The following is a 65,484-nucleotide window of genomic DNA, read 5'->3' as shown; positions in this document are numbered from 1 at the left end:
TTATTTTATTCATTTGAAAGGTGAGAATGGAGGTGGGGACAGACAGATCTCCCATTTTCTGGTTCATTCTCCAAAATGCCTGGAACAGCCAGGGTTGGGCCAGGCCAAAGAAGAAGGCTGGAACTCAGTCCAGCCCTCCCACATGAGTGCCAGGGACCCAACTACTTTTGAGCCATTACCAGAGTGCATATTAGCAGAAAGCTGGAATCAGGAGCAGAGCCAAGACTTGAACCCCAGCACTCTGATATGGAATGTGGGCATCCCAAGTGCGATTTTAGCCACGCACCAAATGCTCACCCCTTAATTTTGTTTTTTAATGATTAAAAATGAAAATCACTTGTACCTTCTGACTGTTCAAGAGTCCACATTTCACTCCCAGTGATTCCTTTCATTCCTAATTGCAAACTGGACAATTACTTTCTGAACTCATCTTTTCCTGTACTTCTTTATGTAATCAGTAGTCACCAACACAGCCCAGTAGCTTTCCATTTTCCACCAGAGCTACAGGTTCATAGAGGACATTACCTGCCTTCCATGCCTCACCATACTATCACAGAAGTTTCATTCTGATGTATGTGAGTCACCACCTCCCTTATGTTTTCTCCTATCACCTCCTTTGTTTGTGTTCAAAGTAGCCCCCAAAGCTAATATCTTCCGTATTTCAAATTTTTGCTCCAGTAACATCACCATTCTAGCAACAATTTCTGTATTAGTCAAGTGTGGTTCAGGATTGCACCAGGGATAAACACCAAAATCCCAGAGGCTTAAAACAATGAAAGTTTCATTCATATTCATACTGTGCACCTGTGATGGGATTGGGGACTGGGAGAGTGGAGGGCAGGAAGTGCCCTGCTCATTGTAGTCTATCAGGAGCCCAGACCGATTGTGTAATAGCTATCTTGAATGTTGCTGGTTGTAGCAGGACAGAAAAATTAACTCTGAAGGATCTTGAATTGGTGAGCGTGAGAATGATACACATTACTAAAGCTCATAACTAACAGGCCAGTATTAGTTATGTGGCATTACCCAACCACAAGGATACCAGGGAGAGAGATTGCCTCTTGTGTTCAGAATTGCAGACAAAAGGAAATACTTGTTGATCATCATGAATACCTTCCAAAATAGGTAAATTAAAAAATAATGAAAATATTTGTGATAATATTTGTTCTGTGAAAGGGGAAAAGAAACTTGTCGCTCCCCCTCTTCATGGAGGAACGACACTAAACCCTGCCTAGGCTTCATATCCGAGTCACGGCACCATTATGTCGCTCCCCCTCTTCGTGGAGGAGCGACACAGGACCCTGCGTTGTTCTTTTGTCTGCTCGGCCCTCCCCGGGTTTGCTGCTGGTTCTTCCCGGGTTGGCTACCGTCCCTTCCACCTCCGTGGAAGGGCGGTTCCCCCTGCCACTTTCCCCACTTCCGCGGGGGAGCGGCACACCGCCGGCCGGCTCTCTCGGGGGCTGCACAGGTGTTCCTTCAGATAGATGTTCCCGGTGCATGTTGTCTCTCTCCTCCTTTATAGTCCTCTTCCACCAATCCCAACTCTGCTACCCACACGCCAAGTATGCTGCTCTCCTCCAATCAGAAGCAGGTCCTGCTGTTTATTGGTTGAACTGGAGGCAGCTGTGTAGAAGCTGTTTCCTCCTCTCCCAGCGCCATATTGTGGGAGAGCAGATGCATAGAATAAGTCTTAATTCCAGTAACTTAGTCTAGTCCGAGTTGCTCCCAGTTGCTCCCCACAAAACTGTGTTATATGATGAAGTAATTAGGGGCCTTATTTGAAGTGGGGTGGGTGGCCTAGGAGGTAGATATAACATTTTCATCAAGACCCCAGACAGGAAACAATAAGCATAAAGGCCTTAAGTGGAATAAGCTTGTTTTTCCTTAAACAGAGATGAGATACATAGAAATCAAAGAAATAATGGAGTGGGTGGGAGAACCAAAAAGCAGGAGAGGCTTTCAAAGGTCAGATCACGGAGAGTCCAGCAGGCCAAAATAATTAGGATTGAAGCAGCTCAGAGATGATACAGCTTTTGGAATGGCACAGAAAGGGGGCAGTAGTGAAGATGGCAAAAAGAACAAATTTGAAATACTTTCAAAAGACTTGAGGATAAATTCAATTAGAAAGGAAACTTGGAGGGCTGGCACTGTAACACTGTGGGTTAAGCCAACACTTGCATCATGTATTGAAACAGCAGTTCATGTCTCACCTACTCCACTTCCAATCTCACTTCCTGCTAATGCACCTGGGAAGGCAGCAGAAAATGGCTGAAATGCTTGGACCCCTTCCACCACGTGGGAGACCAAGACAAAGTTACAGGGTCCTGGCTTCAGACTGGCTCAGACCTGGCTTCTGCAGCCACTTAAGGAGTGAATCAGGGGCCAGTACTCTGGCATAGAAGGTTAAGCCTCTGCCTGCAGTGCCAGCATTCCATATGAACACCAGCTGGGGACCCGGCTGCTCCACTTCTGATCCAGCTCCCTGCTAATGCACCTGAGAAAGCAGCAGAGGATGGCCCAGGTGCTTGGGACCCTGCATCCATGTGAGAGACTTGGAAGAAGCTCCTGACTCCTGGCTGCAGCCTGTCCTAGCCTGGGCCATGGCAGCTATTTGGGAAGTGAACCAGTGGATGGAAGGTCTCTCTCTCTCTCTCTGTATTTCTGCCTTTTGAGTAAATAAATAAATCTTTTAAAAAAAAGAAGAAAGAGTGAACCAGATGGAAGGTCTTTATCCCTCTTTTCTCTCTCTCACTCCCTCTCAAGTGAATACATAAAACTTTAAAAAAAAAACAAAAACAAAAAAAACACAAAGAAAATCTTGGATTGGGAAGCATTATTATGACTCCTTTGTTTATGTTTTTATTCACAGGGTGGTTGTTGGCAGCATCACTTACAGAGACAGAGAAACACAACAGACAACTAGGTTTAGAATCTACAGGAGACCCAGTACTACATGAGATGTGTTAAGTGTGAGACATTCAAATAGGTAAAACTAAATCTAATGTGGATTGCATATGAGAATTCTAAGAGATGTAAATCAAGAGCCATCAAAGTGTGATTCAGAAATCACATAGGTGGGTGTGAGAGTTAGAGAAGAGATGGAGACTCTGGGTTTCCTTAATATATTCCTCCTAAAGATTTGTTTCCAGAAATGTATCATCACTGGGGATGTGGATTCGTATTTTTAATTGTTAGGCAGCAAAATTAACAGTAAGAATCTAGCCAGCTGTTAAATATTTGGATGTTTTTATTTGAAACTTCTGTTATTTCTAAATAATAGTTCCCCCAACAAATTACCGTAGTTTACACATATCCGTATTTTACACACGTGGAACACGGAAGTAGAGGGGGATTAAGTAAACTTCTCCAGATAGCACAAAATTGGTGAGGGTGGGTCCTGTATTCATAAGCCGTCTGGCTCCACAGGCTGTGTTCTGAACGCCCACACTATGTGGCAACAGCAGTAGAGTAGCTTGGCATGTTTGTTTTGTGTGGTATAAATAATAGACTTGATTTTATATACAGGCATAATAGTCCCCATCAGAGTTCTGGTTGCATCTCTCAATGTTCACGTGTGCATGTCTGAGTCAGCCAGGGCTGCACCTTAAGGTAATCACATACAAACCCTAGGAAGAACAGGTTTCACTAGAACAGTCCTGAAGCTTCAAACCATTAGAAACAAACACAGAAGTTGTAAAACACAAATTGTACAAGACAGTTAAGTCTGCTACACTGGTGGCATCAACCTGAATACCTAGTCCCGGGCATCGTTTGCTGGTCAGGAAGGGGAGTTAACTATTTCCCCCTCCTCAGAAAATTATGCATATTAACATACTATATTCATGTTGTTTTCCTAAGTATTGAAGATTTCCTTAAGGCAGGAATTGATTTTCCACTGCTTTTTACTGTAGTCTCTGTGCATAGTGAATCTGACTGTAGTGGGAGCCCAAGCAAAGAAGGGCAGGAAGGAGGGACGGCAAAAGGAGGGAAGGAAGGAAGAGGAAAGAAAGGGGGGCAAAGAAGGAGGAAGATGGGAGGGAGGGATGAAGGGAGGGAGGAGGGAGAGGGAAGGGAGGAAGATGGGAGGGAGGAAGGGAGGCAGGAAGGACTGGAGGGAGAGAGGGAGAGAGGGCAGGAGGGAGGGAGGATGGGATGGAGGGAGGGATGAAGGGAGGGGGGAGGGAGAGGGAAGGGAGGAAGATGGGAGGGAGGAAGGGAGGCAGGAAGGACTGGAGGGAGAGAGGAAGAGAGGGCAGGAGGGAGGGAGGGAGGGATGAAGGGAGGGAGGAGGGAGAGGGAAGGGAGGAAGGGAGGCAGGAAGGACTGGAGGGAGAGAGGGCAGGAGGGAGGGAGGATGGGATGGAGGGAGGGATGAAGGGAGGGAGGAGGGAGAGGGAAAGGGAGGAAGGGGAGGAAGATGAGAGGGAGGGATGAAGGGAGGGAGGAGGGAGAGGGAAGGGAGGAAGGGGAGGAAGATGGGAGGGAGGAAGGCGTCAGGAAGGACTGGAGGGAGAGAGGAAGAGAGGGGAGGAGGGAGGGAGGACGGGATGGAGGGAGGGGAGAGAAGGGAGAAACCCAAATCAAAAATCGCCTGAACTTGACATCTTTAGAAGGTGAGCAAGAGGCCCTCCAAGATTTAAAAAAGTTCTTCCCGTTTACTGGGTGCAGAAATCTCCTATTCCAGTCTGACCTGCTCTGACTCTCCCCCACCGGCTCTTCTCCCCGCAGCTCCCCGGTACCCCTACACTCAGCTTCCCAAACCCGGGAACCCCTCCCCAGCCCCTCCCTCCCGGCCAGGCGAGGGCCACCTAGCCACTGCGCCTGCGCACTAGTGTGGCTCGCGCCGCCGGCGCAGGGGCGGGGTCCACAGAGGGCAGTTCCGGGGAGGGGAAGAGGAAGAGGAAGTTAGGGGCGGGTCCTAGCGGGGAGTGAACCGGAAGTGCTAGCGCTCCAGCTTCTCTCGGCCAGGCGGAACCTGCTCCGCTGGGCCTGGTGGCCGCAAAAGTTCATTCTCCCGCCCCAACGGTTGTCGCGGCCAACTGCCTCGCCCGTCTGGCAGCCTAAGCCGCCTTCTCGTCTCCTCTCCGGCTTCGTGCGGCCCCGTGTCCCTCCCGCCGGGCGGTATCCGCTGGCTGCTGCCGCCGCCGCCTCGTCTTCTGCCGGACCAAGCGGCCCGCCCCGCTGCAGCGATGTGCGACAAGGAGTTCATGTGGGCCCTGAAGAACGGAGACTTGGACGAGGTGAAGGACTACGTGGCCAAGGTGAGCGGGCGAGAGGACGGGGGTGGGGTGGAGATGAGGCAGAGCTGATGGAGCCGGGCTGGCGGGGGCGGGCGGGCGGGCGGGGAGACGGGCGGAGGTGGCTTGGAGGAGACGGGGAGTGCAGGTGGCCGGGTGGCGGGTGGCGTGCTGTGTCAGGTCCCTGCTGTGTGCTGTTGCCGGCCGGAGCCCTCGGGGCAGGGCCGGAGTGGTCCCGGGCTCCCGAGAGTCCGTCCTGAGCGCTGAGCGTCTGGGGCTGGCCCCTTAACTCTGGCTGTGAGTGGGGGTACGTCTCCGTCTCCGACTTGCCCGTCGCCGGGCGAAGTCGTCTGAGTAGCGTTTTCTCTAACTCTGGGCCTGGCGTGAATTTTAAAAAGTCACTGACCGTGAAAGAGGGTACCGAAAATAGCAGTAGTTAACATCCTGAAACTCGGTGTCACTTGGTTGTGGAGCCTTGACTCAGGGTGTGGCCTTTTCCTCTCCCCTCGCCACAACAAACGCATCTTTGCCTCAAGTGGTAGGGCTGTCAGTTGACATCTGGGGTGTTGGAGAAATAGGAGTGGTCGTCAGACAAGCAAGCGTGGTAAGTTCATCCTCTCGCCAGTTCGCTCACATGCGTGATGATGCGGTGCAGTGACAGTGTGCTTGAGGGTGAAATCATGATCGGGAGAGCCGACCTCAAAACCCAAGCGCAGACCGTAAAACCGCAGCCGTAATGAGACCCGTGACCTCACCTTCTGTAGGAGGGGACTTACAGGTGATTCTAGTATGGTGCTCACCCAACAAAAAGGCTTCCAGAATGGAAGTCTGGTTTTGTGACGCTGCGAAGGGCGTCTTGCGCACCTTCTGGAACGCGGGAGAGCCTATTGTAGATTTTCATTCTTCCAAGGTGTGACCAGCGGCGTGCCGCCTTGGAGATGTGTGGTAGGAAGCAGAAGCAGGAGTTTCTTAAAACTTGGAGGGTTGCGCAAGGCAGGCTGCTGACTGCTGTACTGTATTCTGTACCCTCACAATTTAGATCTTTCTGCTTGTTGCTTGCAGTGGCTTTTTAGGACAGGGTGCCTTCTGGTCACTGTCTTCTCCGCTAGTGGTTTCTCACTGAGATCTGAATTATTGGCTGTTTCAATGTAAGGTTGAAGGAAAGAAATTATGTGGAACTGCAGTCCGTGGTAGCCTGACCAGTGGTGGGACATTGTATTCTGGAAATGAGTAGGCTTTGGTTTTCTTGTCAAGGCGGAACCCAGGTTATTTGAAATTCAGAAAGTTGCTAAGTACTAACTGAACTTAAAGCTACAAAAGTAACACACTTCATATACAGTCTTCGTGATACATATGTTATCTTTGCAAATATTGCAAGGTAAGTCCTATCATTAGTCTCATACAGATACTGATTTTACAAAATGGTGAACCTAGAAGTGCTCACTTCAGAGCAGAGACATTTTAGTTACGCCATACAGTCTCTCTCACTCTAAAACATAGTTGTGAAAGCATAAAAAAACAAGATTTATGGTAGGACACCCCCAAGTTCCACATCCAGGCCAATAATTTGTGCCCAAGGAGTTCTCAATCACATGAAAACATTGTTGTAAGAATATATGCCAATAAGGATGGATTAATTTAATTTCCTTTCAGGTGGCTTTGAAATTAGGTTACTGTGTTAAGTTTGATTCTCCCCTAATTACTACCGTACCACCTACTGTCATTAACAACAACAACAAAAAAAAAATGTGTGTGATAGGGAGGATGTACAAAAGTAAAGGAAGTATTGAATACCAGGTTATCCAAAAGGGTTTGACTGTAATGTAATCCTACTTACAGACCATTGAACTTTTGCCTTTCTTAGTTTTCACTGAGTAACATGGTTCTCTTAAAATATCTTTTACTTTGTTAATGAGAACAATAACCAAAACACAAAACACCTGACCCTCCAGTTTTTATTGATGAACTCCTTTATTTTGCCTTTTTACACTCTCAAGTCCTAATTACAGCCTCTTCTGCTCAGCTGCCTCTTCTGTACTTGTTCATTATCTCATCTTTTTCATCCATCAATTTAGGAGCATTATTTGCTGAGTTTAGGTGCATTTATCTGAGTTGGTGTATACAGAGCACTAAAGAAACATTTGAACTTGTCTAGTTTTCATTCTTAGAAGCCTTTTTAAAATAATCTATTTAGTAACTTTATGCAAATCACTCATATTGTTAACATATAAGAATGTTCTTGTAGGAGAAGCATTTTAATGTTTTTCTTTAAAAAAATCGGTAATTGTATGTTTTTACTTGCTTCTGACTTCTCTACAGAAATTGAAGTATGGATAGCCATAAATTGTTGATGTTAAGTGAGTTTTTGAACTCTGAAGAGTCAGTTCAGAATTCCCAGACCACTGAAAATTGCATGTTTCTATAAGGAAAAAGCAACATACAGGAAAAAAGTTAGGTTACTCCATATTAAACATTAAAATGATGGTTGAGGCAATTTTAAAAAGTCTTTCACTAGTGCATTTTGGCTTCTTGACTGACTGTAAGCCACAGTTTATGAGTTCACCCACTTTTGTTGGTGGGGGGAGGGTGCCGTTTTGATCCCAAGCACTTGACCAGGCCTGGAATGATACCAGAGAAGCTGAATGCAGTGCTTAGGAAGCTGGAGCATCTGTACACGGACCTAAAGGAGAGCACTTTAAGACTTTGTGGTTGCCCCACCCCCGACCCCCTACTAGTCAGTTTACACAGCACCACTGCAGGGATCTCTCTAATGTGAATCTAAACATATTGGCTTTTTCAGCCAACCTCCTTTTTTGTGATTCGTCTGGACTTGGGAGAAAAGAGCCAACTCTTGGTCAGTTTGGTGTGCTGGGCCGTTATGATCTGGTCCATGCCGACACTCTCTAAACTTGCCTCTGCAAGCCTCCTGATCCTGCCATGTGCTCTTTCGTCCTTCTTGACCAAGTCCACCCATCTCAGTCCCCAGCCTCCAAGCTGGCAAACTCTTTAAATACCACCACTTTCAGAAAAATAAACCTCTGCTTTTTTTTTACTGTTTTGCTTATCAGATTGCTGTGGTTTTGTATCCATATCTGTCTTTCATTAGACTCTGAGCTTCTGCAGGGTAGATACTGTATTCTTTTTCCACATTGTATCTCCTGCATAATGTCAAGAAAATTTATTAAAATCATAAGTTCCTAGTAAGAAATTCTTATTCTGCATTTATTTAGTAAACTTCACTAGTTATAATAAATTACCACTGACTGGTTAATGTGTACACACAGATATATATTATACATGTGTGTATATAATATATATTTTGTACATATGTATATTATATAAGTATTTATACTTTTTTCCCCAGTATCCATGTGTATGAAATAGTTGTTTTATTTCTTAGCTTACAAAAGCTTAGAATTGACACATTAGGAAAATGAAAGAGGGACTTACAAGAGATAGGAACAACAAATTAGCTCAGACTATGAATGAAAATAAGAAAACAGCTATAATTTTAAAAAAAATTTAATGTAACAATTTGAAAATAATCAGCATAGAGACCAGAGTCTCTGTAAACTTAAATTCTTGCCAGAGGCTATCTTGGCTCAAAGTATGTATGTAGAGACTGTTTGATAGTTTGTGGAGACTTCTTTTTACTTATAATCAAATGTTAGAATTGATATGCATAATTGTGATCCTACACAGTCCAGAAAAATTTAAATTGTGTCTTAGTAATTAAATTTCTGAGATTTCTTTTCAGACAGTTTTTTAAAGATTTATTTATTAATTTTAAGTCAGAGTTATAGAGAGAGAGAAGAGAGGCAGAAAGAGATAGAGGTCTTCCATCCAACTGGGGTCACTCCCCAGTTGGCCACAACGGCCAGAGCTGTGCCGATCTGAAGCCAGAAGCCAGGAGCTTCTTCTGGTGCGGGAGTCCAAGGATTTGGGCCATCTTCTACTGCTTTCCCAGGCCATACCAGAGAGCTCTATTGGAAGTGGAGTAGCCGAGACTCGAACCAGTGCCCATATGGGATGCTGGCACTGCAGGCAACAGCTTTAGCCACTATGCCACAGCACCAGCCCCTTAAGACAGTTTTTAAACAACTTTTTAAAAAGTATGTACTTAAGCTTTTATATAATTGAGCTTTGTGATTGAGTACACAGGTATTTCATTTAATTATCACATCAGCTTGTGAGTATAATTTTTAGTATTGTTAACCTCATTTTCCAGCTTTTAGAAATGAATACAAAGATAAAGATTAAATAACTTGCTGAAGTTCATCCAGCTCTCGAGGGTGAACCCAGGCTTTGAACCCAGTTCCTTGGATTCTAATGGAGTTTGAAAGCTGCTCGCTGTCTACCACTTCTCATACTCTTGACCTCCAGTTCTCAGTAAGGCCAGGTAAACTGGAGTACCACGTTATTGAGTACCTACATCTTAAAAATTGTCGCATTAGGATGGTAGTTACCCATTGAGACCAGTAAGAAGAGAGCTTTGTGATTGATTTTGAGGATCCAGAGCTCTTTCAGTTGAATACTTGTGAGTTACATTGATAAATAGTCCCTTCTAATCTCCAGCAGGTCTCTCTTGTTTACGTGTACTTCTGTTTCACTTGCTGTGAAATACTATCATCAGGTCTCTAACTTCCCTTTCTCTGTGGTTTCCTTTCCCTCTCCAACCCATTCTAATTACATCTGCCTTTGACACGCTAATAGGTTTGAAAAGCAACAGTTGTGCACCTTGTTAGAGATAGGATCTGTTGAACTTGAAAAAGATATCAACTCTAATCTTATAGAAATTGCAAGGCTTATTGGGATCACTTTTTACTCTTCTAATAAAATAGCCAATTTAAACAGAGCCTGATTCAGTCTACCTTCTGTTTATTGATTTTAGGCAGCTTTTTCTATTTTTGTTATTATTTTCTTCTAGGTTTTTTTCTTATAAAAATTTATCACTTTGTTTTGCTTTTTTCCACGGCAGGGCAGGTAGCCCAGACAGAACAAGTATCAGCTTCTGTAAGATATAAGTGCCCTTAATAGATGTAGAAGGTTTAGTACAATGTAGACATCTTTCTTTCTACTAGGCTTTCAGCCTTTTTTCTTTAAATATAAAATATAGGAGGATCTGTTTGTGGGGCACAGGCATGTAGTCATATAGTATTTTTCTTATAGATCTTTAAACATTATCCATTAGTGCACATAATTAAAAAGTTTAATGAATTAGAACTGTTTTAAATTACAGAAGTAATATCTGCCTATTTTAAAAATAAGACTGTTGAACACAATGCAGTGAAACAGAGTATCCCATGCCTAGTCCCCCAACCAGATGGGTTTTCTTTAAAAGGGAAAAGTATAAAGAAGACAGAAAAGTACAAAGATGAAAAATAAACCTTAATTCTACTACATAGATAAAGCTCATTAACTTTAAAAAGTAAAATCAAAATAATTTAGGTACAAATTAGAAAATGCTAGGGACTGGCCTTGTGGTATAGCATCCCATGTGGGTGCCAGTATTATTCCTGGCTGATGGTCTGGGAAAGCAGCAGAGGATGGCACATGTGCTTGGGTCCCTGCTACCAATGTGGGTAACCTGGAAGAAGCTCCTGGCTTCCGACTAGCCCAGCCCTGGTCATTGCAGTCACTGGAGAGTGAACCAGCAAATGAAAGATCTCTCTCTCTCTGTCTCTCCCTCTCTCTGTAACTCTGAATTTCAAATAAATTTTTAAAAAATGCAACAATTAGGACCAAAAGATGAAGGTCTCCCTTCCCCAATCTCTGTGAACAATTAATTATTCTTCACAGGTTCACATAATTAATTTCAGAAAAATATTGGAAATTTACTTATTCATCTGTTTCCCCACTTTAAAAAAAATCTTTAAATACTTGTGTACTTTGCTTTTTAAAATTCCTTAATTTCTTAAACAATGTACATTGAAATTAATCCTCCTTTTAAGTGGTGCATGATATTCTACTTTATGAATATACTATACATTTTTAATCCTCTATGATAAATTTATTTTTGCAAATAAGCAGCATTTTAGTGATCACCTCTGTATATATGCCTTGACAGATTTTGAATCTGTCTGCATTACCCTCCTGATAAATTTCCAGACTTAGACACACATCAGTGGCAGCTGCATGTGAGACTGATGATCCCCTCACACCAGTGATGGTACTGGACATCAGCAGGCATTTGAAAAGTGATATTTGCATTTCTTTAAAGAGGAGATTGAATGAATATCTTAGCAGAACTTCATTAGCATTTGTAGTTTTTCCCTCAGATTTCTTCTCTATCATTAATTTTTTTGTTAAGTAGTTGATCTGTTTCTTACTAATTTGAGCTTTTTGTAAATTGAGTGTTTTTAATAATAGGTTTCATAAATATCATTCCCAGTTTATCTGTTGACATTATTTTGTCCTGCAATGGTTTTTATTTTTTGTGGTTAAACATATCACTTTTGCTTCCTTTGTATTGGGTATGTTGTCCTATATGCAGAGACCTCTTTGTTTTCCTCTATAAAATAATAAATGATCTTGGTTTTCTAGAGTTTTTTCCTCCCATTTATTGCATTTTAAGACATTTGACCTTTTGTCATTTATTTTGAAGTAAGACATGAGATAGGAATATAGTTTGTCTTTTTGGCAGTTCCTTTAACATTTATTATATTAATTCATCTTTACCCACCAATCTGGACTGCCATCATTATCATAAACAATTCTGTTCTGAACTATCTTTATCGTAAACAATTCCAATATGTGTTTGCATTTCTTTCTCTTTTTCTATCTATACTAAGCTAGTTTAATGATTTATAGCTTCATATGTTTTAGGATGGGAAAGAACTACTTTTCTTCTTAGATTCACTGCAGAATTTAGGGAACCTTTAAAGTCCTTTTTTTTTCCTGTCATCTCTGGGGAGAATGTGAAGCTGATTTGAACCTACCTCACACTTAGCCCCTATGTCTTAATAAACATTAAACATTGTTTTCTCTGAAATGTTGAGATTGTGTGAACTGAAGGACATTATGCCTTAGAAACTAATTCTTTTAATTAAATATTTTAGGATAGGAGGATATGATACAGTGTGGGAATGTTATGTATCAGAGTGCTTGAAACAGTAAAATTGTTTAATCAAATCAAATTACTTTGTGGTATTACATCAAAAACCACATTGTAATAAGCAATATGGCAGAAAGTAATCTTTTGCAACTATATCTTTACTGTATAAATATTCCGATAAGCTTGGAAACTTGCTTTGCTGTATGGGTGTTTTTTCAGTTGGCTGAAAATTGCCAGGGTGGGCAGGAGCTGTGATTACTGAAAACAGTGAAGAGAGCAAAATAGAAGAAGCTGACCCAAGAATATGAAGAGCAGAGAGTACCTAAAGTTTCAAAGACCTAAACAATAATTAATACATATAAGTGTAGTCTTCTTTTTTTTTTTTAAAGATTTATTTTATTTATTTGAAAGAGTTACAGAGAGAGGTAGAGACAGAGAGGTCTTCCATCCCCTGGTTCACTCCCCAGGTGGCCGCAACGGCTGGAGCTGCGCAGATCCGAAGCCAGGAGCCTCTTCCGGTCTCCCACGTGAGTGCAGGGGCCTAAGGACTTGGGCCATCTTCTACTGCTATCCCAGGCCACAGCAGAGAGCTGGATCGGAAGTGGAGCAGCCGGGACTAGAACTGGTGCCCATATGGGATGCCAGCGCTTCAGGCCAGGGTGTTAACCCGCTATGCCATAGTGCCAGCCCCTATAAGTGTAGTCTTGAACTTCAAGAAAAGTTTAAATTTTATTTGCTTTTCTCTTATTCAACAAGTCAGAAACATGTATATATTTTGGAAAGTTTTCAGTTTGGCATACATAAAATAATGAACATTTTCTTACTTAGGTCTGAACTCTGCCATATGAAAATTTTTGGTATCAGCAAACAAAGTTGTAATAAACACTATCCTTAGTAAATTGGAAGCTCATTATAGTGCTATCCAGTAGGAATGTGGAATTGCCCTAATGGCAAAACCATAGCGTTGGCTTTGGAATTAGACTTTCAGCTCTGGCCCTTTTGCTAACTGGATCACTTGGAGTGAGTTGGGTGAACCACACAGAACTTGAATTTCTTCAGTTGGTAAAAATCAGGATGCTAATAATGCCTACCTAATACATACAAACTATATATCATTGTGCTTATTGAGTGACAATAATGTTAGCTCCATTTACTAATACAAACTATAAGTTTCTTTAAAGGAAAACTACTTCTGCTAGTTCAGCTCTCTTATTCTGTAGATAAGGAAACATTAGATATTAAAGACCCTGATCAGGATCATACTGGTAATTAGGATTAGGGATTTAATTTACTTTTCTTGAACCTGAATAGATACTTTTGTCACCACTCCAGTTTGTCTCCTAATGAAGTACTTTGTATTAGCCATTACCTCTGTTGGAATATTCTTTTTCGTTCTACTCTGTCTGCTTGATTTTTCTCCTTATTTTTCAAGTTTTTCTTCATGTGTGTTTTGTTCTGCATTTCTGACTGCTTGTGCCTCATTTATGGCAATGTACCTTCTTGAAAACAGCTTTCTTACAGTGGTTATACTCCACTATAGAGTTTTTATTTTTATTTTTATTTATTTTTATTATTATTATTTATTTGAAAGTCAGTGTAACACAGAGAGAGAAGGAGAGGCAGAGAGAGAGAGAGGTCTTCCATCCGCTGGCTCACTCCCCAGATGGCAGCAACGGCTGGAGCTGCGCTGCTCCGAAGCCAGGAGCCAGGAGCTTCTTCCGGGTTGCCCACGTGGGTGCAGGGGCCCATAGCACCGGCCCTGCTGTAGAGTTTCTTAAACTTGAGAGCTTATGGGCTTCTGACTTAACTGAAAAGCAGTTGAACTTGAATTTGAAGAACTGACTTATGAAACTCAAATCTTTCTCTGTGGAAGATGTCTAAATTTTGAACATTCAAAGAGTTTCATATTCATGACTGCTTTAAAAAAAAAAGGTTTTTTGTAGGTATGGATCAGTGATTACCATTTAGGTATTTGAATATTACTTCTCAAATGTAAGGATTCGAAAACTCTCCCATAAAAAACATACTTCTGCAGATCTTAAGAAACAGTGGGGCATTGTCTTTAGGGGAGGTGGAGTGGCTTCCCAGCACATGAAGTCCTTCTTAGGCTTCAGGAGTTCCTTTCTATAAGGTATGAATCTTGATGAAAGGCAAGGCCTGGCTCCTACCACAACAAAAGCCAAGAAAGGCAAACAAAGTGCTTTCCTCTGCCCACACAGGAAATGGGCTCATAACCCAAATATGACCAGTTGGATGCTTCTGTCTGGAGGAGATAGGAAGACCCAGGCATAGTATAGGACAATAAAGAATGCTTTCAGAACCAGCAGAAGTGGTAGTGCGCTAGTTGTGGCATCTCTTCTGATGGGAGAATGAATATTCTATAAGATTTGTGGAATTAATAATCATGAGCTTCCAACAAAAAATTTTGTTAGTTTCTTACTGATTAAAAATATGTGTTAAGAGTTATATATTTGTGCTTAACAATTTTTCTAGTTCTTATTTTATTTCTTCAACTTAATTCCCCAGTATTCTGTGGAATACTGTTAAATTAATGAAAATGGTCCTACAATTTGACTACATATTTCTAGAACCTTGAATAGGGGTAGGCCAAGAATTCCAGAATTAAATGTACAACTATGTTACAGACACGGGACTTGGTTTTATTTTGTAAACCTGAAACAAGTCAGGTATGTTTTGTTTTTTTTAATTATGAACTTTTTTCTAGTATTCTCAGCTACCACCGTCAATGAAGTATGGTTTGCAGTAATTTGTCAGTGAAAATGCCCTCCAATTAGGAACATGGGTGGGTGATTGCTATGGTCAGGATCAGCCATTTGTGAATTTTAACTAATAAAAGGGAGCTATTCTTCAAAACATATTTAAAGTGTTTCATGAGAATGTATTATGTTATTATATGATAATTATGGAATTGTTACTGTTCATTACTTTGAATTGAACTCATTCTTATAACATTGAAAGTGTGATGCATTTGGTGTGATAGACCTGATAACTTTTTAGCAAATAGACAATAATAAGTGACTTCATACTTCTCAGGCCTTCATTTTTCTTTCGTGTCACCTGTTTTTCTGTGTCGTGAAGTTCTAGGTAAAGTATTAAGTATTGCTACTCATCTTTTTATTGCTTTGCCCTTCAGTGGTAGAATTTACATTTGAAATTTATTATATTTTAAATTATAATTCTGGTACAGTTTTACTCACTAAGACACAAGTGCAGTAATGTATGATTCTTTGCTAAGTTAAATTCTAAAGTAAGGACATCTCTGAAGGTTGGGGACCAGAGGACAGGGGGCAGACAGAGGTAGGAAGGAAGAAAACGTAACATTTATCTCAAAAAGATCCACCATTTAGAAAATTTTAAATGCTGCAGTCTGAAGGAATTCTGAATTCCAAGTAGAGACAGGAAATACTTTCACTGAATTACTGGGGACATTGTCTCAGTTGTATAAAATTTGGTAGATTTAGTAGGTTTACTGCTTTCTACCATCAGTCAGGTATCCAGTATTAATTCACATACTGTGCTACAAAATGGTCACACATATGCTAATTTAGCCTACTGTTTGTTAAGTAGCTTTCCTTTTGGGGACATTGGTCTCGTGACAGTACAGTATGTACTTTTGCCTTAGAACTCAATTGTATCAGTGAGGTCAATAGAAGAGAATTATTTGCTTCACCTCAAGTCCTCACAGAAAATTCCCTGAAGGAATCAGATAGCCTTTTCCTTTAGAAATAGTATAAAGAATGCTTTCCCACCTCAATGTTTATTATTCAAATAATCCTGATCCTGTGTAGACATCTGTAAAGAATACTGTATCTAATAATACCCACCCACCTCACTTCTGAGATGAATGCAGAAGAATCTACAGTTAAAGAGGAAGTCTGAAGCTATTAAAAATGTGCCATTTATTTGCATATTTATATTAAAACCAGTTCAGGGACTAGGGGAAGAGAAGATTGAAAATGCTGTAGCAAAAATCTGATGATGCAGAACTCTTGTTTAAAAAGCATATAAAAGCATTTAATTTTATATTAATTAACCAAAAAGCTTTTCAGTTTGGTTCTGTGCTTAAAGCAGTAGTACTTCAAAAAGTTCATGGGAAATTAAAATTTTTTAAAAGATTTATTTATTTATTTGAAAGGCAGTGTCACAGGGAGACAGAAGCAAAGAGAGAAAGGTCTTCCATCTGCTGGTTCACTCCAAGATGCCCACAGTGGCCAGAGCTGTGCAGATTCAAAGTCAGAAGCCAGGAGCTTCTTCCAGATCTGCCATGCGGGTGCAGGGGCAAAGGACTTGGGCCATCTTCCACTGTTTTCCCAGGCCATAGCAGAGAGCTGGATTGGAAGAGGAGCAGCCAGGACTCAAACCAGTGCCCATATGGGATGCTGGCACTGCAGGTGGCTCCTTTACCCACTATGCCACAGCACTGGCCCCAGGAAATTAAATTTTAAAAATAAGTTTATTTAGGTATAAAACATCTTTAAATCCATGCATAGTTTCTGAATTTATGCATTTGCTACAAACTTTTAAAACACTTCATATAATAATCTAATATTTTAACTTCTGTTTTCAAAGTAACCTATAATTCTACTATTATTTTTTTTTTTTTTAAGATTTATTTATTTGAAAGTCAGAGTTACACAGAGAGAGAAGGAAAGGCGGGGGCGGGGGGGGGGTCTTCCATCTGCTGGTTCAGTCCCCAGTTGGCCACAACAACTGGAGCTGTGCCGATCCGAAGCCAGGAGCCAGGAGCTTCTTCCGGGTCTCCCATGCAGGTGCAAGGGCCCAAGCGCTTGAGCTATCTTCTGCTGCTTTCCCAGGCCATAGCAGAGAGCTGGATTGGAAGTGGAGCAGCCGGGACTCGAACAGGCTCCCATATGGGATGCCAGCACTGCAGGCAGCGGCTTTACCTGCTATGCCACAGCGCCAGCCCCTCTACTGTTCTTCATCCCATCAATGGTGTAGGATAATTAAATAATGATTTTTATGTGTGAGTATTTCTGTTACTCATTTTTTTCCTTCCATCTTTCATGTGTACTAAAACTTTTGGTGTTAATTTTGTTATCTTAGGCCGGCACCACGGCTCACTAGGCTAATCCTCCACTTGCGGCGCTGGCACCCCGGGTTCTAGTCCCGGTCGGGGCGCCAGTTCTGTCCCGGTTGCTCCTCTTCTAGTCCAGCTCTCTGCTGTGGCCCGGGAAGGCAGTGGAGGATGGCCCAAGTGCTTGGGCCCTGCACCCGCACGGGAGACCAGGAGGAAACACCTGGCTCCTGGCTTCGGATCGGCACAGCGCGCCGGCCATAGCGGCCATTTGTGGGGTGAACCAACGGAAGGAAGACCTTTCTGTCTCTCTCTCACTAACTCTGCCTGTCAAAAAAAAAAAAAAAATTGTTACCTTACATTGGGATAGAGAATGGGTTCTATGATTTTAACTTTGAAATTAGATTTTCATTGTTATAATCAAGTTATAATCAAGTTTGCTTAGTATTTAGTAAAAGAAGTTGTAGTATCCATTGAGAACAAAGTTTGAAGTATATTACATTTCATTAATTATTAATCATGCCAGCTATAGCTTTATCTGCCGAAGACTGAGATGATGATAATCTGTCAGTACAGTGTTCTTTTTGTCTGTCTGCTTGGTTTTCTTCATATAGATTCATGACTAGCTCACCTATTTTTAAATTGTAAAATGAACATCTTTTTCCTGTCTACTTTCTTGTGCTTTCATTTCTACTCTACCATGTATGCAATTTACTCTTCTTAGTTTGCTACATGTATGTGCCTTATATATTTTGTTCATTTTATTTTTTTGTGTTTTCTTGTATAATTTTGTTTTTTAAGGTCTTAATAGCAGCTTTTAGTTGAATGTTTGTTTACTTTTCTTTTTAATGTTTACTTAAATTTGAGGTTAATTTTCATCTTTAAATTTGGCAAACCTGTTCACACTGACTGTAATAATCAGTAAATTTACATTTTTTTTTAAGATTTATCTTATTTATTTGAAAGACAGAGTTAGAGAGGTAGAGACAGAGAGAGGTCTTCCATCCACTGGTTCACTCCCCAGATGGCCACAATGGCCAGAGCTGCACCAATACATAGCTACGAACCAGGAGCTTCTTCTAGGTCACCCCCATGGCTGCAGGGGCCCAAGGACTTGGGCTGTCTTCTGCTTTCCCAGGCCATAGCAGAGAGCTGGATCGGAAGAGGAATGGCTGGGATTAGAACCAGCACCCATATGGAATGCTGCCACTTCAGGCCAGGGCTTTAACCCACTGCACTGCAGTGCCAGCCCAATTTTTGTTTTTTAGACTTTGTACTTTATTTAGACTTGCTTTCATTTTTCCCTTTATCTAGAAAGACTTGTTTTATTGGCTTCTTTTTCTCCATGTCTGGAAAGTTATATGTCACGTTTGGATCTACTAGAACTTAAATGTCATCAAAAATATGTTTGAATCTCAGTTTTGCTAAGTTAACAAATAACCAGCAGCATTTGGTTTGTTATAGATTTTTAAAATGAAATTATCTGTGCTGCTTTTATTTTTAAAATGTGTGTTCTATTTTTAAAATGTAGTTATTGAAATTGGGAAAATGAGATCTTCATAATCCATTTCTCCGAAGATGACTTAATAAATTTGTTGTGCATCAAAGTTTTGTATTTTGTATAAACATACTCTTGTAAGTTTTAAAGTGAAGGGGATAATACTGCTCATCATGGTTTATAACCTGCTTTGTTCACATAATAACATGGTCATTCAACATGTCAACAATACTGACTACAATATACCTCAGTTTCCTTGCATGGAAATAGCAGTCTGGCCTTATAAAGTTTTTGTGATAATTAAATGAATTACATAACGCCTATAAAATACTTAAAACAGTACCTGGACTTATAGTAAGTATTCAAGGAATATAAACTGTTTTCATTTTAAATAATTCTGTAAATACTTCGTGGAGAATAAGCCATCATTTATTTTACAAGGCTTTCATTTATAACACTTAGTTCTGAACCTCTTTTTTTTTTTTTTTTTTAAAGGATTTATTTATTTGAGAGGCAGAGGCAGAGAGAGAGGTCTTCCATCTGCTGGTTCACTCCCCAAATGGCTGCAACACCTGGAGCTAGGCCAATCTGAAGCCAAGAGCCAGGAGTTTCCTCCGTGTCTCCCACAAAGGGGAAGGGCCCCAGCACTTGGGCCGTCTTCCACTACTTTCCCAGGCCATAACAGAGAGCTGGATTGGAAGAGGTGCAGCCGGGACACAAACCAGCACCCATATGGGATGCTGGCACTGCAGGCCACAGCCCTGCCCCAGACCTGTTTCCTAATAAAACTGTCAGACAGGATCTAGGAAGTTTGTTTCCTCACCTTCGTTCTGTCTTGTTTTATATACATATATGATTGCAAATATTTTTAAAATTATACTTCTTTTTTTTTTTTCAAGGTTAGTTTTGACATCTGCATCTAGTTTTTATCATATTTACTTGAAAGGCTTAATTGACTATTTTTCAGCATTAATTCTTTTAGGCCAAAAACTCCACATTCTAGAGCCCTTATTTTGAATACTTTCTTTCATTAAATTAAGAATTCTCAGAGTACAATGGATCTCGGTAGGTCGTAAATGTCTTTTTAAGAGCTTTGTGAAGTTAAAGCTATTTTCATAGTAATATTAAGATGTTATGTAACATTTTGATTGTGACGACACTTTTACTGTTACTGACGGTGCATAAACAAAAGTAAAACTACTGGATGAATGAAGGCCTTGGCACCAAAACTGGCCTATTACTGCTAGATGTGAGCTCCACTCCCACACATGTACAGATGTAAAATATGCTAGTCTCACTTGAGAATGCCCTAATGAAGCAGTGAAAGTGCACTTTTATTAAATTTGATTCTGGAACACATTTTTTAATACTGTGTGTAAGGAAGTAGAAAGCACTCATAAAGCACTTCTGCAATTATTGCAGTTGTGGTCTGAACTGGCTGCTTTTCTTGTACATCATTATTTTTATTTGAAAAGGCAACTGGCAAATTATAGATTTTGTTATTCGTACTTGTATATTTGACAGTTTCTCAGAACCCTGTCATTTTAAGAAAAATAATAGTTTTTGTTACTGATGATACAGTTGGAGCTCTCAAGACAAAAGTTCAGTTTTGGAACATTTGTCTTTTTGAGCTTGATGGCTTCCCAGTACTTTAAAGCCTTTTCTGATGATATTGAAAGTTATATCAACGGGGACTGGTACTTTGGCATAGCTGGGAAAGCTGCTGCCTGCAGTGCCAGCATCCTGTATGGGTCCCAGTTCACGTCCCAGCTGCTCCACTTCGATCCAGCTCTCTGTTAATGGCCTTGGGAAAGTAGTAGAAGATGGCCCAAGTCCTTGGGTCCCTGCATGTGCGTGGGAGACCCAAAGGAAGCTGCTGGTTCCTGGCTTCGGATTGTTGCAGCTCCGGCCAGTACGGCCAGTTGGGGAGTGAACCAACAGATGGAAGACCTTTCTCTGCCTCTCCTTTTCTCTCTGTGTAACTCTGACTTTCAAATAAATAAGTAAATCTTTTTTTTTTTAAAGAAAGTTATATTAATGAATGATTTTTAGTATTATGTAAAGAAACTTGTAAACATTTGGAAGATAAGCATAATTCAGCAAAGCAGTATTTTTTTTATGACCAATGCATGATTTTACAAAATCAACAGAAATTGAGAAGATTTGCAAGACATTTAATACAGTGCCACCTTTCTGACTTCTTTTTGAAAAAATGTTTTAAAATTCTATTAAAATGTGGTTTTGTTATTTCTAAATAGATTAATTTGAAAAGGAAAAGTTTGGGGCCAGTGCTATGGCATAAGCAGGTAAAAGCCACCACCTGCAGCACTGGCATCCCATATGGGTTCAAGTTCCGGCTGCTCTACTTCCAATCTAGCTGCCTGGTAATGGGCCTGGGAAAGCAGTGGAAGATGGCCCAACTCCTTTGCCCTCTGCACTCACATGGGAGACCTGAAAGAAGCTCCTGGCTTCACACTGGCCCAGCTCCAGCTACTATGGCCATTTGGGAAGTGAACCAATACATGGAAAATATCTCTCTCAATCTTTCTCTCTCTGCTTCTGCCTTTCTTTAGAAAAAGAAAATGAAAAGTTTTCCCACTTTAATTGCTAACTTAATTGATAGAATATTATTGAAAAATTTTTAAGAAGGAAAGTGCCTATTGTGAAATAACTCAAAATTTGAAAATTTTCATATTTTTTTAAATTTTAATTTTTCAAATTTCAAATTTAATTCCATTTTTCTGTGAGCTTTGTGAAGTAGTGTCATCAATAGATATAACCCATATAAACAAAAGCTCTACAGAATCCTAAAACCAAAATTAGAGAGCTGCCACACCAAAAGTCTGAAGGTGCTCTTCCCAGCTCCCCCTAATGTCAAGGCAGCATGAGTGGTATGTTCTGATTGGCTGATTCTTGTGGTTACCTTTTCACATATTGACTTGCTTTTGGAACTGAATATGCTTGACTCATAATGTATTCTTTCCTAACTTTAGATCAGAGATTCCTAAACCTGCCTACCTGCAATGAGTTTAACAAATACCTTCCATACCTTTCATTTGTGTTAGTGTTAACTCACCTCAGCGGATTATATGTGATCTCTAGCCCATTTCCAGATAGCATAACTGTAGATAACTTGTCTCTACAGTCCTCTAGAATTCAGTGTTGTAGATAGTTTAAAAATATGAGAATAGTCTTGATAATTTGCTGTGATGCTAACGTGGTTTTGACTAGTTAGCTTTATCATTGTAAGACAAACTGAAAAACTAATAGTTGAGAAGGAGAGTTTCTGTTGAATTTTGTTTATAATGCAGAGAGCTTTTACTTCTGCATACTTGGGCCTTTTTAAATTATTTTCCCCAACGTTTATTTTCGTCTACCTGTGTGAGAGATCCAGATGGTGTTCCCAGCTCTTGGCTTCAGCCTGGCCCAGCCCTGGCTCTTACAGGCGTATGGGAATGAATCTCTCCTTCTCTCTGTCCTCTCCCCACACTCCATCCCCTGTCACACTGCCTTTCAAATAAAAATACATTTTATAATAAAATGGAAAATGTTCAAATGTAGAAAATAGAAATGTATTCTGTGGTATACTACACAGCAGTAAGGGAAAAAAATGAAATCCGGTCGTTTGCAACAAAATGGATGAATCTGGAAAACAGCATACTTAGTGAAATAAGCCAGTCCCAAAGGGACAAATCAGTGATAACAGACCACCTAAAAGGAAATAGGTAGAAGTGAAATTGACACTTTGAGAATCGATGACTTGAACAGCCCTTGTCTTGTTTTTTTCTCTTTATACTATTCGTTGTACTCTTTACTTAACACAGCTAATCCTATGTCTATAAAGTCAATTAAAGATAGATCTCAGTAAAAAGAGTGGGAATGAGAGAGAGAGGAGGAAGTTTGTAACTGTAAAGCTGTGTAGTTCTGCATACATTCCTACAGACTTAATTCTAAGAGTACAGTTTAAAAACTTGCCATGGGACCCCAAATCCCATTAAGGTGGGTGGAAAAAATGCCAAATTAAGTGGTAAGCATTGAAGTGTTAAAGTGGTCATATAGATAGGATTAAGTGTGAAAGGGATCATACAAATAAGATCAAGTTTCTGGTGAAAATAATAGAATTAAAAAGGAGGGAGTGTTCCAACATGGGAAGCAGTCCACACAGCTGACTCATAGAATGACAGTCGCTTTAGATAGCACTCTGACCTCAGAATCAGCCATTAAGGCATTCTGGTCTGGATGAAAAGGCCATGAGAGCATTTCAGGTGTAGAAAGCCAAGACACTGTGGGAAAAAATGTCATTCATGATGGAACTCTATGAGAGAGACCCCACTGGAAAGAACTGAACATCAGAGAAAGATGTACTTTTCTCTGAAGGGAGGAAAGAACTTCCACTTTGCTTATGGCCTTGTCTAAATACTGGTGGAGATTGTGGACTCAAAAGGCTTCCATAATCTTGGGTGCTCATGTCAAGAGCCTTGGGTGGTCACTGACATCATACGTAAGAGTGTTAATTGTTAAATTAACAACGGGAGTCACTGTGCACTTCTCATGCAAGACTTCTCAATGAGTTGTATTAGAATTAACTGTAAAACTTGTTCTCAGTTTGTGTGTGTGTGTGTGTGTGTGTGTGTGTGTGTGAAGTGAATTGAAATCTTAGTGTAGAGTTGGTCTTCTGTGTATAAATGAATCTCAATGCAGAATAGCACTGAGAATGGGAAAAGGGAGGAAGAAGAGGGGTGGGAGTTGGGGTATGGTAGAAAGAATCACTATACTCCTAAAGTTGTACTTAGGGAATTTGTACTCATTAAATAACAGGTTTCTTTGGGGTGGGGGGAATACAAAATGTTCATGTTCACTTGATCCCAAGCTTTATCTTCTTGGTAGCTTTACAAGACCCCTCCCAGGCTGAAATAGGTATCCTTTTCTTTGTTCCCAAATCAGACTTAGAACCTTTAAATCATATAACATTAAAAATAGTTTGCTTCTTGTCTTATCCTTTATGGCTACAAATTCCTTGTTGGAAGTGACTCCATTTTCATCACAATCTTTGATGCTTGTCACAATGCCTGAAATTTTATAAACTGTCAGCTAATGGTTTATAAAAGTGAATAGCCAATTTGATATTAGAATTAAATGTCTTAGAGTAAAATACTAATATAAAATGTGACATTTTAAATGCAAAATTATATGATTAGTTTAATTTCATTCTGTTGTGATGAGGCAAAAATAATGCAATAGAAGTAGGTGCTGTGTGTAGTAGGCTAATTAGCCTCTGCTACAGCACCAGCATCCCACACCAGCGCTGGTTCATGTCCTGTCTGCTCTTCTTCTGAGCCAGCTCTGCTATGGCATGGGAAAGCAGTGGAAGATGGCCCAAGTGCTTGGAAGACCCAGAGGAAGCTCCTGGCTTCCTACAGGCCTAGCTCCAGCCATTGTGGCCATTTGGGGAATAAACCAGTGGATGGAAGATCCTTCTCTGTCTCTCCCTCTCTCTGTAACTCTACCTCTCAAATAAATAAATCTTTAGAAAAGAAAATAGAATAGATTTAGTTTAGTTTGATTTTTTTAATCTTTTTTAAAAATTTATTAATTTATTTTGAAAGTTAAAAGATTTTATTTAATAATTAATGAATTTTTAAATTAAATTAATTGAATTTATTGAAAGATTTGTTAATCTTTTTTAAAAATATTTATTAATTTATTTTGAAAGATCCTCAGATCTTTCGCTCCCCAGATAGCCACAATGACTAGTGCTGGGCCCGGCCAAAGCTAGGAGCTTCTTCCAGGTGTGGGTGTAGGGCCCCAGATACTTGGGACAGCTTTTCCCAAGCCATTAGCAGGGAGCTGGATCAGAAGTATTGCAGCTGGGACACAAAGCAGTGCCCATATGAGATACTGGCATTATAGGCAGCAGTTTTACCCACTAAGTCAGAAGGCCAGCGCCTAGCTTGATCTTAAGAAAAGCAGATGTTCTCCTGAATAATGCTTACTGACAAAGTAGGGAAATCGTCCTTTGTTGTACAGCTGTTAAATAACTCACTTGATGATAGCCAGCTGGTATATATTGAACTCTAAGAAGTATGGCAGATAGTATCCTTCTTAGAAATTAGATCTGAGACACTCTATTTAGTATTTGATTTCTTTTACCTTCTGGATTAAAAATAATGGATGGCACATTCACCCAAATTTTCCTGAACATATTTTGGCAGGTCTTACTTTTGGTGAATTTCACCATTTTATATTTTCTAAATTGAGGATAATCTAATTCTATATTTAATATTCTATCATCTTGACCCTGATATATTTGTTTCTGAAGCAAAACCAGGCATAGGCAGTGATGGTTAGTGTTAATACAACGCATGCAGTCAACCCATGGGTACCTTCCCCAAGGCAAAATACTAAAATATTTTTCTATTTTTGGACCCATTTCAGACATGTTGAAATACAGAAAAATGTATATTTTAGAATTGATGAAATAGGATATTGTTATGCCCTATAAATAATAAGAACTTCAGTGTTACAGGGCATTTGGTATGAATTTACAGGTCTAAACTGAAGCTACGGTACAGTTACTTAATGAAAAACGATGCAGGTTTTTTTTGGTTATTTATTTATTTGAAAGAGTTACAGAGAGGTAGAGAGAGAGAGGTCTTATATCCACTGGTTCACTCCCCAGATGGCTGCAACGTCTGGAACTGAGCTGATCCGAAGCCAGGAACTTCTTCCAGGTCTCCCAGAGATTTGGACCATCCTCCACTGCTTTCCCAGGCGCATTGGCAGGGAGCTGGATCAGAAGTGGTGCAGCTAAGACTTGAACCAGTGCTCATATGGGATGCTGGCACTGCAGTTCAGAGTTTTAACCCGCTGTGCCACAGCATCGGCCCAGATGCAGTTTTTAAGAACAGTAAGATTATCTAATGTTAAAAAGTATATAGTTTGAGTACAGTCTTTTAAAGCAACTACTTTCATAGAAAAAATTAAACAGGTAGAGCAGAGTAGTAATAATGATTGCATTTTGGGTGGTGGGACTCAATAAAAGCAGCATCTCTTACTTTCCAAATTTTATTTAATGAACATGAGTGATTTTAAATATGGCCGTGGGGTGATTTGTAACACTTTTCAGTGGGTCGCTTTGAAATAAGTCACGCTGTGCTAATTTCCTTTTTATGCAGTTCCTGGGCCATTACAAAGGAATTCTCAGACACATTAAAATTTGTATATTTTAGTGATAAATTAGGAGAAAGGATGGTTGGATAAAAATGTTATGAATTAGGTCATTCTTTCTCTTTTTAGGCAGAGTTTGAGAGAGAGAGAGATATCTTCCATCCACTGATTCACTTTCCAAATGGCCACGATGGCTGTGACCAGGCCAGCCCAAAACTCCATCCAGCCTTTCATGTGGGTGGCAGGGGCCTACACACTTGGGCCGCCATCCAGTGCCTTCCCTACTGCATTACCAGGGAGCTAGGTTGAAAAAGGGATATGGGATGCTGGTGCTACAGGCAGTGGCTTAATTGGGGTACCACATTGGCCCCAGATGTTCTTCCTTTTAATAGGAAAGTTTGCCTAATTCCTGAACTACACTTGAGACTGTTAGAATGGTAATACCCAAGGATACTACCTGTCTCTATGCAGCAAACTGAAGGAAGTTTTTTGTACACTAGTAGGGCTCATTCCTAAGTCTTGTCTTATTTAATATTTTTATCAATGTTCTGGATGACCATAACTAAGTTAGGTATAATTGAAAGGGGATTATGAGTGCTTACTAAAATTCCTTTGAATCAGAATCTAGAAAGGACTTAATCATTATCTGGGAAAATGTGGTAACTAGTTTAAGTTAAAATTTAATAGTAATTAATATTAACAAACAAATGTATATAAAGAAAAATCAGTGACTAAAGTTCAGGATAGCCAACAACAAATCATGTAGAAAATATTTAGTTTTTTGTTACAGTGTGATGTGGCAGCTAAACACAATCTAATGGGACAGTAGAAACTTAGTTTCATGTGTCCAGCAAGGATAAAACCAAAGCCAGTAAACAGTGAATTTTCCACCAGGTTAGAACAGCAAGATCCTGAGTTGTCTTTCATTAGAGACATTGGGATATAGGTTGTGCATACACAAGCAGGAACTGAAACACACAATGGATGGTTGAATTGGATGGCATTCAGTCTTTTCCAACACTGAGATTATGTGACTTTCAGACACTGTAGTAATATTTTAAAAATAATTCTCTGTGAAATGGTAGTTGGTAAGTAACAGGTTCTTCAGTATGACAAAAATGGTATAAATGACTACAGTAGTTCATTAACATTGAATTTCTCTACACAGATCACCCATAAATGTTATAGGCCATATGTAAATAGGATTTTTCCTTTTTTAATTGAGTTTTATTGAAGTACATAAATAACAAAGACCTCCTTGAGCAAAGAAAAATCTAGTAAGAGTCATATAAATAAGGATTGGGAGTATTAAAAAGATGGAATTACACAGCAAGAGTATGGGGGGAACGAGTGTCTGATAAAAGCTTTATGCAAAAAATGAGGGTGCTTCAAAAACTTTTAGAAAAAATAGAATTAAAAATATGAGTATATTTTGTTGTTAAAATATTTTGGCATCCGTAAATAGATTTTTCACAATATACATTTTCTACATACTATGAAAACTTTTTTTTTTACACTGAAAGAAAATTTTGGCTCCAGAATACTTTTTACAGTATCCTCGTAGATCTCATCTACCCTCATAGATATTGTTTTGTTCTTAGTAGCTCAAGACATTAATGAAAGGGGGATAATGGTACCAAAGAAAGGCCACATGAAATTTCTCAGAAGTGAGAAAGCACTGGTGTGTGAGGCAGTGTGACTATGGGAGTAAAAGAGCCAGATGGAAATCGGTATTGAATTAAAGATACATTGTGTGTTACAATGAGGATCTTCTACTCAATGGAATGGAGCCATTTTTGAGTGAAGAATGGCATGACCATTCTTAGCTACTTATTTTATTAGATTTATTGACTTCTTGAATTGTTGAAGATGGAGAAATTGGGTAGAAAAAGCTATTTAAAGGATAACTTAATAAAAATAATAATCCTTGACATTTATTGAGTACTTACTACATGTTAGGGACTTTGCATTTGTTTCAGAGAAGAATGACATCAGCACTGTGTAGTTGGTACTCACAGATTAGCTCCTGCTGTATTTCCAGTTGGCCTGTGGAAATTCTGTACATCATAATAAGATTAATTCTTCATCCATGTCCTCTCAGACACACATGTGCATACATATCCACACTCCAAATCCATTGACACTGTATCGAGTAAGTACTATTTCTTAATTTAGCATTTTATATTTCACTTTCATAATCAGTCAGCAATCACAGCAAATTGTTACTGAGATTTAAAAGAACAATATGAGTCGTTGTTTAGAAATTAAAGAAGTATGTCTCACCCCTAAAGACATTTAAAATCCAGTAACATCAGATATGAATACATCTATGGGGCCAGTTGTTGTGGCACAGCAGGTTAGGCCACCTGCAGTGCCAGCAGCCCATATATGAGTTCCAGTTCCAGCTGCTCTGCTTCCGATCCAGCTCCCTGCTAATGAGCATGGGAAAGCAGCAGAAGATGGCCCTAGTATTTGGGCCCCTGCCACGTGGGTGTTCCAGGCTCCTTGCTTTGGCCTGGCAAAGCCCCAAACCATGGCAGCCATTCAGGAAGTGAAACAACAGATGCAAGATCTTTCTCTCTGTCACTCTGCCTTTCAAATAATTTTTTGTGACGGTTTATTTTATTTGAAAGGCAGAGGCAGGGAGAGGGAGAGAGCTTCCATCTGCTGGTTCATTCCCCAAATGGCCGGAGCTACGCCAATCCAACGCCAGGAGCTTCTTCTGGGTCTCCCAAGTGGGTGCGGGTGTCCAAGGACTTGAGCCGTCCTCTACTGCTTTTCCAGGCCACAGCAGAGAGCTGGATCGGAAGTGCAGCAGTTGGGTCTCGACTGGTGCCCATATGAGATACCGGCATTGCAGGTGGCGGCTTTATCCACTACACCACAGCACCAGCCCCTCAGTTTTTTAAAAAGATACAAATATATCAAAAGTTAAATCATGTGGTGGGCCTTTAGCCTAGTAATTAAGATACTGGTGAAGACACCCATGTCCTGCATCAGAGTTCCTGGGTTTGATACCTGGCCTCAACTCCTGACTCCAGCTTCATGATTGCAGACCCTGGGAGGCACTGGTGATGGCTCAAGTAAATGGATTCCCATGGGCATTTGGGAAGTAGAGGGAACAGAAGGAAGTGCACGCTATTCCTTTCTTTCTCTGCCTCTCAAATTTAAAAATAAAACAAAAACAGATAAAGCACAGTAAAAGATGGATTGTCGATGAGTTAAAGCTATAAAGCATCCCCTTCATTGTATTTTCTGTTTATTACACTATTCCTGTGACATCCAGCTAAATGGCATTCATGTATTTACACGTTTCCTTCTCCCGAAGACAGTAAATTGAGAATCAGGGTGAGACTTCCTTCCTATTTTAAATCCCACAAAAGTAACACAGTGCCCTACTTACAGTAAGCATAATAAATGTTGAATTAAATCTAATTGTAAATAGTATCTTTTTCCAGTACTGTGTTTCATCATCTTTTAAATTCCATGCCTACTCATTTTTTTTTAATGGTTATTTCTTTATGTGAAAGGGTTAGAGAGAGAGAGAGATCCTCCATCTGCTGGTTCACTTCCCAGATGACTGCAACAGCGAGGACTGGTTCAGGTTGAAAAGCCAGGAGCCAGGAGCTTTATCCAGGTCTCCCATATGAGTGGCATGGACCCAGACACTTGGACCATCTTCTGCTGCTTTCCCAGACCATTGGTGGGGAACCAGATTGCAAGTAGAACAACCAGGACTCTAACCTGCACCCAAATGGGATGTTGGCATTGAAGATGGCTTTACCTTCTCTGTCACAATGCCGCTGGCCCCCTATGCCTACTCTTGTTAGGAAAAAAAAAAAAAAAACTCAGAGCAATAATACATTTTTTTAAGATTTATTTTTATATTTGAAAGGTAGATTTTACTGAGAGATGGAAATAGAGAGTGCACGCTTCCAACCACTGGTTCACTCCCCAAATGGCCGCAATGTCCAGAGCCATGCCAGGCCAAAGCCAAGAGCTTCCTCTGGGTTTCCCACATGGGCACAGGAGCCCAAGGACTTGGGCCAACTTCCTTGGCTTTCCCAGGCCACCAGCAGAGAGCTGAATGGGATGAGGAGCAGCCAAGACTCAAACTGGTGCTGATATGGGATGCTGGCATTGTAGGTGACAACTTAACCCATTGTGCCACAATGCTATCTTCAATAATACATTTTAAAAAAAATTTTTTTAACTTTGAAATATTTGTATATAATTATAGTATATGTCTGACATTAGAAGTCAGTGAGACTGAAGTAGATTTTAGAGTATTCTGCTTTTTAAACTAGAATAGTCAACTGTCTTCGAGAGAGTTATTCTTTTTTTTTTTTTTTTTTTTTTTTGACAGGCAGAGTGGACAGAGAGAGACAGAGAGAAAGGTATTCCTTTTCTGTTGGTTCACCCCTCAATGGGTGCTGTGGCCAGTGCACTGCGGCCAGCGCACTGCACTGATCCGAAGCCAGGAGCCAGGTGCTTCTCCTGGTCTCCCATGGGGTGCAGGGCCCAAGGACTTGGGCCATCCTCCACTGCACTCCCTGGCCACAGCAGAGAGCTGGCCTGGAAGAGGGGCAACCGGGACAGAATCCGGCGCCCTGACCAGGACTAGAACCCTGTGTGCTGGCGCCGCAAGGCGGAGGATTAGCCTGGTAAGCCGCAGCGCCGGCTGAGAGAGTTATTCTAAGCCATAAATTAAATGTGGCCCAAATTCCTGAAGCATCCATTGTGAAGAAGGCTAGGAGAGCAATAGGTATGGATCTGGGTTATGACTTTTATGTTAATACAGACTTTACATTTACATATGCATATATGTGTTCATATTCATGCAGATATAGTTGTATACATTTGTAAAATAAAATACTGCTTTGAGAAAAAATTTTGTTTAGTTATTTAGTAAGGATTCTTTCTTCAAACTCAAGGAAATATGTATTATTTTTCTTTGTAATTTGGAGTACTTCAGTAAAAAAATTGAGAAGTGCTGGGTAAGTAGTAGATAAGGCATATTTTATATTTTTGTGAATGGGTGTTACATAGACACATGTAAATCATTTATGTGTATACATTTGTCAATCAGTGAAGAATAAAATTTGCATGGTCAAAGACCCACAATTCTACTTTAAAGTCCCAGAGTACCTAATAGTCTTTTCTTGCAACATCTTTGTCTAGTTTTAGAATCAAAGTAATGCTCACTTCAGAGTGAGCGGAAATGTCTTCCCATCTCTTTTCATTTTCTTTAAGACTATAGAAATATTATTATTTCTTCCTTAAATGCTTGGTAGAATTTACCAGTGGAAGGCCAGCACTGTGGCCTAGTTGGTTAAGCCTCCACCTGCAGCGCTGGCATCCCTTCAGGGCACTGATTGGAGACCCAGCTGCTCCACTTCCAATCCAGCTAATGTGCCTGGGAAAGCAGCAGAGGAGGGCTTAAGTATTTGGACCACTGCACCCACATGGGAAACCTGGAGGAGTCTCCTGGCTCCTGCCTGGCCCAAGCCTGGCCGTTGCGGCCATTTGGGGAGTGAAACAGCAGATGGAAGATTCTTATTTTTTCCTCTTTCCCTGCCCCTTGCCCTCTCTCTTTCTCTCTGACTTTTAAATAAATATTTTCTTAAAAAACTATTCTATGCCTGGGTATGATGTGGAGCATGACCCTAATCTTCCCAAATTTCAGTTTAAAAATATAATAATTTACCAGTGGAAATTTCTGGCACCTGGAGGTTTCCTTTGGGAAAGTCCTATGTAGAGTCTGATATTGGCACTTTGGTGCTTTCATTCTTGCCCTGATCGCTCTTGCCAGAGATTTATCCATTGTGTTGATCTTGAAGAATCAACTTTTGACTTCTCAGTGTTCTGTTTTCTATTTCTTTTGTTTCTATACTGATACTCAATCCTCCCTCCTGCTTACTTTGATTTAATTTGCTTTTTTTCCCCCAGTTTCTTTTTGATAAAAGTACAAAGATCATTGATTGGAAGCCTTTTTACTTTTTCAATACAAGTGGTTAATGCTGTAAATTTCTCTGCAAGTGCTGCTTTACTGAGGTCCTGCACACAAGGATCTTTTTTTTCCATCAGCCTTTGTAGTATTGTCATTTTTTGTCTGCTAAAATAAGAATTGTCATAGAAGTGAAGAGATAAAGGAAGCATGACAGGATGAAGGAAAAAGTTTAAACTTAGAACAGCTATTTCATATGCATTTTTCATTACTGAGCAGAATTGCATTTTAACTTTTTGTTCATTTCACTTTGAAGAAATGTAGTTGTTTCATGAAACTCGTGGCTTCAGGAAATGAAAAACAGGTGTCCCAAATGAGGGAAATCTTTTCTCCATCTTCCATCAATATAAATATTGATTTCATGTTGATTCTCTTATAAGGGAGAAGATGTCAACAGGACACTAGAAGGCGGAAGGAAGCCACTTCATTATGCAGCAGATTGTGGGCAACTTGAAATCCTGGAATTTCTGCTGCTGAAAGGAGCAGATATCAATGTATGTAGAAACATTGACATTCTAGAAAAAGTTCCTGTTACATGCCTTGAGTAACTGTTTTCTGGTTTTTGTAAAATGGTTATTTGTGGAAACCTCATTGTATCATTTAACATTTTACCGAATTTCCTGTAACTGAATACATACTTGGGTTTTTAAAAAGTAAAACAAACAGACTTTTCGAAGCTGATAAACTGAGGGTCTGTATATTTCCCCCTTGGATGTTGGCTTTTCAGGTTCTAAAGGTTTTGAGGAATTGGCAGTATCTGTGGGTTGCCAATACTTACCATGAAATGGAGAAAGGACTCTGCTGTCAGGATCACTCTAAACTGGAATGTTAGACAAAGGTCAGTGGGCAAGTGGTCAGACAGGAACAGTCATCTCCTGTCTCTAGCCTTTTGTAACTTCTGCATTTCAGAGTTTATGAAAAATATTTAAGTAACTATGATAGCAGTTGAGATGAACTTTTCACTTTTCAGGGGACAACATGTCACCTGGCCCAATTGTGGCAGTCTTGGTTTACCTCCTAACTATGCTCTGCTCCACTGCTCCCTTCCTGGACCGTACTGGCACGTTTACAGTAGTGGAAAACTGAGACTAAATAGTCACACAGTACATAAGTAGCAAAGCCATATCAGGGCCGGCGCTGCGGCTAACTAGACTAATCCTCCGCCTTGCAGCGCCGGCACACTGGGTTCTAGTCCTGGTCGGGGCACTGGATTCTGTCCCGGTTGCCCCTCTGTTGTTGTCCCTCACTGTCCACTCTGCCTGTCAAAAAAATAAAAAAGCCATATCGGAGCTGAGGTCAGAGCCTTGCCCCCTCTATTTTACTGCACTGCCTCCCAGGAGAGACATTCCTGTGGGCTTGGGCCTCTAGGTTGCTCTCTAGGAGACTAGAAACTTGTTTCTGGGATAATTGTAGAAAGGCAAGTAGGTAAATACTGTCGTTGGAGCATTCATAAAAATTCCCTAATTAGATAACAAAAGAAGGAAGGAATCAAAACTGAATAAAGTGATCTCTTTTATTATTTCATAGGCTCCAGATAAACATCACATTACCCCTCTTCTGTCTGCTGTCTATGAAGGTCATGTTTCCTGTGTGAAATTGCTTCTGTCAAAGGTGAGTTCAACTGCTAATTTTTACTGCTTTTCCTTTACTGTGTAACTATTTAAGGTAAGTATTTGTGAAGTTATTTAAATTCTGTGGTAGCAGAGATAGAAAAAGAAACAGTGTCCAAAATTGAGGTCTAAAACAGTGTTACTTAAAATTGGTGTTCCACAAATTATTACAAGTTTTTGATGAGAAAGTTGCTTGAGTTTCTCCTTTATCAGGAAAGCAGCAGAGGATACCTAAGTGCTTGGGCCTTTTCCACCCACATGGGAGACCTGGATTGAGTTCCAGACTCCTGGGCTTCAGCCTGGCCCAGTCCCAGCTGTTGTGTCCATTTAGGGAGTGAACCAACAGAGGAAATATTTCTGTCTCTCTCTGTCTCTCTTTTTCTGTAACTCTTTCAAATAAATAATAAATAAGTACTTACATAAAAATATATATGTATAAGAAAATCCAGCATTGTGGCACACCTGATTAAGCTGCCCCTTACGACACCAGCATCCTGTATCAGAGTGCTGTTCCACTGACTGTTCCACTTCCTATCCAGTTCCCTGCTAATGCCCCTGGGAAAGCAGGGGATAACTACCCAGTTGGGCCCCTGCCATCCACGTGGGAACCCCCAATGGAATTCCTGGCTCCTGGCTTTGGCCTGGCCCAGCCCTGACTATTGGGGTCTTTGAGGGAGTGAACCAGCAGGTGGAAGATACCTCTCTCTCCCCGTCTTCCCCCTAACCCACTGTTTCTCCCTGTGTCACTCTGCCTTCCAAATAAATAGATCTTTAAAAATATAAAGAGGAAAATCTTGTGAGAAACTACTAATGTACTTAGGGATGCAAAAAATGTCATGGACAAGTAAAAAGTTAGTGTGGCACCAGGTTCATAGACCGCACTTTGAATAGCACTGGTTTGAAATGTATACACTTCATTTTCTGTAGTACATACTGAGTAAGGCTATTAGAGATAGTTTGCTGTAAATGAGGACTCTCCAAGTACATCTAATTTCTTTTTTATTTTTAAAGCTTTTATTTAATGAATGCAGATTTCATAGGTACAACGTTAGGAATACAGTGGTTCTTCCCCCAGTACCCACCCTCCAACTTTCTACTCCCTCTTGCATCCCATTCTTCATTAAGATTCATTTTAATTAACTTTATATACAGAAGACCAACTCTATACTAAGTAAAGATTTTCAGCACTTTGTACCCGCACAGACATAAAACATATAAAGTACTGTTTGCGAACAAGTTTTGCAGTTATTTCTCATAGTACAGCTCAATAAAGACAGAGGTCCTACATGGAGAGTAAGTGCACAGTGACTTTCTGTTGTTAATTTAACACTTTATTTATGACTTCAGTGATCACCTGAGACTCTTACCATGCGCTGCCAAGGCAATGGAAGCCTTTTGTGACCACAGACTCCGTCAGTATTTAGACAAGGCTATAATTAAGTGGAAATTCTCTCCTCTCTTCAGAGGAAAGTACAACCTTCTTTGATGGCCCTTTCTTTCCACTGGGGTCTCACTCACAGAGGTTCTTCATGTAGGATATTTTTTTGTCATGGTGTCATGGTTTTCTATGCCTGAACTGCTCCCATAGGCTTTTCAGCCATATGCGAATGCCTTAAGGGCTGATTCTGAGGTCGAATCTTAAAATGCTTGTCATTCTATGAGTCTGCTGTGTGGACTGCTTCACATGTTGGACATTCTCTCCTTTTTAATTATTTCTAATTACCAGGCACTTGATGCTATTTATATGATCCCTTTAACACTTGTGTTCCATTTAACACTTAATATGATCACTGTAACAATTAAGATGGCATTTTTACCACCAATTTTAATGGGATTTGGAGTCCCATGACAAGCTTTTAAACTGTACCCTTAGATGTAAGTCTATAGGACTTTAATCAGAACTATACAGCTTCACAGTTACAAACTTCCTCCTCCCTCTCTTATTCCCCCCCTTATTTTTTTTTACTGAGATCTATTTTCAGTTGACTTTATATACATATGATTAACTCTATGTCAAGAGTTCAACATATAGTATGAAGAGAAAAAAATAAAAATATAAAAATTAAAAAAAAAAGACTATTCCTCAACAGTCAAGACTAGGGCTGTTCAAGTCATTGCTTCTCAAAGTGTAATTTCACTTCTGCAGCTTTTGTTTTAGGTGCATTGTTCTCACATATCAGGGAGAACAGTCTCTTAGGGACTGGCTTATTTCACTAAGTATGAAGCTTTCCAGATTGATTCATTTGGTTGCAAATGACCAGATTTCTTTTTTTTCTTTTTCTTTTTTTTTTTTTTTACTGATATGTAGTATTCCATAGTGTGCATATCCCATAATTTCTCTATGCAGTCTTCAGTTGACAGGCATTTAGGCTGATTCCATGTCTTAGCTATTGTGAATTGAGCTGCAATAAACATGGAGGTGCAGACAGCTCTTTGTTTACTGATTTCATTTCCCTTGGGTAGATTCTGAGGAGTGGGGTGGCTGGGTCATATGGTAGGTCTGTATTCAGATTTCTGAGGGATCTCCATAGTGTCTTTCCTAGTGGCTTTACCAGTTTACATTCCCACCAACAGTGGATTAGGGTACCTTTTTCCCCATATCCTTGCCAGCATTTGTTATTTGTTGATTTCTGTATGAAAGCCATTCTAACTGGGGTGAAGTGAAACATCATTGTAATTTCGATTTGCATTTCCCTGACAGCTAGTGATCCTGAACATTTTTTTCATGTGTCTATTGGCCTTTTGGATTTCCTCTTTTGAAAAATGTGTAAGTCCTTTGCCCATCTAACTGGGTTTGTTATTGTGGAGTTTCTTGATCTCTTTGTAGATTCTGGTTATTAATCCTTTATCAGTTGCATAGTTTGCAAATATTTTTTCCCATTCTTTCGGTTACCTCTTCACTTCTCTGTTTCTTTTGTAGTACAGAAACTTCTCTATTTGGTATAATCCCATTTGTTAATTTTGGCTTTGCCTGCCTGCTCCTCTGGGGTCATTTCCAAGAACTCTGCCTGTGCTCATGCCTTGCAGCATTTCCCCAATGTTCTCTAATAATTTGATGGTGTCGGGTCATAGATTTAGACCTTTAATCCATGTTGAGTGGATTTTTGTGTAATGTAGGGGTCTTGCTTCATACTTCTGCATGTGGAAATTTTGAAGAGACTGTCCTTGGTCCGGGGATTGGTTTTAGCTCCTTGGTAAAATACAAGTTGGTTGTAGATGTTTGAATTGATTTCTGGTGTTTCTATTTTGATCCATTTGTCTATCCATCAATTTTTGTACCAGTACCAGGCTGTCTTGATTATAACTGCCTTGTAGTTGTTGTTTTTGTTTGTTTAACATTTATTTATTTACCTGAAAGAGTTACACAGGGAGAAAAGGAGAGTCAGTGAGAAGGGAAGAGAGTTCTTCCATCCACTGGGTCACTCTCCAGTTGGCTGCAACAACCAGAGCTGTGCCGATCCAAAACCAGGAGCCAGGAGCCTCCTCTGGGTCTCGCATGTGGGTGCAGGGGCCCAAGGACCTAGGCCATCCTCCACTGCTTTCCCAGGCCATAGCAGAGAGCCGGACCTGCAACAGAGCAGCCAGGACTCGAACTGGAGCCCACATGGGACTCCGGCACTGCAGGCGGCGGCCCCTGCAGTATGTGTTGAAATCTGGTATTGTGATGATTCCGGCTTTGTTTTTGTTGTATAGCATTGCTTTAGCTATCCAAGGTCTCCTATATGGATTTCCACATAATTTTTTCTAGATCTGAGAAGAATGTCTTTGGTATTTTGATTGGTATCGCATTGAATCTGTAAATGATCTTTGGAAGAATGGACATTTTGATTATATTGAGTCTTCCAATCCATGAACATGGAAGAGTTTTCCATTTTTTGTGTCTTTTTATTTCTTTCTTTAATGTTTTGTAATTCTCATCGTAGAGATATTTGACATCCTTGGTTAAATTTATCCCAAGGGTTTTGATTTTTTTTTTTTTTTTTAGGTTCTTTCTCAGCCGTGGCATTATCTGTGTATACAAAGGGTGTAGATTTTTCTGTGTTTGACTTCATATCCTGATAATTTACCAAACTCTTCTATGAGTTCCAATAGTCTTAGTGGAATCTTTTGGATCGCCTACATATAGAATTATGTCATCTGCAAATAGGGATATTTTGACTTCCTTCTTCTCAATTTGTATCCCTTTGATTTCTTTTTCTTGCCTAATGGCTCTGGCTAAAACTTCCAGGATTGTATTGAATAGCAGTGGTGAGACTGAGCATCCGTGTCTGGTACCAGATCTCAGTGGGAATGCTTCCAGCTTTTCCCCATTCAGTAGGATGTTTGACGTGTGTTTGTCATAAATTGCCTTGATTGTGTTGAGGAATGTTCTTTCTAAACCTAGTTTGCTTAGAGTATTCATCATGAAAGGGTGTTGTGTTTTGTCCAGTGCTTTCTATGCATTTATTGAGATAATATGGTTTTTATTCTTCAATTTGTTAATGTGATGTATCACTTTGATTGATTTGCAAATGTTGAACTTTCCCTGCATACTGTGGATAAACCTTACTTGGAGCAGATGAATGATCTTTCTGATGTTGTTGGATTCAGTTGGCCAGAATTTTGTTGAGTATTTTTACGTCTATGTCCATCAGGGAAATTAGTCTGTAATTCTTTTTCTCTGTTGCATCTTTTCCGGGTTTAGGAATCAAGGTAATGCTGGCTTCATAGAAAGAATTTGGGAGTATTCCCTCCATTTCAATTGTTTTAAATAACTTTAGAAGAATTGGAGTTAGTTCTTTAAATGTCTGCTAGAATTCACCACTGAAGCCATCTGGTCCTGGGCTTTTTGTTGTTGTTGTTGAGAGGGTCTTTATTACTGATTCAATTTCCATCTTGGTTATGTGTCTGTTTAGGCTCCTATAACTTATAACACTATATAGTTGAGGTACAGTGTGACCCCAGGCTTAAGACAGAATCTGATTTATTTTTTTCTCTCAGCTGTTTTCCTTAGTATTCACTATGTTCCTATGGACTCAGCCTATCTGCTAGCCACGTATATATTAAAAGAAGTTTCTTTTTCTGACCTTTTTTTTATTTTTTTAGCTAAAGATTTTGTTCTCTGAAAATAAAAACCTCTGTGGGATCCCTTTTTGATTAGGGTTATTTATTAAACTGTCCCCAAGCATGCTGTTCTCTTTTAGCCATATCTCAAACTATTAATCAGAATTTTTCTGATACTTCTCTTTCCTCCTATGAAAAACCAAACATGGTTACTCTTATGCTATAGAGGACCAAAATCATTGTTCCTTTTTTTTTTTTTTTTTTTTTTGGACAGGCAGAGTTAGACAATGAGAGAGAAAGAGACAAAGAGAAAGGTCTTCATTTTCCATTGGTTCACCCCCCAAATGGCTGCTGCAGCCAGCATGCTGCCCCGATTCGAAGCCAGGAGCCAGGTGCTTCCTCCTGGTCTCCCTAGCGGGTGCATGGCCCAACCACTTGGGCCATCCTCCACTGCCTTCCTGGGCCACAGCAGAGAGCTGGCCTCGAAGAGGAGCAACCCGGACAGGACCGGCGCCCCGACTGGGACTAGAACCTGGGGTGCCGGCGCCACAGGCAGAGGATTAGCCAAGTGAGCCACGGTGCCGGCCATTCCATATTCTTTTTTTTGTTTTGTTTTGTTTTGATAGGCAGAGTAGACAGTGACAGAGAGAGACAGAGAGAAAGGTCTTCCTTTTCTGTTGGTTCACCCCTCAATGGCTGCCATACTGCGGCCAGTGAACCACGCTGATCTGAAGCCAGGAGCCAGGTGCTTCTCCTGGTCTCCCATGTGGGTGCAGGACCCAAGTACTTGGGCCATCCTCCACTGCACTCCCTGGCCACAGCAGAGAGCTGGCCTGGAAGAGGGGCAACCAGGACAGAATTCGGCACCCCGTCTGGGACTAGAACCCGGTGTACAGGAGCCACAAGCGGAGGATTAGCCTATTGAGCCGTGGCGCCGGTCTCCATATTCTTAATCTCAAAGCATTTTGTTCCAACTCTTTGAGACCTTGTGGTTTTAAGTTTCTATTGTGATAGAATCTATATCAAAGAGTTCCTGAAAAGCTGGCATGATTTGCAGACATGTTAGGCCCTAAGATTGTTATCCCAGAAATTCTCCTTAAATATGTTCCATGTTAATAAATTACTGATTATGAGTTGGCTTTTAACTGGTTTGTTTTTTCTTTCACCTGTGCCCTTCTCATTCTTGTTGTGTCTGAGTCTTAATTTTTGTAGCCAAATAAATGGCATTCAGAGAAGGTATATTGACGGCAGATCAATTAAAACCATGTAAAGCGATTATGTTTTACTTGAAAGAAATAGAACTTTTTAATCTTTTTAAGAAGCAGCATGGTAAATTTTAGCTCTGCTTTTTCAAAATTAATTATTTTGATTTTATTACTACATAAACTTCTTTAATGGATACGTTGTAGGGTTTTTAGCAATTGACCATGCTCTTTCAAAAATACCTAATTGCTTAAAAAAAAAAAAAAAAAAAAAGCTAATCCAGTGCATCTTATAAAAGTTTTAAAACCAGTGTTTATATTGTCTAGTTTGTTCTGCCTTTTCTCAAAAGGAGAATCCTATGGATTATTATCAATTCATTTTAAATGAGATATTCTAAGAACTTTTCCAGAACTGTTGACATTTCTAGTATATTATCCAGCAAAATAATATACAGGAATTCAAAAACTCACTTTGATCACAACTACAGGAACCGGAAATCACAAAACCAAAGAGATTGTTAGAATGTTTGAAACCAAACTTTGATATACTATATCACTTATAATTTATTATCAACCCAATACATAGATATTATCATCTCCATTTTTATTGATAAGTAACCCTTTGTCTCAAGGAAATCTGACTGCCTGAAGGTCAGATAAAATAATGGAATCAAGATAGGTTCTGAAATTATTACTCAGCAGTGTGTATTCTTTCTGTGACTTGAATTTGTCATCCATATTTATTGTCAAGACAGGTATAAGAAATGGATTGTGTACGTATTTTTGGGGAGAAAGACATGATCTGTTTAAATTGGCTTTCAATTAGTGAGCTGGTAAATGAAAAAAAAAATGTTGAGATCAACAGTTTATTCAACTGAAGTCAAAATGTTTAATATGTACAATTGCCATGGATTAAAAGAAATACTGAAAGTCAGCCTAAGAAAAAATAGAAAACCATCTTACCTGCTTACACTGATCATTTTAAGAAATTTATTTTCTGTGTGTTTTTTTAATTAAGCAGCCGTTTTTTGGGTTTTTTTAGATTTTATTTATTTGAGAAGTAGAGTTACAGACAGAGGGAGAGACAGAGAAAAGTCTTCCATCTGCTGGTTCACTCCCCAAATGGCTACAATAGCTGGAGCTAGGCCAATCCAAAGCCAGGAGCTTCTTCTGGGTCTCCCATGTGGGTGCCGGGGCCCAAGTGCTTGGGGCATCTTTGACTGCTTTCCCAGGCCATACCAGAGAGCTGGACTGAAGAGGAGCAACCAGGACTAGAACCAGCACCCATATGGAATGCCCGTTGCCACAGGTAGAGGATTAACCTGCGCCACAGTGCCAGCCCAATCAGCTGATAAATGATAAAACTTGAATCCTCTCCCAAGTACCAGCATACTTGAGCCCCCAAGGAGGTTTCTGAGGTACAAATTTTGCTGCTTATATTGAGAATCAAATACATAAGGGCTGGAAGTTAGTAGGTGTACTTGCAGATAGTGAGTAATTAAAGTAAAAAATGTTCTATCTAGAATAAAATCTGTGAAGTTATGTATTCAAGTACATATTTTATGACTGTTTGAATTCCAAAAATTATATTCCATAAATTGTGGAATGAGTACTTTTGGTTTCAAAGTTTTTTTAGGACTAGTGACCTTCAAAGAACTCAGTAAGACCAGCTTTATGATCTGGCAATTCTCATAGGTAAGAGTATGTTTCCTGCTGCTAGAACAGAATGCTGCAGACTAGGTAATTTATTCATATAATAAACAGAATTTATTTGGCACACGGGTCCGGAGATGGAAAGCTAAAGAGCATTGGTGCCTTTACCTAGAGTCATCTGAAGGCAGAAAGCAGAACAAGAGAATGCCAAACCCACTTGTGTAGCAAACCCACTTTCACAATAACTAACCCACTCTCATGATATACACATAAATCCATTCATGAGGACAGAGTCCTCCTGACTTAATCACCTCTTATCTCTAAATACTGTTGTATTGGGGGTTAAGTTTCCAAACACACACAGTAGACATTAAAGAATTCTCAGGATCACTAGCCATTAGGGCAATGCAAATTAAAACCACCATGAGCTATATCACCTTATTCCAGTTAAAATAACTAGATAAAGAAGATATTTTATACACACACCCACATACATACCCATGATGAAATATTACTCAGCCATTAAAAAGAGAATGAAATCCTGACAATTTGAACAAAATGGTGCAACTAGGCATCAGTATGCTGTTAAATAAGCCAGACCCAGGAAGATAAATATCACATTTTCTCTTATTTGTAGAAGCTAATATATAGAGTATAAAAATTGTGTGGATGTCATATCATTTGGTTTATATTTATAAATATTGCTTTGACAATATACCCTTCTTACCCATGTTTATGATCATTGTCATGGATCCCTGAATTTGTGATATTGAAATCTCTTTTCAAGAAAAAATGGTATATATGTGTATGTAAAAAAGGATATAGCTTCCAGTTTGCTGTATTTAAATACTTTATATTGAATTAAAATAACATCAATAAAAAATAAAGTACAACACATGAACTTTGGGGAACATATTTAAACCATAGAAGAGGGACTAATGTTGTGGCACAGCAGGTTGCTGCTGCTTAGAACACTGGCATTGCACATTAGAGTGCCTGTTCAAGTCCCAGCTACTCCATTTGCCATCCAGCTTCCTGCCAGTGCACCCTAGGAGTCTCAAGTGCTTGGGTCCCTGCCACCCTTGTGGGAGACCCAGATGGAGTTTCAAGTATAAACATGCTTTTTTTTATCTAAAACTTTTTTTACACCTTGTAATATACCATTGCAATATCTGAATATCCTTGAAGAGGAGTAAAGACTCATTTATACTCTACCCCATCCTCATATTTTCATGATGAATTTTCCCCCTGAAACCTTGAAAATATCTTTTTGTCCTTGCTAAAATGTGATTGTGGATGAGATGTTAAAATTGTATTTTTGTTAGTAATACAAGGACAAATCCAAGACCTGCAACTGAAAATGAACTATAGTTACTATGTCCAAAAAATAAAGAAAATGTCATGTGTCTTACTGCTGATATGTGTAGTGGATTTCCTTTGTATTTGTTATGTGAATAAGTTGGAGTGGCTACTTGGAAAACTTTTGACACACCTTGCTCCTTAAGAGATTGCTGAGGTTGTAATAATTGAATTTAAAAAGGGAAAGAGATTGACAACAGCAACAATATAGCCTACCAGGTAAATAAAAGTTCTCAGCCAGTGCGGTGGTTCATATATGTCATTCCCCATTGCATAGCAAGTACAGTGGTAGAAGGGCAGAGTGGTGCAGATGAAGGAGCTTGGCAATGAAGTTAGAAAACAGATTTAAGGCCTTGTTGTGTAATGTAATAGCCAATAAATCACAGACATCTGAACTCAGTGGATTAATAGTATTCATACCTCAGGATTATTCTGAGGATCAAGGAAGGTAATGGTCTGTCCCCTTATTTTTAGTACAGTACTTGCCACGCTGATGTATTTGTATGTGTGGTCCTTCCCTCAGTCCCCAGCTAGACTGTGAAAATATGAGAACCAGCCTGTCATTGTCCTTGATGCTCCGGCACAATGATCAGTATTTTCTGTGGAGGGCTAGATAGTAAATATTTTGGAGCTTATATGAGGGATGGTCTCTGTCACAGGTATCAGCACAGAAGCAGCCACATCTGGCACGTAATAGAAACTCAGTAAGTAGTTGTTGGATCAACCTGTGAATTAAGACTATGAAAATGTTCTCTAACTTCAAAGTGCTGAACACATTACATGTCGTATGTAGACCATCCACAAAGTCCTTCATTTCCTCAAAAGAGGCTCAAATAGGTTGCACATTTATGAAGGTAATAAGTTGCAAACACTGAGTCTTTTCCTAATAATATTTTGAGGGGAAAGGCTGTAGGTAATTTTCAACTAAAGATAGCATAGAACATAAGATTTGGATTTATGAAGGTCTAACTTCTGTAATTTACTGACTGAGCTTGGGCAAGTTTCTTAATCTCTCTGAAAACCTCTGTTTATAGAGTTCAAGAGACTTCTCTCAGAAAAAATTTATAAATTTTATATTGAAATAAAACTGCTTTGTAAACTAACAGTTGATCACTATTCATGTAATCAGCATCTTCACAAAAGCTTTTGTCAAGTTATGTCAGATTATCCGTGTAAGTTTGAGTTTCATTCCTGAAATGTTACTAGTCTTGTTTTCCTGGCCTATTCTTGTTAAAAACTGATGGTATAAAGAGGAATTAGGCTATTTGAGGTAAGAAGCAAATAATGTATCTTTACTTGCTCGTTACCTTTATTTTTGTTTCATGCCTATATGTGTTATCTTTCCAGCTAGGTTGTAAACTATGACTAGAGATAATATGACTTCAGTTATTTTTTTAACATTCCCTGTATTCTACATAGCAACTTTCCTCCTCTAGAAAACGTTTATCATCTGAATCATTCACTAAATATAGGCAGGTGAACTCAGTCCTGATTTTAATCAAGTGTCCAGCTGAAGGATCTTCAATGTTGAAACTAAGTTAATATTTTATATGGTGTGTTTATTGGCAACCTGTTCACAGTGCAGATGTTTTGTTGGTCAACTCAGTACTTTGTCTTCAGTGAGTAATACTATAATTGTTTCATTGAGTACCTTACTATGCATGCTTAGTTATCATTTAGTTTAATAAACATTTATTGATTGCATATTACAGCCCAGTATAAGGTGTTAGGATTGCAAAGACGTACAAACTTGATTCCTGTTGGCAACATATTTAAAGTTCCGAAGGGAGATGAATATGTAAAACAAGTATATCAAAGCAGTGTGATTGCTGTGATAGGAGTTATTTGTAATACACTGTGGACCTGAGAGAATTAGAGGTCAAGCATGGCCTCAGTAGTCAAGAAGATAGTGTGTTATAAAGTAAGGGTATCTTTACAACTGTAGGTTGTAAGAAGACATTTTAGCTGAACTGAAAAAACATGGCAGATGCCTAGGATTCTAATAATGAATTGAGGTAACATTTCAAGCAGAAGCATTAATAAGAGTCACAAGGGGGACATGAAAGAGATCACAATACAGTACAGTATGATCGGTTGTTCAGCCTAGGGGGATTCCAAGATGGCAGAATGGCAAAAGGACATACTGCCTTAGGCTAGGGGGAAATATCAGCAAAAAAAGTGGAGGAAGTGCATTTCCAGGGGAGAGCTGGAGAGCCATCTGCCGTGAAAACTCCACAGAAGGAAGAGGGAAGCTGTGGATCAGCGTGGAAGTCGCAGATGTGCAACAATGAGTGCAAACACAACATATGATCCCTGAAGCTAAGAGATGAAGGAAGCACCAGCTTTGGAGAGTGCGTTGAGACCAGACCAGCCTAATCCAGTGAAAGAAGGGAACATTTCTGTCTCCCCATTCCCTGCAACAGTACTTGACAACCAGCTGGGAGAGGGTGCCATTCACCATCAGTAGTATATGCATGGACTTGTGCTCATGTCCAGCAGCTGGCAGGGACAAGGTGCCATCTTGACAACAGTAGCAACTGTGTCAGCTCTGTGGGAAGACCCCACAACAGGCAGGGAAAAGGCATCATTCTGAAACCAATAATGGCTGTGGAGTCTCTTGCATACTCCTGGCAACCAGAGGGAAAAGCAGCCATTTTGAAACAAGTAGCAGCTGTGGCAGCTCTTGTGCATGCATGTGATTCAGGGATTTTACCAGAGGGGAAAATCTGCGTTCCCCACTGACTTTGATTCTGGCTGGGAGGAATGACAAGTGGCTAGGTGCCCACATACGACCGTGAGGTGCCTCCAACCTCTCAACATACCACAGACTCCAGGGCTCAAACTTCCAAGGCAGAGCACCCACAGTCAGCTGGCCCTGGGAATGTATCTGCCTCTCCATGGACAATAGGCTTGTAGGATGGAGTGGATCCTCTACACCCCATGACTGTGGGAGCCTTGTGTGCTGAAATGGTAGAAACACAGTGACTATACAACAGAGCACAGGTTATAGCTGGACCCCTGGGCAATCACTGTGTCTGATGCCAAAGGCTCAGAGCTCCCTGATTCCCTGGGGTGGGTCATTGTAGTGGGATCCTTGATCACAGAGAACTGCACAGATCCTTTGTGGCTCAAGTAGCAGCACGGGTGAGTGTTAAACCCACTGTGGGCTGTCCGAGGACACTGATCACCTTGGAATACAAGAGGTGAGGGTGTAGTTATGAGGGTGAAGTGATGATGCCCTCTTCCCTGCTGACAGTAGAGGAGCTATTTGCCCTACCCTGGAACACTGATCAAAGCTCCCTGGTCACACCCAGCACATGCCTCTGGGTATTCACTGAAAGAGCAGACACTCCACCAAGCATAGTTCACAGATAAAATCCATCAGAGAAGGAAACCAACAAATATTTCCACAAATGTCTGAAAATAAATGCAGAAGCACAAGAATAAGGAAGGTAACTCCCCAAAAGGAACACTACACTTCAAAATGGAATGTGAAGATGAAGAGAATGATATAATGCCTAAAAGTGAATTCAAAGGATTAATCAGAAGCAGTTAGAAGCAAAATTACAATTTAATAAAATCCATACATGACACGGAAGAAAAATTCTCCCATGAGGTTGAGATTTTGAGAAGAAATCAAACTGAAATATTAGAAATGAAGGATTCAATATCAAAAAATACAGTGGAAAACCTTAACAACAGACTTGGTGAGGCAGAAGAAAGAATACCCAAACTAGAAGACAAACCTTTGGAAATTTCTCAGACCAAAAAAAAAAAATTTTTTTTTTAATTAAAAACACTGTTGAAAATATAAGGGATACCATCAAAAGACCCAAGACCTAACATAGGAGCTCCTGAAGTTGTGTAAAGAAAATATATTGGAAGCCTTATTCAGTGAAATAATTACAGAAAACTTCCCCAATTTGGAGAAAGAAAGGCTCGTCCAGGTACTGTAAGCACATAGGACTCCTAATAGACATGACCAGAAAAGATCTTCACCATGACACATTGTAGTAAAACATAAAGCAAGGGTTCTAAAATGTGCTGAGAGAAATGCCAGATTACTTTCAAAGAATCCCCAATTAGACTCAAAACTGACTTCTCATCAGAAACCCTACAGGCTAGGAGACAATGCAGAGACATAGTCCAAGTCCTAAGAGAAAAATACTGTCAAACCAGACTAACTGTCGCCTGCAAAGCTCTCACTTTCACTTTCTTCCATAACAAAAAAATGAAAAAGTTTGTCACCACTCAGTCAGCCTTACAAAAGATGCATAAGGATATGATACATACAGAAACACAGAAGGATAGTCACCATTATGAAAAAAAATGTGAAGACAGAAAAAAGTAAAAGTACAAGGGAATCCAGAGCAAACAATAGGAATATTTACAGAAAGAAATGGCAAGGTCAAGTCATTACTTATCAATAGTCACCTTGAATGTAAATGGCCTCAACTCTCCAATTAAAAGATACAGACTGGCTGAATGGATTAAAAAACAAGACTCATCAGTTTGCTGCCCACAAGAAACACACCTCACCAAGAAAGATACATGCAGACTGAAAGTGAAAGGATAGAAAAAAATATTCCATGCTATTAGAAGGCAAAAATGAGCAGGTGTAGCCATCCTAATATCAGACAAAATAGACTTTAACACAAAAACTGTTAAAAGAGACAAAGAAGGGATCAATTCAACAGCAAGCTGTTAAACAAATATATATATGCACTCAATGCCAGGGAGCCTGGCTATTTAAAACAAATGTTAATGGATCTAAAGGGGACATAGACCCCAATACAATTGTAATGAACTAGACAAAAAAAACAACAAAGAAACAATAGAGCTAATCAACACTATGGACCAAATGGACCTAACAGATACCTACAGAACCTTTCATCCCACAATTGGAAAATACTCACTTTTTAACATCAGTGCATGGAACTTTCTCTAAAATAGACCATATGCTACCATAAAGCAAGTCTGAGCAGATTCAAAAAATTGAAATCATACCATGCATCTTTTCTGATCACAATGGAATGAAGCTAGAAATTAACAACAAGAATATAGACCATATGCAAACAGATGGAGACTGAACAACGTGCTCCTGAATGCACAGTGGGTCATAGAAGAAATCAAAAGGGAAATCAAAAAGTTTCTGGAAATGAATGAAGATAACAAGAAAATATCAAAACTTATGGGATAGAGCAAAAGCAGTGTTAAGAGGCAAGTTTATAAAGCCGGCGCCGTGGCTCACTAGGCTAATCCTCCGCCTAGCGGCGCCGGCACACCGGGTTCTAGTCCCGGTCGGGGCGCCGGATTCTGTCCCGGTTGCCCTTCTTCCAGGCCAGCTCTCTGCTGTGGCCAGGGAGTGCAGTGGAGGATGGCCCAGGTGCTTGGGCCCTGCACCCCATGGGAGACCAGGAAAAGCACCTGGCTCCTGGCTCCTGCCACCGGATCAGCGTGGTGCGCCGGCTGCAGCGCGCCTCCGCGGCGGCCATTGGAGGGTGAACCAACGGCAAAGGAAGACCTTTCTCTCTGTCTCTCTCTCTCTCACTGTCCACTCTGCCTGTCACAAAAAAAAAAAAAAAAAGAGGCAAGTTTATAGTAATTAGTTCCTATATCAAGAAATTTTGGAAAGGCATCAAATAAATGAGCTATCAGTGCATCTCAAGAACCTAGAAAAACAGCAACAAACCAAAGCCAAACTTAGTAGGAGGAAAGAAATAATTAAATTAAAGAAATAAAATCAAAAAAAGAATACAAAAGAGCTATGAAATGAAGAGCTTAAAAAAAAAAAGTACACCATTAGCCCACCTGAGTCATGAAGACATGGAAAACTAAACAGACCAATAACCAACACAGAGATTGAGTCAGTAATAAGACCTTCCCAACAAAATCCCAGGGCTGGACGGCTTCATTGCTGAATTTTACCAGACATTTAAAGAACTAACTACAGTTCTTCTCAAGCTATTCAAAATAATTGAAGGAAATCCTCCCAAACTCCTGTGAAGCCAGCAGAAAAAGAAAAAAAGATACAACAGAGAAAAAAACCTATAGACCAATATCCCTGAGATGTACAGATGCAAAAATCCTCCCAAAATAAATAAATAAATAAATTAGCTAATCTAATCCAACAACACATCAGAAAGATGGTTCACCCAGACCAAGTGGGATTTCTCTCTGGTGGTGCATGGATGGTTCAGCATTCACAAATCAATAAATGTATCACATTAACAAACCTAAGCATAAAAACCATATTATCTCAATAGATGCAGAGAAAGCATTTGATAAAATACAACATCCTTTCATGATGAAAACTTTAAGTTGGGTATAGGAGGAACATTCCCCAAACAAACAAGGCAATTTAAGACAAACCCTCAGGCAGCATTATATTGAATGAGGAAAGTTAGAAAGGTTTCCACTGAGATTGGGTGGATACCCACTTTTCACCATTGCTGCTCAATACAGTCCTGGAAGTTTTAGCCACAGCCACTAGGCAATAAAAAAGAAATCAAAGGGATTTTAAAAGGAGGAAGTCATTTGGCTTTATTTGCAGGTGACATGAGTCTGTATATAGAGGGAACAAAAGAGTCCACTAAGACCATTGGAACTCAAAAGAGTTTGGTAAAGTGGCAGAATATAAAATTAACACACAAAAGTCAATAGCTTTTGTAGTCATAGACAATGCCATGGCTGAGAAAGAACTTCTATGATGAATCTCATTCATAATAGCTACAGAAAAAATTAAATACCTTGGAATACTTATAACAAAGGCAATGAAAAGTCTCTGTGATGAAAATTACAAGACATCAAAGGCAGAAATAGAAGAAGACATACACACACACAAACTCTTCCATGTTCAATTTGAAGAACTAATATCATAAAAATGTCCGTAATACTAGAAGCAATCTACAGATTCAATGAAATCCCAAACAAAATACTATCAATATTCTCAGATTCTCAGATCAAGAGAAAATGATACTGAAATTCATATGGAAACATAAGAGACCCCACATAGCTAAAGCAATCCTAGACAAAACAAAGTGGGGGGCATCACAATACCAGATTTCAAGGCACACTACAGAGCAGTTAAAATGAAAACCGCCTGGTACTGGCACGAAAATAGAGAGGTAGACCAATGGAACAGAATGGAAACTCCAGAAATCAGTCCATTTATGTGCAACCAACTTATCTTTGACAGAGGAGCTAAAATCAATCCCTGGAGAAAGGACAGTCAACAAATGGTGCTGAGAAAATTAGATCTCCATGGATCAAGACCCCTACCTTACACCTAATACAAAAGTCAACTCAAAATGGATAAAGGATCTAAATCTCTGACCTGATACCATCAAATTACTAAAGAGAACATTGGAGAAACTGCAAGACATTGGCATAGGTATAGACTTGTTGGAAAAGACCCCAGAAGCACAGGCAATCAAAGCCAAAGTAGACAAACGGGATTACATCAAGCTGAAAAGTTTCTGCACTGCAAAAGGAACGCTTAGCAAAGTAAAAAGGCAACTGACAGAATGGGAGAAAAACTATTTGCAAATTATGCAACTGATAAAGAATTAATATCCACAGGACCAGTGCTGTGGTACAGCAGGTTAAAGCCCTAGCCTGCAGCACCAGCATCCCATCTGGGTATGTGCCGGTTCAAGTCCTGGCTGCTCCGTTTCTGTTCCAGCTCTTTGCAATGGCCTGGGAAAACAATGGAAGATGGCCCAAGTCCTTGGGCCCCTGCACCTGCATGAGAGACCTGGAAGAAGCTCCTGGCTCCTGATCAGCTCAGCTCTGGCCATTGCAGTCATGAGGGGAGTGAACAAACAAGTGGAAGACCTCTTTCTATAAAACTTTGAAAAAAAATAAAAAATAAATTTTAAAAATTAATATCCAGAATCTATAAAGAGCTCAAGAAATTTAACAAGAAAACAAATGATCTAGTTAAGAAATGGGCAAAGGACTTGAATGTGTGTTTTTCAAGAGAGGAAATTCAAATTGCCAACAGACACATGAAAAAATGCCCAGGATCACTAGCTGTCACGGAAATGCAAATCAAAACCACAATGAGGTTTCACCTCACCTCAGGTAGAATTTCTGTGATACAGAAGTTAACAATAAATGCTGGGGAGGATGTTGCAAAAAAAGATACCCTAATCCACTATAGGTGAGATTATATACTAGTGCAGCCAATTTGGAAGACAGTATGGAGACAGCTCAGAAAGCTGAAAATAAATATTATGACCCAGCAATCCCACTCTTGGGAATTTACCCAAGGAAAATGAAATCAACATATGAATGTTATCTATACCCCCACGTGTTTTGCAGCTCAGTTCACAATAGCGTAAGTTATGGAATCAACCCAGATGTCCATCAACTGATGACTTGATAAAGAAATTGTTATATAGTTACACTATGGAATACTACTCAGCTGTTAGAACAAAATCCTGTCTTTTGCAACAAAATGGACACAACTGGAAATCATTATATTTAATTAAATGAGCCATTCCCAAAAAGTCCAATACCCTGTGTTTTCTCTGATCTGTGGTAACAAAGTACCAAAAATGTAATGTATAGGAGTGAAAATGACATTTTGAACCTCAGTGATTTTTACAGCCCTGAACAGTATTTTTTCTTCTTCCTCCCTCCTTCCCCCCTTCTTCCTCTTCTCTTCCCCTTCTCCCCCTTCTCCCCCTCTTTCTTCTTTCTTCTATTTGTTGCATTCTTTACTTAATATAGGGTTAATCTTATGAGTATAAAGTAAACAAATTAGATTAATGTAAAAAAATCAAAAGAGGTTTAGAAGAGGAAAAGGGAGGAAGTGTTCTGGGAAGTTTCACTGTATTCCTAAATCTGTGTACATGAAATTTTTGTGCCTTAAATAAAATTTTAAAGTAAAAATTAAAAAAAATTGTTCAGCCTAGGTACACGTATAGGATAGAAAGGATTTTAGCAAGAAGGACACCTAGAGATGTAGGTAATGAGTGTCTTTCTCCCTCGTATTAATTCATCTACATTATCTTTTGTAAGGATATTATTGAAGGCTCGTAGTTAGTTGAGTAGTATAGTTAGACGTGCATTTTAGAAAGATGACTGAGACTGATTCATGAAGTCTAAATTGGATGGTAAAGGAAGTAAAAACAGAAAACTGCTGTATCACAATGTTTATATGAAGATCCTGAACTAAGAGTAATGGTAGCAATGGAGAAGCAAAGACAGATGGAAAATGTTCAGAATGGTGCGGTTTAAAAACCTAGTGACTGATTATGTGGGAAATTAACAAGAATTGCAAAGAATGTCCACATTTCCTATAAGGTATAGTGTTCTTCACATGATAAAGATATTGAAAAAAGAACAAATTTGTAGGAAAAGATTATGGGCTCATTTTAGGAAAGGTCAAACTTGAAATATTTGTGAAACTTACATCTAAATATCAAAACCTGTATACACACACACACACACACTAAATAAGAGATTTAATGTTCAGGATAGATGTTAAGGATAAGGAAAAAGACTAGACATGGCTGCAGTGATCAAGGGAAAGCACATTGAGCAAGGAAGAGTTCCCAAAACCAGAACCATAGAAAATACCAATATATTCGGGCCAGCCAGGGGAAGGAAGGTGGTTGAGGGAGTGAAGAGGGGGAGGGGAGCAAGAAGAAGGAAAGGCAGGCTAGATACGAGAATATGGTAGGTAGTGTTTTGAGAGGTAGGGCTCTAATAAGTTAGGAATAAGGCTGTCAGTCACTGTTAAGCTACCATAAATGCTGCCAGAACCTGACAATACTTATTCCCAACAATAGAGGTCAAGTTGTAAATTGTCTGGTGTGTCTGTTTTTCCTCATCATTTTAGAAAGCGATCCCTGGGTTTCAGTTCCACACGTGGCAGCCTACCTGAGATTTGTATCTCAGCTTCCCTTGTATTTGTATCCTCAGCTTCATCTCTTTGTTTATTTGAAAGGCAGAATAACAGAGAAAGGGAGGGCAGTCTTCCATTGATTGGTTCACTTCACAAATGCATTCAACAGTCAGGGCTGGGCCCTGCTGAAGCCAAGAACCCAGAACTCCACCTAGGACCCAAATACTTGGACCATTATCTGCTGCCTCCCAGACACATTAGGAGGCAGAGTAGCCAGGTCTTGTCCTAGCACTCCGGTATGTGATGGTTTCCCAAGAAGCAGTTTAACCATTACACCATAGCACTGTTCTTGTCTGTGTATCTTAAGTCTGGGCTAATATGATGTGCACAGATGATGTGTGCTACTTCTAGATCAGTATCTCAAATATAAAGCCACTTGCTGTCAACATCCCCACCCTCCTGTCCAGCAGGCTGGAAGCAGATGTGGAGGTTAGGATAGAGAGCGCATGGGAGAGCAACAGAACCACACTACCAACCTTAATATGGCTAGCACTGGACCGTCTGGAGAGCAAGAACTAACTTAGCTTAGTCCATTGTGCTTTGGGTTCTCTATTGTAATTTGGGAAGAGGAGGTAATTTATGAAACTGAAAAATATTTCATCAGCTCAGTATTTTCAGTTGCAAATAGCAGGAATAGAAAGGAGTTTTTGAAGAGGTTGTACTCTAGTCATAGATTGTACTCGTAGAATCACCAGGAAAGCTGGAAGACCAGGATGATAAGAACTCCAGGCTATGGTAACTCCAGGACTCTAGGTAGCACCAACTTCGCAGTTTATCTGGTTATGCCACAGATACAATTCAGCTCTAACTTACTCCCCTGCTTCTTTTGATCTCTCCAATCAAAATTCAGAGCCTAGGACAGAGCTCCTGCTTGACTTAAATAAATCTTTGTCACATGGCAAGAAAAGTACATGGTACTCTGATTTATAGTCCTAGGACTCATACAGCAGGGCTCAAATGACTCCCCAAAAAATGAAGTCATAAAAGAAGGAAAAAGCAACAGATTTCACCACAATATGTGACAGTGATTTACAATGCTAATCATAAGAGACAACAGTCACCCAAGTGAGTAAGAAACCATTTGTGGTAATCCCAATTATTGTCACTCAGCCCATGCTATAGGAATTGAAGTTTTCACTTCCTGATTTCCCTCCCACTTGAATATGAGTTCCATGTCTTCCATAAAGCAGAGAAATTAAATTAGAAAATGAGGAGTAGAGCCCTTTGGTGACCTTGAGGAGGACTTGGTGATCGTTGTACAATGCCTGGAATGCCCATTATCTCCTCCATAGTATACCCAACAGTGTATGTGTACTTCTCAGGACTCAACCAAGCATTACTTATGTAGGATGACTCTCACTTACACCTCTACCACATCCTGTTCTCGTCAGCAGGCCACTCATTCCTGGGCCTAGCACTGATAACTGGCCTCATCCCATTGGGTCGTATCCGTTTGACTGTCTCCCATACCAGCCTGACTTGTAGACCCTGTTTAGTTTTTCTTTGATTCTCTGGTCCTTTTAACAGGATCTGTACATTCTGTTAGTATTTGTGGAACAAATGAATGGATAGATTTGCCAAAGGAAAGGGGCAAGACGTTTCCTGTGGAGTCCCATGTGTATAAAGGCACCGCATATAGCACGTTAGGGAATTGGTGAGATATTCTGCAGGATGAGAGCATAGAAAGGTTAATGGGGAAAAGACTGGTAAATTTGACTAGAGTTAGTCTCTAAAGGACTATTTATTTCGAGTTAGACAAGTCTGTAGGCCTCAGGAACTTGACAGAATGAATGAGCAGAGCTGGATGTAACACTGAATCTGGAGCTGAAGCTGGCAAAGAGAACCCTCAGGTGATAGAATATTACTACCCTAGGAGTGAAAGGGTTCAGACCTGGTTGTGTACAAACTCACCTGCTATGAACTAGACACATTCCAAGTGCTAGGTGTCCGGAAGTGAATAATATAGACAAGATTTCCACTGTCATGGAGCTTTGATTCAAGAATGGAGGACAGATAAAACAGTACACAGACCCAAAGGTACACATACACATTTGCAAAACTAAAACATCACGTTGCAGATAACATGTTCCGGGACAGTACTCTCTAGGTTAAGCATTCAGAGCAATCTTGGATTTGCGGTAAAGATTTCCCTAGAACATAAAAGGGAACCTGCTTAGAGCCTATCTCCCAGTCACTTACTACTAAATTTTCATAAGAAAGATGACTAATGTCCTCTGTGTTTTTAATATGTCTAATAAATATGAACTCTGCAGTGAGTATTACAAAGAAGAAAAGTAATTTTGAAATAGGAGTGATTTCTCCCTTAAAGAGGCTTACTTGTTTCCTCTTTCATACTATACATGGGGATATTATTTTTTAGAACTTGATTTATTAGGTAAATATGATAGTACAAAAGACCCAGTCATTATCCATGTTAATGTCAAAGGGTATTTGTAGCTTAAAATTCTGAATGCCTTGAAAATAATATAATACAGCAGTTTTAAAATTTAATCCAAACCCCGCCAGCTTTTTTGTTTGCCTGTTTCAGAATGGACTCTGTTAGTAAGGAATTTTTAATTCTCAGTGTAAACACTAACCCTGCCACACAATCTATTGCAATGTTCTCTTTTCCCAGTTGTGGGTTCACTTAATGATGAAGGTCCTCCCCTCTCTTTTCCAGGGTGCTGATAAGACTGTGAAAGGTCCAGATGGACTGACCGCCCTTGAAGCCACTGACAACCAGGCAATCAAAGCTCTTCTCCAGTGACGGATAGATGGACTGATAACTCGGACGAATGACTCTCCTGTGGCCTCACACTGCTGCCTGTCTGTCTATCACTCTCTATCTGCCAGCTTCTTCAGCTAAATACTTTATGAGGGGTGAGGGGAGAGAGAAATGCATAACAAATCAGACTACCAGGAAAAAGTAAAAGGAAACAATGCTTTGGAGGAGAGGGAAGAAAGCATGATCAGGCTTTTCTAGGATTCCTGATCAAGTCAACCTCTTCCATTTCTAATGAACTACACAGTTTATAACCCCAGGGAGAGCAAAGACAAAATATACCAGGAACATGTGACCTTCTCAGCTCCCTAGCTAGTTTGTTAATTAGTTTGTGTTGGAAATCTAATTGTACAAAGGCCAACTCCACATATTTGGTAGCCCTCGCTGCAAGCAGTAGTGGCTGCTGCGATGTCAACTTAGGGTGCTGAGATAAGCAATTAGCTCTAGCCTTCTGCCTTAAGAATGCACTCTCCTGGGGACTCCCTGGCACCGTTAAGAGCGCTGCCTGTGGTTGGTGACCAAATCTTCCTCAGTGACCTCGAGCTTTATGTGAAAGCTCAGTTAAGGTGAGGAGGGGCACACTCCTAAATTGCTGGGTGACTGAACTTTGGATTTTCTCTCCCCTTTCACATGGGTTTCATGTCTCTTTAGATAAAACTGACTAGTTTTATTTATAAAATCCTAAATTTTAGAAGTCTAAAGGAGAAATCATTCCAGTATGCATATTTTTTCTCCTCTAGATTCAGACATTTATATAACATTGAAACACTTTCAAACTCCTGCTGGTAGTTAAAGGGGATTTAAAAATAGAATCATAGCCATATGTGTGTTAGTATCATATAAAGAAAGAACAGTTGTGTTAGTACCTTATGGATATTTTCTTTATTTCCTATTTGAATGGATTGACCTCAGTTACTTTGGAGAATCAAGAAACATTGTTCGGAATGCCTGTCTCAGACCTATCTTGGATGCTGATTATTTAGTGTACCAAAGCTATCACTGGGGTAAGATTTACTGTTTGGACAAATTTAACCCCATCCCTTCAAAAATGTGCTTGTTACCAGGTTCCCCTGAGTTGGTGATAGGTTTCTGCTGAACATATGCCAACCCACCTATATATATTTAATGGCTTTTTTATAAATCATACATTGCATAAAATATGACAACTTCAAAATATACTCATATTGTGTTCTTAGAATACAGTGCCCTAAAATGATGTTCTTATGACCTGCCTGGAGAAAATTTAGACATATCTCCAAATATTTATTTCAGAGGCAGTACAATTAATTAAAATATATACCTTTAAATTTGTTATCTTAAAATATTAAGATTCCTTTGTCGTGTAAGCTTACTGAAAATACTGGAGTTTTTCCTTAAGGCCAACTCATGCAATAATTGAATGTACCTCAAATTTTTAAATAAGTGGGGGAGGAGGGTACATTTAGGGACTTACATTCAGATTGTGGTTAATAAAGAATTAATGATTTTTAAGGCAGTGTAGCATTCATTCTACAGTAGGGTTAAACCATGATCAAAAAAGGTCAGTTTGGCTAATAACAAGTTTTACTGATCAGTTACTAATTGGTTGGCGTGTGTGGGTGTGTATGTGTGTGGGTGTGTGTGTGGGTGTGTGGATGTTGTGTGGGTGTGTGTGGGTTTTCTCCCATGAATCCTTTTTTTAATCCTGTGGCTTTTTCACTTACACCTAGCCTAACCCTGTAATTTTCTTACATCCAAGAATACAATCACAAGAGTGGTTTAAATACTTTGATATATTTGGCTAGTTCTGATAACTTAATGCAGCCTATTAGAGTTGGACATCCTCATTGAACCTGGAGGGCATTCTATCAGTCTACAACTATCAACATAGTGCACCAGGGTATCTTTGTTCCACCTCCTGGCATAATGCTATTCAAAAGGATTGAGTTTTACCCATTACTTTCCAAGTGCTTTCTTGTAGTTGGCTATTGTAGAGAGTGTGTTGTCCTATCATTCCTAAACTTGGTCTGCTTTCTATGTAATTACGGTAGAGAAATCATTGGGATTCTTTGTACAGTTTGTCCTGATCTGATGTTCCTTGTAATGCAGTAGAGGCTATCTCGCCTTCCTTCTTCTATCTCAGCCATTTTGTAAACCCCATAATTATGAAGCAATTGCCTGAGAAATTAACATATAAAGATAGAATAGTATAGACTGACCAAGGTGGTTTACAATTTTTTTAAGTAGGTTATTTATAATGTATTTCTAAACCACTTGGCAGAGAAATTTACAACACTTAATGTTCATATTTTGAGTAAAGGAAGCTAAAACTGTCTGCTTTTTGGTACTACATGCATTAGCAAATGGTTAAGTAAGTTTTGTTCTCCACTAAAATACTGTTTAACATCTCAGAAAAGATCTTGCATGTTCCGTAGTTTTGTATTAAATCAGTCATTTCATATGCACTATCTCAAGTAAAAACAGGTGGTTTACCTGTTGACTGTAGTGTACTAACAAGGTCCCTCTTGCAGTATAGTTCATAGACAACATCTGAGTATCCCAAGTAGTTGCTAACCTTTCTGAACCCATTTGGGCATGAAGGAGAAATAGTAGGTAGATGCAGTATGTGAAAGCTGCAAACAAGTAGGCCCTTTATTCATTGATTTTTTTTTTCCACAGATAATGGATTTTTAAATCTATGTGTTCCTATTTGATTTTTTTTTCCTAACACTTCAACTGAGCTACTGTTTTCTTCCATGCAATATCGTATACTCAATTGTGTATAGAAGAAGCTGGTAAGAGTGCCCTCCTACATAAATAAGCAATTGCAGTGTTTTGCATGCAAAATTTAAAAAATTTAAATTGTCCTGATTCTATTTTGTAAATGGAGAAACAATCATATCTTTCTAAGCAGTAATGGAGGAAGACTAGTGCTTTGTGCATTTTGATATATTTGAGTTCATTTTTTCATAATGTCATACTTTTGACACAATTGGGTCTCTCATGAGTATCCTAGTTCCTGTACATCCGAATGCTAAATAATACTGTGTTAAAGTTTTGTGTTGCAAGAACAAATGGAATAAACTTGAATTGTGCTACAGCCAATGTGTCAGCAGCATTTTCTCCCTCAGTTACAATCTCTTTCCTTTTCCAGTCTTCTCTATAACTATACTAGAATGTTGACTGACTCTGACTTTTAATTAAGTTATTCTACTACTTGAAAAAATTAAGTAAAAAGAAAAACATTATCAAAAATTTAGTTGAAATAAACCATATTAGTCATGAGAAGGCTTTTGCTTTTGTATTGGTATCCTGGTACAAACTGTTTTACTGAAATGTTCAGTAACATTCCTGGCTGAGTGGGGCAAGTTTAGCCTGACCCTCCCAGAGCATCTTTCTTGGTATTGAAGAAAACAATCAGTGTTGGAACCACTCATTGCTCATTTAAGTCACTGCACATTGCTTGAAGGTCTGCATTTCTCCAACTCAATCACAAGCACTTTCTGAGGGTCTACTTTTCAGGATATATGATCAAAACATTATATATGATATTAGTTGGATTCTGTTGTGTTCTTGTCAACACTAGTAATTCACCTCTGAGATGGTCCAGCAGTGATAGAAAAAAACACATGCCAATGCTAAGATACAGCAAAAGGTGTCCCTCAGAACTTTGCTGTTGTCAACTGAAGCCCCTCCCCTCCTCACCTCACGTCTGCCTTTCCAGCAACAACAACAAAAACACACTTGGGGTCTGTAAACATTTAGATCTGCTTAAATATATTTTAAATGATTCACTTTCATATAATGATTGAAGAGGAGACTGGTATATGTGGATGGAATTTACACATGGAGGAAAGAGCGAACTTGGATTCAGATTCACTTGTGGTTAAAGAAAGCTCTCACAGGACTTTGACACAGCATGGTATTCTCATCTGCCAGGAGATTTTTTCCTTTTTCTGTAAGATCAGTGCTTCTCAAGATGTGGTCGCTAGACCAGCAGCAGCAGCAAAAGCATAACCTAAAAACTTCCAGGCCCCAGCTGAGACTGAATCAAGCTGTGGAGCTGGACCTCATCATTCTATTAAAGCCTAAAGGCTGAGGACCATTGTACATGACTAAGGGGAGAAAGAAAGTCAAAAACCTATAAATAGGCTGTCATCAGGCATGACTTCCTAGAAAGACGGACTAGGAATCTATGCATGGTTTTTCACAATACTTTAGACATTTTTGAAGCTCTCTCATATTCATAGACCTCGAATTTTTTACAACAAAGTGAACATCTTTTCATTTTCCACAAACCTTGGTGTAGTAGTACCCTCATATTAATTTCTGTAGATAGAATTTCCATAGTCCACTACAGTCCAATTCCCATAGCTGAATTCTTGATTGAATGATTTGGGCAGTGCCTTACCCAAATTATTTCTTTGAATTAAAAAGGGAGGGAGGGGGACATTGGGAGTGCAGGAATACATAAGGAATTCTTGGGAACTGTGCCATAATCTAGTCGCTAAGTGCTTCTCATGTTGTAGTCGTGGGGTTGTAACAAGCACTGAGCTGTGTGCCCGTGAGCGCTGCCTGCTCCAGTTCTGTGGCAGGAGAGCCAAGCTGAGAGGCGCAACACTGCCCTGTGGAGTGCTGTGAGATGGATCAGATCCCCTGCCGGGGGTACCCCACAAGCCTGGGCCTGGGCCAGGTTCTCTGGAGTGGAGTGCTGCCCCATTTTCCTTCTCTTGGTGTCATCTTTACCCTGTCCTCCCAGACATGTTCTATTTCAGATCGAGTGTCTTCCCCAGGTACTAACTGGATCTTCACACATCACGCATGGAACATTTTTCTTTAAGGCTTTTTACTGTATGGAAATTTAGTTGCTGATTGAGAAGAGAAATTTTCAGCAGATTCAGTAGCATCTGAATGGACATTAACCATTTTTTCTGAATTATTCATGTCAAACCATTACATCGTAAGTTGTAAGAGCAGCTTTGGTTAAGCAATCCTACCCAAGAAAAGATGGGCTGTTAGAACCATGAGGCTAACCAAGTGTCACTCCCTAAATATTGGCCAGGTAGCCTCCTGGACTCTACTGGTATTGCCAGCTCAGGTCAGTGAAATGACAAATATCAAAGTCACAACGAGGCCGGCGCCGCAGCTCGCTAGGCTAATCCTCCGCCTTGCGGTGCTGGCACACCAGGTTCTAGTCCCGGTCGGGGCGCTGGATTCTGTCCCGGTTGCCCCTCTTCCAGTCCAGCTCTCTGCTGTGGCCAGGGAGTGCAGTGGAGGATGGCCCAAGTGTTTGGGCCCTACACCCCCATGGGAGACCAGGAGAAGCACCTGGCTCCTGCCATCGGATCAGCACGGTGCGCTGACCGCAGCGCGCCAGCCGCGGCAGCCATTGGAGGGTGAACCAATGGCAAAAGAAGACCTTTCTCTCTCTCTCTCTCACTGTCCACTCTGCCTGTCAGGAAAAAAAAAAAAAAGTCACAACGATTCATTGAGGAAACGCTGACTATGGCGGCAAACGCAGGTCACTGGGCCATTGTGGCACATACTGAGGCACAGCTGTAAATGGCATAGCAAAACAAAGGGCCAGCTGGCCACCCCAGCAGCTTCTGTGCATTGAGCTGCTGCAGCAGGACGGTGGGTCACATGGCTGGTGGCACTTAGCAACGGCATCTCATTCTCACAAAGGGAAATAATACATAGGCAACTCCTAGCTATCACCAGCTGTTCAGGGTACTTGCTGGGTAACTAACATTTTGTAAAGGATATGCCATTTCCCAAGGTTTTACCAGCAAACCTGAAAATACATGCTGTACCTGCATGTCCGCTTCCTGGCGTCTAAGAGGGTCCCATGTGTGTATGCCCATCCCCTGAGACTAGCTACAAAATCTAGCTACACTTCACCTTGCTTGTAATTTCCCAAATTGCCATCAGCTTGAAAGTACCAAACTCACTTGTTAGTTTCCCAATTAAAAGTCCATGAGATTATACCTCAACACTGTAGACCTAGATACTAGCATAATACCCATTTTTATCAAAAACTATTATTTAAGGGAATTAGAGTTTGTGACATGAAACTCGTTTCAGCTTTTTAACTGAGCTGTAATGCAGGCACCGTCCTGTTTTATGTGAACTGGCCCATTGTATCTTCACAGTAACCCTAGCAGATAGGACTGCCATCATTCCCATCCCCAGGTCCATGTTTGGGAAGTTAGTCAACTTGCTTGTGACCACAGTTAATTAATTCTGTGATCTTCACACCTATTTTGGATTCCCTCTCCAACACTCCTGGAACTTATTCAAACCATTTTATGCTTGAACATGATACTTGGAAAACATTTTATGAATTTTTTTAAAGATGTATTTATTTGAAAGAGTTACACAGAGAGTTTCCATCTACTGGTTCACACCCCAGATGGCCTCAACAGCCAGCGCTGGACCAGGCCAAAGCCAGAGCTTCATCTGGGTCTCCCATGTGTGTTGCAGAGGCCCAAGCACTTGGGCCATGTTCCGCTGCTTTTCCTAGGCCATTAGCAGAGAGCTGGATTGGATGTGGAGCAGCTAGGACATGAACTGGTGCCCATATGGGATGCAGCTTTATCCACTACACCACAATGCCAGCCCCAGTGAATTATTTTATGATATTAAACAATTACATAAAAAATTCTAAGTAACGTGCACTGAATAGCTTCTACAAAGATGGCATTTAATTTGTAAATTTGGGAAGTAACAGTACTGGAATGTAATGTACAATTCTGGGGCAGTTTAGAAAAGTTATGATATAATCAAGTCTCAGCAAGCTACGGTCCACAGGAGAAAGCCAGCTGCAGCCTGTTTTGTAAGTAAAGGTTTATGGGAACACAGCCATGTGCATTCTCCTGTGTGATCATCTATGGTTGCTGCCACCCATCAATAGCAGAGGTGAGTAGTTGGAGCAGAGAGCATGGTTCTCAAGCCCAAAGTATTTGTTATCTAGCTCTTCATGGGAGAAGTTTGCTAACCCCAGAATATAGATGTTTAGGTAGCGTGAGTTAAGAAATAGACAAACCTCCAGGATTAGCCAGCACCTAGTTATGGAGGGATTAGCAAAGTCACAAGAGGGTGTAATGAGTTAATGGAAGCAAGTGAACACTCCAAGCCCATAAATAATGCACCTGTCTTTGTATCCATAGTAGACTGTTTCAGTAATGATCCCCAGTGAATCATGCCCAAGGCCCATGCGCCGGTGGGATCCCTTCCCACAGCTCTCTTGAGCTTTGCCAGGTGATCTGCTTTGGCCCAAATGGGACGTGGACATCAGACGTGAAACCAGCATAAACTGAACAAGGGCTTCCTCCCTGGAGCGTCCTGCCCTCGTGGTTCTCAGTGTGGAAAGAAGTCTGCCGTCCTGCTTAAGGAGAGGCCCCACAGAATTGAGGCATCCCTGCCAACAGCTCCAGGCAAACACCATCCAGCCCCAGCTGCCAGCAGCTCCAGGCAACTGTAACTGCATGGGTGACCCTGCGTGAGACTCACAGGAGAGCCACCGGCCGAACTCAGTCCAAACCGCGACTGTGGACAAACAAAAAGTGGTGGTTTTAGGCCACCAGGTTGAGGGATTTGTTTAATGCAACAATAGATAACTGACACATCTCCCCAGTAAAGAACATGTACTGAAGAGGGTGAGGAGCATCTCCTATGGACAAGAAATCTAGAGTGAACAAAAAACTCTCCCACAAAGGATGCCTGAGAGATTCCAAGCACATACCTGGGTTCCAAGAAAAAGTTTGGGATTTCCCTTTAAACTCTTGAAGGAAGGAAAAATATATTTAAAAAACAACAGTCTTGGCCGGCACTGCAGCTCACTTGGCTAATCTTCCACCTATGGCACCGGTACCCCGAGTTCTAGTCCCAGTTGGGGCACCGGATGCTGTCCCAGTTGCTCCTCTTCCAGTCCAGCTCTCTGCTGCAGCCCGGGAAGGCAGTGGAGGATGGCCCAAGTCCTTGGGCCCTGCACCCACATGGGAGACCAGGAAGAAGCACCTGGCTCCTGGCTTCGGATCAGCGCAGTGCACCAGCCATAGCGGCCATTTGGGAGGTGAACCAATAGAAGGAAGACCTTTCTCTCTGTCTCTTTCTCACTGTATAACTCTGCCTGTCAAAAAAAAAAAAAAAAGTCTTGGGGGCTGGCACTGTGGCATAGCAGGTAAAGCTGCCACTTGCAGTGCTGGCATCCCATATGGGCACTGGTTTGAAATCTGACTGCTCCACTTCCGATCCAGCTCTCTGCTATGGCCTGAAATAGCAGCAGAAGATGGCCCAAGTCCTTGGGCCCCTGCACCCACCTGGGAGACCCAGAAGAAACTCCTGGCTTCGGATCAGCTCAGCTCTGGCGGTTGCAGTCATTTGGAGAGTGAACCAGTGGATGAAAGTCTCTGTAACTCTGTATTTCAAACAAACATTTAAAAAAAAAAATCTTTTCCTTCTGTTCCCAGACAGGAAAAAACAAGACTTGCACATCTTTGCAGGTGTTTTCTTTCTGCCTGCTGGTGGATTCAGAGGCTACTGCAGATTTCCTGGTATGTGCCAATTAGCAGTGCCAAGCTAGTCTTTAAGGCAAAATATAAGAATGAAAAAAATTAGGTGGATGTTAGGCACAGCAGTTAAGATGCCACTGGGATGTCTGCATCCCATATCAGATTCAAGATCAGAGCCTGGATTCAAGTCCTGGCTCCACATCTGAAGTTCCACTCCAGCTTCCTGCTAATGTGCACCCAGGGAGGCTCAAGTACTTGGGTGCCTGCCACCCACTGGGAGACCTGAACTGGGTTCCCAGCTCCCCAGGAAGTGGGGGCAGCAGACAGGAGTTCATCTCTCCCTCTCTATCTCTGTGCCTCTGAAAAAAAAAAATTGTGGCTTAAGTAGCAGTTGGGGAGAGTGTACAGAGGAGGCAGCAAGACATGGAACTAAAGGAAGCCAGAATTCTCACCCCTCCACACACACACTAACCAGTGTTGACCTCTGTGCCAGAAAGAGAAGGCAGGGGCCCTAGTCTGCGGCCAGCAGGGTGTGTGTGCAGGGCTGCGCCCCGCCTATTGGTGCACTCCATCCCTTGTCACTGTTTCAAAGTAGCCTCCTCCTGGAGACCCACAGCAGCCCACAGAAGATCCAGAAGCTGACAGGTGCTTGAGGGCACAGGGAAAGAGGGGGAGGACAGACACAACTGTGTGGAAGCTAACAAAGGGAACCAAACCATCTGCTCAGTGCTGAGAACAAAGCTGCAAAGCCAACGTGCGCCATTGCGGCTCATAATGAACTAATGAAGGGGTAGTTAGGAGTTCATTCACTCATTCATTCATTTATTCAGCAGAGATTTACTGAGTGGTAAATACATGCCGGCACTGTTAGGGGCCCTGTACGTAGAACAGTGGACACCAAAGACATGACCCTTGCTCTGATAGGGCTTATTCCCTAGTGAGGGAGAAAGACCTAAGAAGCAACCTCACAGGGCCGGCGCCTTGGCTCACTTGGTTAATCCTCTGCCTGCAGCGCCGGCATCCCATATGGGTGCCGGGTTCTAGTCCTGGTTGCTTCTCTTCCAATCCAGCTTTCTGCTGTGGCCCGGGGGGGCAGTGGAGGATGGCCCAAGTGCTTGGGTCCCTGCACCCGCATGGGAGACCAGGAGAAGCACCTGGCTCCTGGCTTTGCCGGCTGTAGCGGCCATTTGGGGAGTGAACCAATGGAAGGAAGACCTTTCTCTCTGTCTCTCTCACTGTCTATAACTCTACCTGTCAAATAAAAAAAAGAAGAAGAAGAAGAAGAAGCAACCTCATGAATAAATTAATTCCAAGTCCCGATGTGTGCTAGGAGGCAGTGAACAAGCTGACCTGGCGCCCACACGAGCCCATGCAGAAGAGCCAGAAGCCCTTACTCAGGCGTGTGCAC

General features: G+C 40.5%; 1 protein-coding gene across 1 annotated transcript; it reads left to right on the top strand.

Annotated features, from left to right (window-relative positions):
- Positions 1 to 4,966: 4,966 nt before the first annotated feature.
- MTPN (myotrophin) lies at positions 4,967 to 58,663 on the top strand. The gene is made up of 4 exons (XM_002711934.6): positions 4,967 to 5,261; positions 32,400 to 32,513; positions 33,547 to 33,630; positions 55,483 to 58,663. Exons 1-4 carry the CDS (start codon positions 5,190 to 5,192, stop codon positions 55,567 to 55,569), a joined length of 357 nt encoding a protein of 118 aa, XP_002711980.1. The 5' UTR covers positions 4,967 to 5,189; the 3' UTR covers positions 55,570 to 58,663.
- The last annotated feature ends 6,821 nt before the right edge of the window (positions 58,664 to 65,484 follow it).

This window comes from Oryctolagus cuniculus, chromosome 3 (genome assembly GCF_051225735.1).
Source record: "Oryctolagus cuniculus isolate XC-2025 breed Fujian yellow rabbit chromosome 3, ASM5122573v1, whole genome shotgun sequence".
NCBI lineage: Eukaryota > Metazoa > Chordata > Mammalia > Lagomorpha > Leporidae > Oryctolagus > Oryctolagus cuniculus.
This window is presented reverse-complemented; position numbering and strand designations above follow the sequence as displayed.

Excerpts from the sequence above, each read along its gene's own strand:
- MTPN (XM_002711934.6), top strand. The coding sequence starts at position 5,190 with ATGTGCGACAAGGAGTTCATGTGGGCCCTGAAGAACGGAGACTTGGAC. Across the intron at positions 5,262-32,399 it reads TGAAGGACTACGTGGCCAAG|GGAGAAGATGTCAACAGGAC; the intron begins GTGAGCGGGCGA and ends TTCTCTTATAAG. Across the intron at positions 32,514-33,546 it reads TGAAAGGAGCAGATATCAAT|GCTCCAGATAAACATCACAT; the intron begins GTATGTAGAAAC and ends ATTATTTCATAG.